Raw genomic sequence first — 72,089 nt, 5'->3', positions numbered from 1 at the left:
CCGGATTTTACAGATGTTCTGGAGGTCACTCAATAGTTATTCAAAACACACCTAGAGGCAAGGTAATTATGGCAGTATATGTTGATGATATCATTTTAAATGCTAGTGATTCCAAGGGCATCCAGTAAACAAAATAAAAAACATGTGTTGAGTTCAAGACAAAGGATCTTGGACTACTCAAATGTTTTCTGGGTATTGAAGTATTACAATCCAGACATGGGATTGTGTTTTCCCACAGGAAGTATGCCCTTGATCTACTAGAGGAGACAAGAATGATGGGATGCAAACCAACAGAAATCCTATGGACTCAAATAAAAAATTATGTGCAAGCAATAGAGAAGATGCAAATATTAGGAAATATCAAAGACTAGTGGGAAGACTTATTTACTTGTGTGTAACAAGGCCGAATATATCATATGCAGTAAGTGTAGTGAGTCAATACTTGCACAAACCAAAACTTAGCCATTGGCAAGCACTTGAAAGGATATTATGATATCAGAAAGGAGCTCCAGAAAGAGGGCTTCTCTATAAAAATCATGGTCACTTCAACATCGAAGGATTGTCAGATGCAGATTGGGTCGGATCCCTAGATGACAGGAAATCTACTTCGGGATTATGTACGATGGTTGGAGGGAATTTGGTTACATGAGATGCAAGAAGCAAAATATACTAGCAAGATCTAGTGCAGAAGCAGAATACAGAACCATGGCACACACTGTTAATGAATTCCTATGGATACAATCTCTTCTCACTGAATTGAAATTCTACAAAGAAGCTTTGATGGATCTATATTGTGATAATCAAGCAGCAATACACATTACATCAAATCCAGTCTTCCATGAAATAACAAAGCATATTGAAGTGGACTGCCATTTTATACGAGAAAATATCCAAGTGGGTCTTTTAACTCTAAAGCATATATCATCACAAAGTCAAGTTGCAGATATTCTCACCAAGCGAGTCACTGACAAGATTATGTCTACCATCCGCAACAAGCTAGGCATCTACGATGTTTTCTCACCCCCAACTTGAGGGCGAGTGTTACCCACCATGAGGACGTGGGATGCCAAGAAGAGTCCTCTCCCAAGCTAGCACGAGTTGAGAGATAAGAAGCACAAGCTGAAATGAGTTGGAAGACTTGAAGATTAAGTGGGACCTACAAAAATACCACGAGCTGGTAATCTTATTAATATAAGCTAGAAGATCATGTGGGACTCACAAAGATAAGACCATGAGCTAGCCTCCTCTCTTATGTCCACGTTATTGAAGAAGAGTTATAGTTCAACTTATATTAGATCTCTAGTAGATTGTGTTATCTTTACATGATAGACTTGTTGTAGAGAATTAGAGTTGGAATGTAATTAGAGTTTTAAAGGTTAATTGTATAAGGACTCTATCACTTCCTCTACTATAAATAGAGGTGTTGTAATTCGGAATTAATCAAGTTCTAAAATTCTTTCTTGAGTAAATCTCTCTCTCTCTCTCTCTCTCTCTCTCTCTCTCTCTCTCTCTCTCTTTGCTTAGTGCACACCTTTCTTCTCTTCTTCTCTTCTCTCTACTCGAGAGCTTTCTTCCCCTTTTCTTCTTCTTCTTTCTCTCTTCTCTTGCTCGGAATATTGGAAAAGGGATCCTAAATTCAACAAAAGTCAATAAATAATTTGCAAGCACAAGTGCTAATCCACCTCGAGTGCTCTTATACCATATGAAGTTGGGTCCAATGCCCATTCCAAAATGACTAGCCAACTTAGGAAGCCTCTTTTCCAACTAATAAACTCAACATTTTTCTACTCACTAATCCATGTGGGACTATTCTTTAATACTCTCCTTCCCATGTAGGCCTTCTTTTGTGGCTCTAGATGTGGATAATTTGGGTGGAAGCCCACATATGAGTACCTGCTCTGATAATGTAGAATGTAGGATCTCATGAAAGGAACTTTAGATCAACAAGAAGGAAGAAGAAGAAGAAGAGAGAAGGAGAAGAGAAGAAGAAGAACGTGGAAGAAAAGAGTTTGGATTAAGGGAGAAGAGGGTTGCGTCAAAAAGAAAAATGAGGGCTGGACGAATTTGTGGAAAGAGAGGAGAGTGCTTCAATGCCCTACCGCTTAGCCAATGCCTTTATTTATAGTTTTACAATACCCTTAGGGCTACAACTTGATAAAACAAAAGACATAAAAGGAACACATATTTACACTTCTATGCCATCTTTATGGAAAGTACCATATTTTACACATATGCCACTCCTTTGACGTGTGGGCTTCTTGTCTTGAGCTCGTGGGCTTGAGCCCATCTTCCAACACTCCCCCTCAAGCTGGAGGAGAAAATACATCATAAATACCCAGCTTGCCACATATAAATGATAGGATTTTAGATGTAACGGGTTTAGTGAGAATATCAGCTACTTGCTCTTGAGATGACACATGTTTGAGAGAGATTATTCCTGCTTGAAACTTCTCCCGTATAAAATGACAATCCACCTCAATATGTTTAGTTCTTTCATGAAAAACTGGATTTGAAGTGATATGAATAGCTGCTTGATTATCACAATGCAGATTCATGGACCCCTTTTTATAAAAACCTAGATCGGTAAGAAGGGTCCTAATCCATAAAAGTTCACTAACGGTATGGGCCATAGCTCTGTATTCTGCTTCGGCGCTAGATCTTGAAACCACATTTTGCTTCTTACTTTTCCATGTAACCAAGTTTATCCCAACCAGAGTACAATATCCTGATGTAGATTTTCTATCATCAGGAGATCCAGCCCAATCTACATCTGAAAAGCCTTCTATATTGAAGTGCCCATGTTTTTTATACAGCAATCCTCTTCCTGGAGCTCCTTTTAGATAACGTAATATTCTCTCTAAAGCCTGCCAGTGGGTAATTTGTGGTTTGTGCATGAATTGACTCATCACACTTACAGCATATGATATGTCTGGCCTAGTTATCGTGAGATAAATCAGTTTTCCCACGAGTCTTTGATATTTGCCAATATCAATATCTTCTTCATTTGTGGCACATAATTTTACATTTGTATCCATAGGTGTGTCAACTGGTCTACAACCCTTCATTCTTGTTTCTTCAAGGAGATCCAAGACATATTTCTTTTGAGACAATATTATCCCATGTTTGGATTGAAGAACTTCTATACCCAAAAAATATTTAAGCATACCAAGGTCTTTAATCTTGAATTCTTGACATATCATCTGTTTCACCTCTTGTATGCTCAAAGCATCATCACCGGTTAAGATAATATCATCCACGTATACGGCCAATAATATTTTCCCTTTGATCGTATCTTTATAATATACGGAATGATCAACTGAGCACCGATGAAAACAAAACCGTAGGAGTGTTTGACTAAATTTATCAAACCAAACCCGAGGGGACTGCTTAAGCCCATATAAAGACTTTTTTAACCGGCATACTGACTCCCCCTCAACCACATAACCAGGTGGTTGAACCATATAAATTTCCTCACTGATATCACCATTTAAAAAAGCATTTTTAACATCCAACTGATAGACGAGCCATGAGGAGTTAGCAACAATAGATAAGATGATGCGTACCGAATTCAATTTTGCAACAGGAGAGAAGGTCTCCTCATAATCTATCCCATAGCACTGCGTAAAGCCCTTAGCAACCAGTCGAGCTTTAAGACGAGCAACCGATCCATCCGGATTATGTTTCACCGAAAAAACCCATCGACAACCAACCGATCTTTTACCTTTCGGGAGTGATGTTAAGTACCAGGTTTGGTTTTCATATAAGGCGTGCATTTCTTCATCCATAGCCGCCTTCCATCCTGGATGTCTCAGGGCCTCCTGATACGACTGCGGAACGAAAGAAGAAGAAAGGGACACAAGAAACTAAAAACACTCGGAAGACAAGCGATGGTGAGACATAAAATTTGAGATAGGATGCGAAGTGGTACATGAGCGACGTTCTTTTCTTAAAGCAATAGGCCGAGTATCAAATTCAGGCCCATACATAGGAGGAGAAGGACTTACCTCAGGTGGATCTGACAACTCCACAGGTGAAGGTACGACCGGTGCATCAGGGGATGGATCCACTTCAAGATTGAAAGGCACAAGCGGACAAGGAGTAGTAGAAGGACAAGTCCATCCTGGAGGAGCATCATGGGAGGAGTAGAAGGGAGTGTCCTCAAAGAAAGTCACATCCCTAGAGATAAACATCCTCCGAAGGGTAGGATTATAACAGACATAACCTTTATGGGTGCGAGAGTATCCCAAAAAAATGCACTTCATAGACCGAGGATCAAGTTTATTTTTATGTGGAGATGTAACATGAACAAAACACGTACATCCAAACACTTTCAAAAGAAGAGAAAAAGGATATTCACCATTAAATAACACAGAGTAAGGAGTTTTATGATGAAGGACTGATGAAGTTAACCTATTAATGAGAAAGCATGCTGTAAGTATAGCATGAGGCCAATAGAAATAGGGTACCTTCATGGAGTAGAGGAGGCCACGAGCAACTTCAAGAAGATGACGATTCTTCCTTTCAGCAACACCATTTTGTTGAGGAGTATAGGCACATGATGTTTGATGAATAAGCCCATTACTCTCACAAAATGATTTGAAGTCATGAGACATGTATTCCTTAGCATTATCAGATCTAAGGGTTTGAATTTTCTTCCCAAATTGTGTCAAGACCATAGCATGAAAATTTTTAAACAAAGGAAGAATTTCGGAACGTTCTTTAAATAGAAATAACCAAGTCACTCGAGTAAAATCATCAACAAAAATGGCAAAATATTTAACTTAGGAAATATTTGAGACACATAAAGGGCCCCATACATCAGAATGTATTAGCTCAAACGGAGCAGTACTTGTAGTTGTAAGACGAGGAGAATATGTACTCCTGACATGTTTACTTAATTGACAAACCTCACAACTGATATTAGAAAGTCCTTTTAAAGATGAAACCAAAGAACGAAGTGAAGGGGTAGATGGATGACCAAGTCGGTTGTGCCAAAGTTGGGCCTCAGATGTAGTGGACGATAATGCAGCTAATGGTGGAAGAGTGAAGTAGTACAAAACCCCCTTTTCATGACCGCCACCAATCACCCGCTTCGTAGTGAGATCCTGAAAGACACAAGAAGACGGTGAGAAGGTGATAGAGCAATTTAATTGTTTGGTCAATTGGCTAACCGAGAGCAAATTTAAAGGAAATTGAGGAACAAACAAAACATCTTGAAGGGGAATAGATGAAGTAAGAGAGGAGGAACCTTTGCCAAGGACCTTGGTTTGGGTACCATCAGCAATAGTAACGAATTTATGAGGATAACAAGGAGATAAGGACTCCAACAAGTGTTTTTTACCTGATAGATGTTCAGAAGCCCCGGAGTTGATGATCCAAGAGGAAGAGGAAGAAGAGGAAGAAAGCATACCTGAGGCAATAGTTGTGGCAGCAGTAGATGATGAGGGAATAGATGATTCCATGAAGGACTTCATTTTCTGAAATGTAGCATAGTCCTCAGCCGTAAGTGTCACATTTCCGGATGATGATTCAGCCTTATCTTCATTTTTCTCAACGTTAACTAAGACTGGGTTAGCTGTGGCCCAATCAGGCTTGCCATGAATTTTCCAGTATGATGCCACAAGGTGGTTCTGACGGCCACAATAAGTGCAAAGTTGAGGCTCAGTATGAAAAGAATTCTGACCCATTCTACCACCTCTATTTTCAGCCCCTCTCATAGTTCGACCCCCTCTGATATTTCTGCCCCGTCCTCGGGATGAGAAAGATGTTCCCCGATTGCTAGAGAACATCATCGATGGAGCATCAATAGGAGAAGGAGGGGATGGATATGGTATCCTAAGTAATGTAGCACTAATATCATCGAAGGATGGAAGAGCAGAAGAACTTAGAAGTTGAGTTTTGGCCACCTCAAGGTATGGTTTAATATTTGATAAGCAAATGGCTGCTGCCAAAGCTTCTCTTTGTTGTTCTTGAACGGAAATATCAATGGAATATGGCTGAGCTAGTTTCCATTCTTGAAGAAGACCGCGAAATCGTGCCAAAAATTTGTGAATATTATCTCCATGTTTCGTATGTAGCATGTTTTGTAAGACATCATATATTTTTTGTAATGAAGCAGTGCTTGAGTAAAGCTTGGCACAAGTGTCCCATATGTTCTTGGCGGTTTCCAAGTGGACCACATTGTTGGCCACCTGCTCTTCCATGCTATTAATGAGCCAACTTATCACCATGTTATCATCCTTAACCCATTTGTGGTAGGACGCATCTTCATCATTAATCGGAGGAGGAAAGTTAACAACGTGGCTCAAGAGGTCACGAGTAATAAGAACCCTCCGAACTGATTGTGACCAGCTCATGTAATTGGAGAGACCTCTAAGTGGAATTGTAGTAATACGGAGTATATCACTCTTATTACTATTGTATCCAATCTCCATGATGAGGCAAGTAAAATATGGAGGTCAAGGGAAAAGGCCTTCTTCAAAGAACAATTACTCTATGTAATTTGAAGAACCCGTAGACCAAATCAATCACCAACAAAAGAGAACAAGAACCAATTTCTTTCACAAGGGCAAACACCAAATTATCAATAAATTTGTGCCTTTAGAAAGTAATAATAACATCCAGCCATCACTCAACTTCTCTTATATTCATAAGAACAAAGAGAAGAAAGTAGATGCAACCGATTAAGCCTTAATCCAAACTCCAACACAAACGAGCAATAGAAAAAAATTTAGAGAAGATTTAAAGACAAACCAAGACACTTGGAAGAGATTTATCTTCAGCTCATGGGAGACTTCAACATAAGTAAAATATTCAATTGTTGAAGTTAAAAAAAACGGAACTACAAAGGGTAAATGGCTGTTGGCATTTCATCAAACATGTAATGGGCATCCAACAACATAACACAAACCCATGAGCAACCTAAAGTAGGAGAAGATACAACAACATGTGCTGGAATTCTACCTCAAATGAGATGGATCCAAATTACATAAAGGTAACTGAATTTCACCCATTAATCTTAATAAGATGCAAACAGCAAATGGTCTTGATCACTCTTGTAATTGATTTACAAGGAGTCAAGATTATAACATCAATTTAGTCATAGAAATAAATATTTACAACATATAAAGATTTATCTTGACTTGATGTGACTCAAAATTCAAGAAGTAAAGAAAAACAGTAAAAAGGAGTATGTAAATAAGAAAAGGAAACAAAAAAAATGTAAATAAGAAGATAATGAACTTATCTCTTTATGACTGAACTCCTTTTACAACTTCTTGAACAAATTTCATAATAAATCCATGAAGAGATCCTAAACTCTTTCCTCTGATACCATGTAGAATTTAGGATCTCATGAAAGGAACTTTAGATCAACAAGAAGGAAGAAGAAGAAGAAGAGAGAAGGAGAAGAGAAGAAGAAGAACGTGGAAGAAAAGAGTTTGGATTAAGGGAGAAGAGGGTTGCGTCAAAAAGAAAAATGAGGGCTGGACGAATTTGTGGAAAGAGAGGAGAGTGCTTCAATGCCCTACCTCTTAGCCAATGCCTTTATTTATAGTTTTACAATACCCTTAGGGCTACAACTTGATAAAACAAAAGACATAAAAGGAACACATATTTACACTTCTATGCCATCTTTATGGAAAGTACCATATTTTACACATATGCCACTCCTTTGACGTGTGGGCTTCTTGTCTTGAGCTCGTGGGCTTGAGCCCATCTTCCAACAGATAACATGATAAAACTTAGGATTCCATAATGTATAATCACAGTAGATGAGGTTTAAGGGGTAAGAAGAAGAAGAAGAGTTGTGGAGAGAATGTTTTAGGTGGATAAGAGGAAGAGTGACAAATTTGGAGAATAGAGGAGGAAGATTAGGATTATGGACTTGTCCAAACCCTCCCCCTTTAGTTGTATTTATAGATATCAAAATTACTAATATTACAAAAATACCCTTCACCCTAGTAAGAGTGAATAAGAGACATCAATCATAAACTAATTACATCGTTGTCATCTTTATAAGATGACTCTTTATTTACCATCATGTCACCATTGTGTGAGCCTGTGGGCCTTCTCCTTGGGTTAGAGCCCATCTTCCACACACTTGGAGGTGTGGGCCTTCCTTGGTCGTGTGGGCTTGGGCTCATCTTCCAACAACTTGAAATGCAATGCTAGAGGGAATTCTGATTGATTGATCATACCTTGGCATTGATCAATCAACTTAGAATGTCAAATCCAATAGGAAGATATTTATTGATCATATCATCGATCAATAAGACAAATTTTGATAGAAGAATGTGTTACACTCTATTGATCGATCAGTCAATTTACGGTAATCGATCAATGTAAACACTGTCTTTTACAAACAGACAAAAATAAATAGTTCTACTTGGGGAACCTATAAATACCCTCTCAAACATCCCATTTGAGAAGTTAATGAGCTCTTATTGGCATATTCTTGAGCTTGTATTCTCAAATACTTGAAAATCTTCTCAAAGTGCTTGTGTGAGAAAGAATGAGCCCATTTGTTATGGTCCCTGGCCAGGGATCGAGTTACTCGGCTTGGGATTGGTGAATCCAATGTTGTAAGAGAGTTGTTTTTCTCGGTAAGGAGAAAAAGAGTCTCCTTTTTGCAGCTTGGCTGTTGTTCTCGATAAGGGTTGAGAAACCCTTGCTGCTCATGGTTGAGAGGGGTTAGGATCCTTCTTGCTGTTGTCCAGGTTAGGGCGGGTGAAAGGCCTCTAACTTGGGCAGTCCATGGAATTGAGGTTAGAAGTCCCTAACCTTGCTGCTCGCTGAAATAAAGGCTGAAGAACCTCTGATTTTGGCCGTTTTCGGTATAAGGACTGGAAAGCCTCTATCTTTGCTCGGAAAGAGAGAGAGAAAAACCCTCTCTTGCTGCTGTGGAAGGGTGAGAGGCTGAAGCCTCTGGTTGAGCTCAGAAAAGAGAAAGACATGCACCCAGCCCCCCTGTTTTCGGTAAGGATCAAGGTAAAACATAAATCAATGAGAGAAGGAAGAAACTTAGACTCAAGAGGGAACCTAGACCTGGAGCTCATCAAGGAGACCTCCAAACCCTAGAGCTTATCAAGGAGAAATCATAACCCTATTTACCTAATTCAAGAATTGCCTTTTCTCATTCTCCTCCCCCTCTAAGTACGGTTGACGCCAACATAGTTTTAGGGTTAAATTTTACAATTATGTCCCTCTGTCAATTTAACTTAAAATCATGCATAAAATCGAATTTAAAACAATATAGAAATAAAGCAATTAACTCAGTGCACCACCTTTGGATGACTCGATTAGCTATTGAGTCCTCAACATCTGCCCCCCTCCCTCCCTACTCCCCCCCTTTGGAGAAAGAGGTTGTCCTTAAGATTGTAAGCTGGATAGACCTATTTGAAGTTGTCCAATTGTTCCCATGTAGCTGCTACGGGTTTGGTGGCTATCCAATGGACAAGAATCTCCCACTGGTCATTAACCAATCTGGCTCGTAACACCGCAGCTAGTGTAAGGATGACAAGTTTGTTGTCCAATGGAGGAAGGAAAGGAATGGTCGGGGGTGGTGAACCCTGATAGGGTTTCAGTAGGGAGACATGAAACACATCGTGCATCTTGGTTGTGGCGGGAAGTTGCAACTGATAGGCCACTAGTCGCACACGCCGAATAATAGGGAAATGACCAAAGTACTTTGTTGAGAGTTTATGGTGCTATGGTCCTATATGGTTGGAGCCGTAGCCAAACGTAGTCCCCCACCTCGTATGAAACGTCTCTGTGGCCCTTGTAGTAGAAATCTTTCATACGAACTTGTGCTCACATGAGGCGATCTGTAATATTCTACAAGATCTGGTCGTAGTCCATGAGGGCCTAATCAATGGCTTCCACGCGGGTGGGACCTGGAGTGTATGAGAGAAGCCTAGGAGGATCTCTACCATATAGAACCCTGAATAGAGTGGATTGCAAGGAGTGGAAGGAAGTGTTTTAACAATACTTAGGCCACTGTAGCCAATGAACCCAGTTTTTTTGACGATCACCCACAAGGCACCTGAGATACATCTCTATGGTGTCGTTAACCACCACGGTTTGGCCAACTATTTGAGGATGATATGAGGATGAAAATTTCAGCTTCATGCTGATTAGATGAAAAATGTTCCCGCCAAAAAGTGCTGGTAAAGATCGCATCCCAATCACTGACAATAGATTATGGAATGCCATGCAAGCAGACAATATGGTCGAGGAAGGTTTGTGCCACTCGGGATGCAGTATAGGGGTGTGCCATAGGAATAAAATGTGCATACTTGAAGAACCTATCGACCACCACAAATAATATTGATTTTACAACTGCCTGGGGAAGACCCTCGACGAAGTCCATGGAAATATTGGCCCAGACTTGGGTAGGGAGCGCAAGAGACTGAAGAAGACCTATTGGACTTATGTGTTTGGCCTTGTTTCATTGACATACCTAGTAGGTTGTGACATATGTTGCAATGGTGGTTTTCATGGCCTACCAATAATAATCTGCCCGAATGCGATGCAATGTTTTCTAGCTATCTTCATGTGTGCTATCATGGTAAGTAGAGAGGATGGCTGCAACCAACTCGGAAGTGTGTGGTATATAAATCCGCATTTTAGTAGCAAATAAGTGAATCTTGGATGAACCACTTAGAATCCATCGTCCCCTCTGTAATTTTTTTGTGCAGCTCCTGTAGGGCAAGAATAGTAGCATGTGCCTCCCAAACCAAGTCTAAGATGAGGGAACGAGGCTGGCTGATAGCATAGATGAGTTGCTGGCTCTCCAAAAGACGTGACAAAGCATCCGCTACCTTGTTTAATCTCCTAGAGTGTTATTCTACCGAATAATCAAATTTCATCAACTTACTTATCTAGTGCTATTGTGGAGAAGTAGTGAGTCATTGTTCAAGCAAGAATTTAAGGCTGTAATGATCAGTGCGGATGAGAAATGTACGGTCCCATAAGTAAGGTCGCCAGTGTTGGATAGCCTTGGCACGTTCATACGCGGCCAATTTGTGATGTCGTTCGGCCAACTGCTTGCTGAAATATGCAATGGGGTGGGAGTGCTACTGTCTACTGAAATATGCATTGCCCCCCCCCCCCCCCCCCCCCCCCCCCCCCCCCCCCCACCGGATGCATCACACTCAACCACAAATAACTCATCAAAATTTGGAAGTTGTATTACGGGTGTGGAGGCAAGAGCTATTTTGAGTGCCTGGAAGGACTATGTGGCTTCCTCATCCTCATTCCAAATAAAAGATTTTTTTCTTGAGAAGGCTGATCAATGGTGTTGCCAAGGGCCCATAATTCTGGATGAATTTGTAGTAGTATCCTGCTAGGCCCAAAAATCCTCTCAAAGCTGAGGTATTTTGAGGTTGTGGCCAATCAGTAACTGCTTGAATCTTCTCAGGATCAATAGTGTGTCCTTCATGGGATATAATATCGCCAAGATATGCGACATGGGACTTCGCAAAAGAGCATTTAGATTTCTTCAAATAGAGTTGATGGGCTCATAATAATTCAAATACTATTCATAAATCCGATAAATGTTGTTCCCCGGGCTTGCTGTATATGAGTATATCATAAAAAAAAACAAGCACAAATTTTCGTAGATAGTTGCGGAATACCTCATTCGTCAATGCCTGAAAAGTTTATGGGGCGTTTGATAATCCAAATGGTATCACCACAAACTCAAAATGGTCGTGATGTGTGTGAAAAGTCGTCTTCTTGATGTCGGACAAGTGTATACTGTTGGAATATATGATGTAATTAGTTTACATTTCCTGTCTCTTCTTCACTCTTGTTAGGGTGAAGGGTATACTTGTAATATTGGTAGTTTTGATATCTATAAATATACCTTATGGGGGAGGGTTTGGATGAAGCTCACAACCTCCTTCGTGTTTTCTCTCCATGACCTAAATTCATAGAGTCCTCAAAATCAACATGGTATTAGAGCAGAGATTGATTTTCAGGATTCCAAATATTTTTCCCTGCTCAAATGAATCATGAAGGCATGAGTTTTATTCTAAGTATCCTCTTCTCTTGTGTGTTTAGTGTTGCTCGAGAATGAGTTTATTGAATTTATGGGAAAGAGAAATAATTTATTGACTTTAATAACTTATCATAATCAGAGTACAAGAACCTCTATTTATAATAGAGGAAGATAGTAGAGTCCAATTACAATAAAACTACCTTTGTCCCAATTACACCCAAACTCTAACACTTAAAGATAAGTCCTAGCATAATTAAATAACTTAATATAGATAAAAAATAAACATAACTTAAACTAGAACTCTTCTAGGATGTGACCATGTCCATGCCTTCTTGAGTCCTTGATCTTCCAACTGATGTGATAAGGATGCCAGCTCATGGTAATCATTGTGGGTCCTACTTCTTATGTGCTTGGGCCCATCTTGTGGGTCTTCTTTGGTTGTGTGGCCCATCTTATAATACTCTTAGATATGTGGGTCTTCCTTGGTCGTGTGGGCTTGGGCCCTATCTTCCAACACTCCAAGCTGGGGGTGAGAGGACATCATGAACTCCCAGCTTGCTGCAAATGACATATAGAAACTTTTTGTATAAAATGGTAGTCCTCCCATCTTCCAACACTGTCCCTCACGCTGGTGCTCTCTTCCTTGATACCCAACTGGTAAATTCAGGGGGGTATAACATAGATGCAATAATAAGTTCCTCCGTCATGGTTTCCCGATCGTGATATAATTTTTTTTATAGGGCCTATCATGGTTTCCCAACCGTGATATTTTTTGACAGGTTATCCTCTGTCATGGTTTCCCAACCATGATATTTTTTTTTACAGGGCCCATCATGGTTTCCCAACCGTGATATTTTTTGATAGGGTATCCTCTGGCATGGTTTCCCAACTGTGATAGTTTTTGATAGGGTATCCTCCGGCATGGTTTCCCAACCGTGATATTTTTTGATAGGGTATCCTCCGACATGGTTTCCTAACCGTGACATTTTTTTACGGGGTAAAATAAATGATGATATGAGGCCACCTCTTCTTCAATAATAATGTCCCCAAAGAGACATAATAGCAGCAACTATATATAACACAACCATCTTCTAACACATATAACATGAACCAAATAATAAACTTTGTAAAAGAACTCATGAAATAATTCGATATAAAAATTTCTTCTTAGATGCACAAGCTTCATCTTTTGTACTCCTCATTTCTTGAATATTTTGGTCACATAAACTTATTCACAACATATGAAATAAAATACCTCTTTCTTATACTTCTTGTACTTCTCCCCCTCAAGCTGGGAGGTAATGGCAGTGATCCCAGCTTGAACCAAATATCATAGATGTAGCAATAAGCCCAAATAATAGAGATGTATAAATAAGCCCTCAAACCAGGAGAAGTGAGATATTTTCCTGATATATGAATTCAAAAAGTGACTCAAAACAATGGGCATAAATTCGGATTTTTCAATACAACAGAATACCAGCATGACCTTTGATTCTTCCAATGCGAATATATTTTTAAATATAGATCAGATTGACATGAAATTTTCTTCATCTGAAACTAGACTTAAATAATTTCACCAATTATAACTCTTTTCATAAAAAATAATTATTAAAAGATAAACAATCTGATAGATTTCGGTCTCTATCATCTGGCTGAACTACGTACGGTTTCTCTGTTTTTTCCAGAATGACCATTGACTCTTCCAAGATAAATATCTCATTATAAAAAAATCATACCGAGAATTGGTTGATTAGGTAAGAAAATAGACTTACAGATATTTATTTTTATATATAATTCTCCATATAAAGTCTCTTTCTTGATAGCATAAAATACCTCGGAAGTTGAGGCTTTCTGCTGCCGCTCAAACTTCTTTTTCAATATGACCTTTGCTGCTTCAAATATCGATTTCTCTTTGTAGATAAATCAGATTAAAAATTGGTTGAATAGGTAAAAGAATAAACTTATAGATATTTATTTTTGTATATATTTCTCCATATAAATTCTAGTTCTTGATAGTAATAAATACCTTGGAATCTGAAGCTTGCTGCTGCTGTTCGAACCTTTTTGCAATATGACCTTTGCTTATTCAAATATCAATATCTCTTTGTAGATAACTCCAATTGGAACAAATCATTTTTATTTAGAAAGTAGACTCAAATATATTTTCGGAAATATATAATTTACAATATGAAAATCTCCGTATAGAGGTAAAAAAACGCAAAGAAATCTATGGGTATAGGGATTGAAAAAAAAATAACTACGAACCTAGACCTAAGGTTTAGGGATTAGAGAAAAGGATCACATTACCTCTGTGGGTTGACCACGTCAACTCACAGAACCTGCTCTGATACCATGTTGAATTTATGGAAAAGAAAAATACTTCCTTGACTTCAATAACTTATCATAATCAGAGTACATGAACCTCTATTTATATTAGAGTAAGGTAGTGGAGTCCAATTACAATAAAACTACCTTTGGCACAATTACACCCAAACTCTAACACTTAAAGATAAGTCCTAGCATAATTAAATAACTTAATATAGATAAAGACAAACATAATTTAAACTAGAACTCTTCTAGGAAGTGACCATATCCTAAAGATGCCTTCTTGAGTCCTTCTTGATCTTCCAACTGATGTGATAAGGATGCCAGCTCATAGTAATCATTGTGGGACCTACTAATGTGCTTGGGCCCATATTGTGGGCATTCTTTGGTCGTGTTGCCCATCTTATAATACTCTTAGATATGTGGGCCTTCCTTGGTCGTGTGGGCTTGGGCCCTATCTTCCAACAAGTTTGTAAAGCACATCCCTTGTTACCAAAAGAGAAGAAGACGTTGTTGCTCTAGTGTTTACTTCTCTCTGCGATAGCGCCTCATTACTCTATTTGTGAAGTTTGTTCTAGAAGATCAAATGAATTCTCCATGGAGAGAAGAAGGCAATTACATAACTCAACTATCTGGTGGTAAGTTTCTTTTTTCCATTCCAGAACTTCTGCCTATTTCTATAAGTTCTGGGACTTAGACACTTTAACGTCTTGTTTTGTTTATGCAAGCTTCAAAAGAAAGCTTAAATAGCATAGTTTCCAATTTGGAAACAATGTTGAGAAAGAATGAAGAAGGAAAGCCTTTCTGAACTTGGGAAGGTTCTATTTTCCTGAAAATTTTACATGCGTACAACCATTGGGGTTCTTCCATTTGGAATTTAGAATGAAAAAGGTTTGTTGCTGCTGTAAAAGAAGTAGTACGAGATGTGTTTGTTGCTAAAATATGTTGGTTTTGTTGAAAACTATTGAGGCTCTGGCTGGACGATGAGGTCTAATCCTCCCATTAATCTGCTGACTCTAGTCTCTGGTCATAGTGGCTAGTCGTTAATCTTCATCCTTTGGTATACTGCTGCCATGGCGTCGTTGAAGTTATATTGATTCTTTGGTATATTGATTTTGTTATCCTCTGGTTTTTTGCATCACCTGAGGGATCATCTCTATCTTCCGCGGTGTAGCATGGTCTCTATCTTCCATGGCTGATTTACTGAAGGATCTAGTAAGGCGTATTCAATCTACCAAAGGATCTGGCTACACCTCTGTCATCTAGAATTTTTGGAAAGTTCAGCTAGCTATCCATTAAAATATTTTCATTTTGGATTTTATCTACATCATTTCTGGAATTATTTTTGTTGGTAGTGCTGTCATCCTGCACACTCATGGAGGAAACTCAACGAAATCAACAACTAGCACTGAAATTGATGTCTGCCGAGAAAATAGTGAACCAAACAACCACGGTTCATACTCTTACCTAATAGCTCACGTAATCTATTCGCTACTGCTTCTTCGGGAGATATCTCCACTATTTGTTTTCGAAAACTCTTCGTTCATCTTCATCACCGCTGAGCAGTCGGACGTTAAACAGAGGAAGTCCGCAAATCAAAAAGTTTTTGCTATCTTCGGAAGTTATTTTCGTCGCTTGATCAGCCGACCATTCCGATTCTAGTTGCTATTTTTTGGAAGTCTCACGGGATTAAATTCTGATTTTGGTTGATTGAATCCGAGTTTGTCTCGAATTGTCACTGTCTCGCGTTGTTCGGGAGTGAGCGTTGCGGGGAGGAAGATCATGAAAAATCAGATGTCCTAAGTTAGGAAACCTGATTTAAATTGCTTGTTCAGTCGGCTGTTGAAACTCTGACCAAACCTTGTCGGGTCAAGCTAACGAACGGGGCTGCCATTCTTGCTGCTATTGAGCAGCACCTTTCTACTGAGTTAACTTGGGCCAACTCGGCCTGGGTCAACTTGACTTGGGCCACTTATTTTTATGCCTCACTATACGTGTCCAAGTCCCAAGTTCATACATATTTTCCACGACTCGGCTATATTGCACTACTATTTGACTCGGCGTGACTCTTTTTTTTTCTCCATCTAGATTATTATCTTTGATTATTACCCATATTTAGTGCAACTTCCTTATTTAGTGATGTTCGTTGTGGACTATTTCATGTATCCTTATTATTCTTAAGGACCTCTATTATTTACCAGTTATCCGATATTATACAACTGTACATATGGTGCATCTTTTCCGCTGCTGGCCCATTTATTTTACTAGTTATTTTGGCATTGGCCCATTTCCACTGCTGCTATTGCGTCTCTTTGATTGAGACATTATTTCTTAAGAAGAACTCCTCGGTTGATTGCCTTGGGTTCCTTATTTGCTGACTGTTGTTGGCATTGGTTCTTTTGATGCAAAATTTGAATTTCTTAGAAAAATAAATCACATGGTGGCCTTAGCATCGTATCTTCCTCTTTACCCATTACCTATTACCCTTTGGCAGTCTTTCTCCTACCATCCTTTATTTGACTTTGACTTACCCTTATTGGCCAACCCTTTTAAAGCATTGCTTTGGCTGTCCCTTTTATTCATATGGGTGTTTTAAGTCCATTGAGACTTTTTATTGGTACTCGTGGGTCTTCCGGCCTTGTGAATGACAGACATTACCCACTTTAGTGATTATTTTCACTATATTCGTTCGAAATCCTTTGAGTTTGGTTTCGACTTATGTTTTATCACCCATTCTTACCTTTGAGAGTTTATGTCCAATTTCATACTTATCCTTGGGACATTATGATGGAGGAGATTATTATTACATTTATGTTATTTGGTTCAAGATAGGATCACTGCTATTACCTCCCAGCTTGAGGGGGGTGTTGGAATATATGATGTAATTAGTTTACGTTTCCTGTCTCTTCTTAACTCGTATTAGGGTGAAGTGTATACTTGTAATATTGGTAGTTTTGATACCTATAAATATACCTTATGGGGGAGGGTTTGGATGAAGTCCACGACCTCCTTCCTCATGTTTTCTATCCATGTCTTTTTCTCCATGACCTAAATTCATGGAGTCCTAAAAATCAACATGAGTTCCTCCACTACTGGTATAGGGAACTTATCCTTCACAATTTGGGCATTTAATTGCCTATAATTGACACAAAAATGCCATGTGCCATCATGTTTCTTCACGAGCAAGACTGGTGAAGAGAATGGGGATCGGCTGCTGCGAATAAGGCCCTGTTGCAGCATGGCTTAGCACTGCCATTCGATTTCATCCTTCTAGAGATGGGGATATCGGTACGATCTAACCACCACCACATTTGAACCTGGTTTTAAAAAAATCATATGGTCACAATGCCTCAAGGGAGGCAATCCTGAATGCTCGTGGAAGAGGTCGGGAACTCGTCGAGGAGTTTTTCCATAGTGTTGTTCGGTTGGTCCTGTGTGTGGATGGTATGAAGGTGGTGGGGCTTGTCCATTTGACTTCCCTGTAATTGCACTTCGCATCCGCCTAACGCAGCGAAGTCCCACAAGATCGGTCCCAATGTTTGTAACCATTTGATGCCCAATACCATATCAAATCCTACCAACGGAATGACAAAAAATTTTGAATGAAAGAAAGTCGTACCAATTGAGAATATTACCGCTTTCATGTCCCATAGCTAGCGACTTTCTCCCCATTGGCAAATAAAATCGTGGTTGTTGGGTGAGGACGGATCTCCAGCCAAAGATGTAGAACACCTGTTAATTTGAGAAAATTGTGCGTAATTCCTGAATCCACGAGTCCCATGACATGACTTGAGCTCTGACTTGCATAGTTTTTTTTTCAATTTCTGCCCCGTAATGGCATTCAGAGAAATTTATAGTGGGTCCTCCTCAATAGGACCATCATTGTAGTCTATTTCCTGGGCTTCCTCTGCTTCGGGCCAGAACAACCGTTTACATTGGTGGCCTGCCCTGTATGGTTCATCACAGTTGTAGCATAGGTTCTTTGACGTTCGTTCCGCCATCTCCAAATTTGTTATTTTTCTAATATACTGAGCTAGTAGATTACGAGGGCATGTATCGGCTGCGAGAGTAGTGATCGGATTATTTATGGGTGGTGGTAATGCTGGATGTGCCACCTGAGGGGTAATATTTTGCCTCCCTTGCCACTGCGTAGAAGTTTTCTGGTCCCCTTGCCAAACTGGTCGTTGATGTTGAAGTCGTTGCCTTTGTTCCATTGCTCGAGCTAAATTCATTGCCCGAGCTAAGTCTAATGGTGAGTGAAGTTCCACCTCTAACCTCAGAGATTCATTGAGGCCTGTTGTAAATAAGTTGACCTTCTAGTCAACCCGCACCAAGCGGCCAAGTCGAGCCAATTTATCTTGGAACTTTTTTTGATACAGTTCAACAAACGCGGTTTGTCTCAACAACACCAAATCTTCTAAGGGGTTGCTATGGGTGGGAGGGCCAAATCTAATTGTGCATAACTCTTTAAATTCCTCCCAATCCAACACTAATCTTTCTAGTTCCACTTGATGAAACCATATCTGTGCCTCATCTTGCATGTGGAAGGCAGCTAGTCCCACCTTGTCAAACTCAGTAGTCACTTGATTTAAAAAAAAAAAATCATCACATCTATGCAACAAAATGAAGGGATCGAATGACCCAGTAAATGTAAGAAAATCCAATTTTGTATACTTGGGTATTTTGCCTCCACCCTGTGGTGCATGGGCAGCAGTTCGCCCAACAAACTGTTCCTCCCTTCAGCTTTTCAAATTATTCTCCCCTCTTCGTTCTGGGGTAGTGTGTCTCTCTGCCATGATATCAGACATTAGGCTAGAGAGTCGCTGGAGTTGCAAGTAAATACCAAGAAGTTGTTCCAGTTGCGGTCCATAATTGTCTAGTCCCTCCCATTGTTTAGCATGTGATTCTTGCATCTCTCTAACCATGCTTCTCAGTTCTTCATTGCTGGATGTATCCCCCATGTTACCCTGCTTTGATACCACGTTGTTAGGTCATTGGTCATGGATCGAGTAACTCGGCGTGGGATTGGTGAATCTAGCGTTATAAGAGAGTTGTTGCTCTCAGTAAGTAGGAAAAGAGTCTCCTTTTTGCAGCTTGGTTGTTGTTCTTGGTAAGGGTTGAAGGGATGGCCCCTTGCTGCTCACGGTTGAGAGGGGTTAGGACCCTTCTTGCTGCTGTCCAAGTTAGGGGGTGAAAGGCCTCTAACTTGGGCAGTCCACGGAATAGAGGTTAGGAGTCCCTAACCTCGCTGCTCGCTGGAATAGAGGCTGAAGAACCTCTGATTTTGGCTGCTCTCTGTATAGGGGCTGGAAAGCCTCTATCTTTGCTTGGAAAGAGAGAGAGAGAGAGAGAGAGAGAGAGAGAGAGAGACCCTCTCTTGCTACTGTGGAAGGATGAGAGGCTGAAGCCTCTGGTTGAACTCAGAAAAGGGAAAGAAATCTCTCTCTCCCTCCACCCCCACCCCCCTCCCCTGTTTTCGATAAGGATCAAGGTAAAACAGAAATCAAAGAAAGAAGGAAGAAACTCAGATTCGAGAGAGAACTTGGTCTGGAGCTCGTGAAGGAGACCTCCAAACCTTAGAGCTCGTCAAGGAGAACTCCAAACCCTGTTTACCTAATTCAAGACTTGCCTTTTCTCATTCTCTTCCCCCTCTAAGTAGGGTTGACGCCAACATAGTACGGTTAAATTTTACAATTCTACCTCTGTGGCAATTTAACTTAAAATAATGCATAAAAACGAATTTAAAAAAATATGAAAATAAAGCAATTAACTCAATGACTCAGAGCGCCTCCTTTGGATAACTCGGTTAGCTATTGAGTCCTCAACACCATTCTCTTGAAATTCCAACTCTCTTCTCAAAATCTCTCCTTTGCATCTATATTGGACATTGTGCTACAAAGTTGGAGGCATGGATTTATCAAGGAGAATATACTCTCCAAGTGTTAAGGGTGTAAGTTGTTTTATCATTTCTTTATAATTTTCTTTTGAAAAAGGTTCATCTAGAACCTTTTGTAATCTAAATAGAAAGGGTCCACATAGAGCTAGAATCTAGTCAATCTTTTGGAGAGATTGATTGTCAAAGCCTGTATTTGAGCTACATATGGCTTAAAGATAGTTAAAATCTCTTTGATATAAATTTTAGCTATTTGAGCTAAAATAGTGGAATTTCCCAAGTATAAGTTTTTGGGTTGTGAATACCAATAGGGGAACATCAATAACAAAAACATTTGTGTTATCTTTGTGATGTGTAAAAATTTTACATTTGAATTGCATGCTTGCATGTTTTCTATTTTTACGCTTCAAGTAAAATTTTAATTTTTAATTCTCAATTCATCCCCATATTGAGAAGCCACCTAGGTCAACACCTATCTTTTCTCTCTTGTCATTTAGTTGTGCAAAATTTGGATGGACGATATCGACCTTCATTAAACCTTAAATGGCTACTCAAAATATTTCATGCATCATTGGGTCAATCAAGGCCAAGTTGAACAAGAGATATTTCAATTTTCATGGGTATCTCTTAGACCAATAGGGACTCTCCTTCACTTATCTTCAAGTAGGTTGGTCTTTTTCATTATGCTTGTGTACTAGATTCCAATCCGATCCAAGAGTCTCACACTTAGTGGTAGTAAAGAGAAATTTCCACAATCTTCTCGAAACACCCAAGGATTATGTTGTTCTAATAACCTGAGTATAGATCTAATAAAAAAACTCTAACATTGGCTTTCCCCATTGCAAATTTAATAAAAAGAGTACTAGTAGAAGTTTCCAATTACTTGGTAATATATCAGTATTTTGGTTTTCCAAGAAATAATATCATTTGCACTTTCAACCACCAAAGCAAAATATATTGTTTTTGAAAGCTATTGTTCACAACTTTTATGAATGAAACAATAGCTAGAAGACTAAAACTTGAAATTAGACACGATTTCTAACCATATGATAACATGAGTGCCCTAAGTTTCAGTAAAAAGCCAGTTTCAGAAAGATTCTCAAGGTGGAGACGGGAATTGGGCATTAGTAACCACTTTAGCCTATGTCCAAATATATGCTAAACATTATCAAAATTTTCTTAAAACTTTAAAATATGCTCAACATTTGAGCATGGAAAGAAAAAGGTGAAAATTGTGAAATTGAAGCATTTTCCCCAAATCAATCATAGAGAGACGTGTTAGCTATAACTTCATAAATTTATATACTTTGGGTTTCACTGGCATAGGCTAGGAAAACGTCCAAACTACGTAAATCAACTATGTGGCACTTGGTTTTTGTTCATTCTTTTCATGTATTATCCTCTCATGAGCCCAGTGATGGGCATATGGTTGAGATAAAGTGTAAGCTATATTTAAAACAAGAAAACAAATTAAAATAGAAGAATGGGTACCAACCAGTCCTTTTTCTGAACAAAAAGTGGGAGCACCACCTCTGGATAATGCCTTGAAAAGTCACCCTTTACGTTGTCAAATCTCCTACCACTGGCATGACCCTCGGCTCCATTAACAGACTGAGCATGTTCTTTCTTTTTTTCTGTCAGCCGAAAAGTTCCTGAAAAGATAATGAAGCATTGCACGAGGCTGAGCAAAGACATCCAGAAATCCTTGCGGATTAATGTTCACGAGAGTACAAATATAGATTGCAATGAAGCAGCAGTTTCATCACAAGAAAGTGAGAGCTAAAGACAAAGGAAACAAACCCACAGGAGCTTTACCTACCAATATCACGAGTTAGTGGCCATGATGCACATCCCAACTCAAAACAATCATTCAATTAATAACTTAAGAAAACACTATTCAAACACAAGCCTCTCTCTCTCTATCTCAAGATAAGGAAGTCTTTTTGGATCAATTGTCACCAAGAAGAGATGAGTGGGAGGAGCAGAAGGAAAGAGATGGGAGAGGAGATACAAGAAGAGTTTGAGCTGAATGAAATAAGGGACAATCTGGAAGGCTCTGTTGGAAGCAGGTTAAATTTGTTCACGAGAGAGTTTGGATTGGAGAAGACCATTAACAAGTGGGACAGCAGTAGTGCTTTGAGAATTCCCAAAGACTGCTACAGAGGCTTCGTGATAAACCCCAATGGCAGGTGATCCCCGTCTCCTCTACTTCTTGACGTTTCTGTGTCTGTGGTTCTGCTTACACAAGAGATCGAAATTGCAGATATCACAGGTTTCAGACAGCAGAGATACAACACATTCAAAATGAATTCATTTTTACTAGTTTCTTGTATTTGTGCTTTATCAGCTTACTTTTACCATTGTTTCCCTGCTATTAGAACAATATAAAACTCATTTTCTCATCTTTAACTTCTTGTCAGACTAAGAGAAATTAAATGAAAATATTTCCATTAAAAAACTGCCACAAAAGTCATCAAGTTTCTGGGTTAAACATAAAAAAATTTATTTGTATTTTATCTGTGAGTTTTTCTTTGTACAAACACACCACAATGCTGAATGAATACAAATTATCAAGTAGTAATTCTACTACAAACATTAAATTGTCACTACTCCAACAAAGAGAAAAAGAAACGAAACACTTGGAATCTTTTACCCATTTCCAGATGATCCTAGTTTTATTTTTCTTTGTTTAGTTAAAATAAGCAGTTCGTATCAGCAAACTCAAAGAGAAAACTGATCAAGTATCTTTCAATTGCAGACTGTATAAATGTTGGGTGAACATAATATTCATCTGGTCAATCTACTCGTCCTTCTTCACCCCAGTAGAGTTTGGATTCTTCAGAGGCTTACCGAGGCACCTCCAGAACCTGGAGAGCGTCCAGTTTGTATTCTTCGCCGATGTGATTCTCCAGTTCTTCGTGGCCTACAGAGATCTCCACAGCTACAAAATGGTCTACGACAGAAAACGCATCGCTATGCGGTGAGTCCTCTGCTAAATCCTTTGCGCAGATGGCAGAATTTTCTGTAAAGAACTTCTTAACGCCTGCACTTTCCGCAGCTACGCAAAGAGTAGCTTCGTCTTGGATCTTCTCGGTTGCTTTCCTTGGGACTTCATCTACACGGTAGGGAGCTACGCTACCAAACAGAACTAGACGGATTAGGAAAAAGCAATCTGTCTTGTGATGGAAAAATATAACTCACAGCACTAAAATAACACTTAATAACACCTTGTGTCTCAGGTGACAGGACGGAGCGAAGCAATCCGATGCCTGATCTGGGTTCGACTGTATCGAGCCAGAAAGGTTAAAGAGTTCTTCAAGAGGTTGGAGAAAGACATCAGAATCAATTACTTGTTCACCAGGATTGTGAAACTCATCACCGTCGAACTGTACTGCACGCACACGGCGGCGTGTATCTTCTACTACCTGGCCACGACGATCGCGCCGGCTCGAGAGGGTTACACATGGATCGGAAGCCTGCAACTCGGGGATTACAAGTATATCAACTTCAGGGAAATTGATTTCTGGAAACGATATATCACGTCCCTGTATTTTGCCATTGTCACCATGGCCACAGTCGGTAAGTTCAGTTCATATTTCTTAATGATCATCACCATATTATGTTTTATTTTTATAGATGTTTGATTACTAATGCAAATATAATAATGGAGAAATTCAAAAGTAGATGAAGTATTAAAAGAAAGGGAATTTTACCAAAGTACCAGTTTGAAAAAACTTACTTATAAAAACAACGACGATCTCAACTTATTTGCAAAACTACTGAACTTTGACCGGTCCACAATACATGTGGACAGTCAAAGGCGACACATAAGCTTTTGACCGCTTACGTGTCAACACCTCATCAGTGCGGTATAGTAGTTGAGCACATGGGCTGCCACATCATTATTTTTACACTTCATCTGACACGTCATTATCAATTTCCCTCTTTGCCTCATCATATCTCGCCACATCAACTCACTCCACGTAAGCCCTCCGTTATATTCTTTTCGTTCTAATGTTTCTTCCTCGATCTTTCTCCACGCCTCTCCTCTCCTCTCGCCCTCGCTTCTGCTGCCGCCTCTCCCCTACTGCCGCCGCTCGGCCACGACCGCTCCCTTGTTGCCGCCGCTCGGCCTCGCCCTCGACGCCCCCCTCTCAACCGCTCTCTCTTCGTCTCAGCCTCATCTCTCGTTCTTCTTCTCCGTTCCCCTCTGTTCATCATCTCGCCTCCCCTTCTCTCAAAACCAAAGCCCTACTCACCCTCCAAACCTGAATTTCAGAGTCCAATTTAGGAGGGTGATGTTTTAGGGTTTTTGTTAATTGAATCTAATTATTGTATTTAATTATAATATTGATTTGAATTTAGGTGTTTAATTACTGTATTGATTTTTTTGTGATTTACTGTTTAATTTCTGATTTTATGTTAATGAAATTTCAGCCAAATTAAAATTATTGTAAATTTTGTAAGATTTTTAATTAAATAATATATTTTTTAATAATTTATTATTTTTTAAATAAGGTGATAAAAAGTATACAAATAAATTATATTTTTAAACACTAAAACAATTTTTTTTATATTTTTTTAATTTATAAATATTTTAAATGCATAATATATGGGTAAGACTTAAGAGTAAATTTTTTTCAATTTATAAATATTTTAAATGGAAAATATATGGGTAAGACTTAAAAGTAAATTTTTTTTATTTATAAATATTTTAAATACATAGTAATTGGGTAAGAGTTAGATTATTTCTATTTATAAATATTGCAAATTTCTAAATATTATTATTTTGTAAATAAGGTGATAAAAAGTATACAAATAAATTGTATTTTTAAACTCTAAAATAAATTTTTTATATTTTTTTAATTTATATATATTTTAAATCTAATTAATTTACTTATTTTATTTTATTTTTAAAAATATGAAAAAATAAAAATTGTAAAAATATTTTTTTAATTAATAAATATTTTAATTGATATTAAATGGTGTTAAATAAGTAAGATTTAATTTTTTAATTGTTTATTAAAAAATAAATAATTTATTATTTTAGATATAAGGTAATAAAAAGTGTATTTGATTTTTTTTAAATTTATTCAAAATTTTATCATGTAATGACATGGCAGAATACGTGTCAACTATTCTGACGTGGCAGATGATGTATTAATCTACTGTATCGCACTGGTAATGTGGCGACGCGTAAGTTGTCAAAGCTTACGTGTCGCTTTTGATTGTCCACATATACAGTGGACCGGTCAAAGTTCGGTAGTTTTGCAAATAAGTTGAGGTTGTCATTGTTTTCATAAATAAGTTTTTTCGAACTGGTATTTTGGTAAAAGCCCTAAAAGAAATAAGAGCCAAACGTCTCCATACTGATTTATCTGACCTGATTATATGTTCTACTATTCCCATCATTGGGATAAAAAAATTTAAGTATTTAAGAGTTCAGTTAAGATTACCAATTTATCCATATACCATTTATTAAACAAAAAAAATATGGATAAAGGCTATTCCTTATTTTTTTATTACTTGGTTACCTTTTTATTTTGAAAGTATTGTTCTAATTCCATCTCCATTGTGTGAAACAACTTCATAGTGATTTTACATAAAGGAGAAATGGCTAGAAGGTTACTTTTTTTGTCGAGAAAATTCCACATGGTTTCTGTTCCTGAATGAGCTTCTGTTGATGGCACATAGTGGAAACTCGTAGAGAGAGGACTTTGAATGGATTTATTCAAAATATATGCTTCACACCATCAGGGAAGCGTAACCATTTGGAACCGCATAACTGATTCAATGAGCCCAGGCAGTGGGACCAACTGAAGGTAAAGTCGAGCCAATCTAACATTCTCCCACTTGGCTCAAACTTACTTCAAATTGAAACAAGGAGAAATCACATGAATCATGGCGGTAAGTTGTTGTGGACTCAATAACTGGCCGAGTCATTCAGAGGCGTCGTGACTGAGTCAATTACTTAGTCATTAAGTTAATTTACTTTTCAAGTTAAGTGCCATGAAGGGGCATATCTATAATTTTTGTGCTCTTGAACCTTGTTAGCGTAAACCATACTTAGGGGTGTAAGGAATGGGAAAGGTCAAGTCTTGATTTACATAAACCAGGTTCTCCTCAACGAACCCAAAGGTTCAGGTTCCTTTCAACGAATCTGCTCTATCTCCCTTTCTTCTTGTTCTAAATTGAAGGACTCAACACTGGATCCTTCCCCACACCGGTGTGTTACAAGATCCATGACCAGGGACCATAACAACTTCGTATTAGAGCAAGGTAACATGGATGATTCATCCAGTAGTGACTAGCTGAGAACCATTGTCAGAGAGATGCAGAGAGACAATGAGGTGAGAATCAGAGATATGAACGCACAAAATGATGTGTGAATGGCAGCATGGGAGACCAGACTCGGACAACAGATGGAACAAATCATGAGTAGGGTTTTAGAGATAGTGGCTGGAATAAATTGGCACCCTGATCGAAGGATGAAAGACAACTCGTACAGCTAACAGGGAGAGCAGTCTGTAGGGCACACAAATTTCCCTGTGTAGGGTGGAGGTTCCATGCCCAAGTACACAAAATTAGATTTTTCCACCTTCACTGGGGCTGATGACCCCTTAATTTGGTTACACAGATGTGAAAATAAAATTCCAATCAAGGAACAACAGACTTTGATAAGGTGGGTTTGGGCGCCTTCTACATGCTTGATGCAACGCAGTTATGGTTTCATCAAGTCGAATTGGAGAGATTGGTATTAGATTGGGAAGAATTTAAGGAGCTATGCACCATACGGTTTGGGCCGCCAGCATACAGCAACCCATTGGGGGATTTGGTTTTATTAAGATAGACTGGATCCGTGGAAATTTATCAAAAACAGTTTCAAGAAAATTAGCTAGAGCAAGCATGATGGTTAGAGTCGACCAACATATAAGTTGGTTCACAACAAGTCTTAATGAATCTTTGAAGTTGGAGGTGGAGCACCATGCACCTGTTGATTTGGGCTGAGCAATGAATTTAGCTAAAACAGAAAATTCAAATTTTGATGATTGGTTGGTAGGAGGGAGGAACATTTCATCTCTGGTATCATTCCCAACAGTGTCTCTGCAAAAAAATACTCCAATTAATGGTTTGGCAAGAGATACAAAGCCCAACAGTACAACATCCCAATATATACAAAACTTAAACAAATTTGAGATGTGAAGGCCAAGGAACTTATGTTATAACTGTGATGAACCTTACACGGCAGGACACCAATGTAAAAATTGTTCTGGTTGGAGTTAGATACATTGGAAGAAGAGGACACGACTGAAGAACCTCCAAAGGAGAACGAACCAGCAATTACTGGACAGAAGTCCGCTAAAATAATGCAAGTGCGGGCAATGGTTCAAGCACAACCTCTAGTGGGGTTAGTGGACTTTGGAAGTACCCATAATTTTTTAAGCATGACGGTAGCTAAACATCTTCAACTTGATATCCAGCCTCATCCAATTGCCTCAGTTTCAGTTGCAAATGGAGATAAAGTTCCTAGCTATGGGGACAACAAGACGGTAAAGTTTTCTATTGGTACCGCTCACTTTAATACTGATTTTTTTGTCATACCATTAGCTGGATTTGATATGGTACTGGGAATCAAATGGTTGCTAACTTTGGGCCCAATTTTGTGGGATTTTGTTGCCTTAACTATGATTTTTGTGGTTGAAGGACGCCAAGTAATGTTACAGGGTAGAGAAGCTGAAATGGCACAACAACTCCACCTACTTCACAAGCAAAACCCACTGGGCAGCACTCTAGAGAAATTATTGGAAGAGTTTCCAGTCTTGTTTCAGGAGCCTTCCGGGCTGCCTCCTTGGCGGCACTGTGATCATAGAATTTGCTTGAAAGCCAAATCAGATGTAGTGGTGGTCAGATCCTATAGGTATCCACACCTCCAAAAGGATGAAATTACACGCCAATGCATACTAATGTTGGAACAAAGCTTCATCCGACCCAACCTGTCACCATTCTCCTCTCCAGTCCTCCTAGTTAAGAAACATGATGGCACGTGGAGATTTTTGTTTGGATTATAAAAAATTGAATGCAAAAATCGTAAAAGATAAGTTTCCTATACCAGTGGTGGATGAACTCCTTGATGAATTGCATGGCTCACAGGTTTTCACAAAATTAGACTTACGATTGGGTACCATCAAATTAGAATGCATCTAACAGACATTGAGAAAATAGCCTTCCGCACTCATCACGGGTAATTTGAATTTGTGGTAATGCTGTTTGGGTTGTCCAACAACCCATCCACCTTCTAGGCATTAATGAATGAGGTATTCTGTGACTATCTCCAAAATTTTGTGCTTTTATTCTTTGATGATATATTAATTTACAACAAGTCATGGGACAAGCATTTAGAGGATTTATGGGTTGTATTTCAATTACTCCGGACACACTAACTTTATTTAAAACACTCAAAATGCTCATTTTCCAAGCCACATGTGGCCTATCTAGGCCATTTTATTTTAGATACAGGGGTAATCGTGGATTCAGAAAATATTCAAGCAATTTCAGAGTGGCCAAGACCTCAAACTATTTCAACTTAGAGAGGGTTCTTGGGGTTAGCAGGATACTATCAAAAATTCATCAAGAATTTCAGATACCTAGCAGCACCATTGACCAGCCTCCTAAAGAAAAATGCCTTCAATTGGAGTGAAGTGGCATCACTATCCTTTCAAGCTCTCAAACAAGCACTCGCTTCCGCCCCAGTTCTGCAACTACCTGATTTCAATGAATTATTTTTTGTGGTGTGTGAAGCGTCCAATGGGGGCATTGGGGACAGCCTTTAGCAAAACAACCGCCTCATTGCTTTTTTTCAGCAAACAATTAGTAGAAAGGTATCATCAATTGGCAGCATATTAAAGGGGACTGATCGGTTTGGCCAAGGCGGTTCAACATAGGCGACCTTATTTGTGGGGATGTGCATTTCTCATACTCACAGATCACTATAGTCTAAATGTTTTTTTGAGCAGCGCCTTACTACTTCTCCACAACAACACTGGATCATTAATTTGATGGGGTTCGATTTTTCCATGGAATATCGAGCTGGTAAGTTAAATAGATGCATTGTCTAGGCGCAGGGAGGACTAGTAGCTCGTCTATGCAATGAGCCAGCCTCGTTCTCTCCTATTAGAATTGGTTAAAGAGGAAATTAAAAATAATTCCACCCTTCAAGAGCTGCACAAACAGATTACTAAAGGGGCTATGACTCGAACTGGTCCATCCAGGATAATTTCATCCTCTACAAAATTGTATTTACTTACCTCACACTTCCTCCTTGATTGCAGCAATTCTCTCTGACTACTATGACAACGCCCATGAGGGTATCCAGAAAATGTTGCATTGCATTCGAGATGACTTTTATTGGAAGGCCACGAAGACAACCATTGCTGAATACATTATAGCCTACCAAGTTTGTCAATGCAACAAGGCTGAACACTTGAGTCCAGTTGGTGTCCTCCAACCACTCGCCCTCCCTACACTATTTTGGGTCGATATCTCTATGGATTTTTTGGATGGTCTTCCCAAGACGTTAGAAAAATCAATGTTATTTGTGGTGGTTGATCGATTCTCCAAGTATGTTCACTTTATTCCAATGGCACACCCTTATACGGCCTCCGGAGTGGCACATGTATTCCTTGAGAACATTCTACGGTTACACGGGATTCTGAAATCTATTGTCAGTGATCGGGATATGGTCTTTACCAGCCATTTCTGGAGGGAACTTTTTCGTCTGTATAGCACCAAACTGAACTTCTCCTCCTATCCACAAATCGATGACCAAACCGAGGTGGTTGATCTCACATTGGAGATGTATTTACGGTGCCTTGAGGGTGATCGACCTAAACAATGGGTTGAATGGCTACCATGGGCAGAATATTGCTATAACACATCATTCCACACAGCCTTGTAGGCCACTCCATTCCGAGTTCTTTATGGCCAAGATCCACCTTGCCTTCTCTCTTATTCTCAGGGCTCCAGAGTTGAAGCCATTGATCAAGCCCTCCTTGGTCGTGACCAGATGCTACAAGTTATTATTGGTCGTCTCCAGATGGCCCAAGCTCATATGAGGGAGTTATATGACAAGGGTCAACGGGACATCACTTACAATGTTGGTGACTACGTATGGCTACGGTTGCAACCTCACCGCTAACACTCCCTTGCTGGCCAGTAGCGCCATAAACACTCCCCCAAGTACTTTGGATCATTTTCTTTCCTCAAGCGAATGGGACAGATTGCTTATCAGCTACACCTTCCAGCCAATGCCAAGCTTCACGATGTCTTTCATGTATCCCTCCTTAAACCATTTAAAGGTGCAACACCTCCAACTCCTTTCCTTCCTCTGGTGGACAAAGGATGAGTTATTCTTTCTCCAGCCTCTGTATTGCGTGCCCAACTTATTAATGCCTAGTGGGAGGTTCTTGTCCAGTGGACCGATACAAAACCAGCAGCAGCTACTTCGGAAAGCTTAGACAACTTCAAGTAGGCCTACCCCCGAATTCGAGCTTGAGGACAAGCTCTTCCTCGAAGGAGGTGCAAATGTTGTGGACTCAATAGTTGGCCGAGTCATTCAGAGGCATCGTGGCTGAGTCAATTACTTAGTCATTAAGTTACTTAGTCATTAAGTTAATTTAATTTTCAAGTGAAGTGTCATGGAGGGGCATATTTTTAATTTTTGTGCTCTTGAACCTTGTTAGCGTGAACCCTACTTAGGGGTGTAAGAAATGGGAAAGATCAAGTCTTGATTTACTTAAACCAGGGATTGGAGTTCTCCTCAACGAACCCCAAAGGTCCAAGTTCCCTTCAAAGAATCTGCTCTATCTCCCTCTCTTCTTGTTCTAAATCGTAGGACTCAACACTATATCCTTCCCCATAGCGTTGTGTTACAAAATCCATGACCAGGGACCATAACATATGTCCTCTAAAACCAAGTATTACTTTCCATGTATTACATTGTAATTTTCCTTCTCAAATGTGGTATTTACTCTATGAACAAACCTCAAATGCTCATTTTAGATTCACAATAGTGTTTGTCATTCTCATAACAGGAATAATTCAGAGAAAAAAGCAATAATTAAGAATTTCATTGGAAATACATTAGTAAGTGACAATGCAGAACATAGTCCCATGTGGGTACAAGATCCTAAAACAACTTAGGTGGCATGCCTTTTGTCAAAGGATCAACAATCATCAACTTAGTACTAATGTGTTCAATGAGCACTTTTATTGCTCTTAGCCAAGAACGCTAGCAACTAAATTCTCACAATATGTTGTCAATGGCTTCAAGATAGAATCAACTATGCAAAACCTAATATGAAACCCTTCATCCAAATACCTTGTGATGTGGCATAAAAACATGATAAAAATTCGGCTTCTATGGTAGAAGTAGCAACTAAGGTCTATTTTGCACCTCTCCAAGACATAGCCCTACCAGTAAGTTGGAAGATATATTCTGATGTTGAATTATATGAATCAACACAACAACCAAAATCCAAACCTAAATAACTCATGACCTCCAAGTTATTAGATCTATGATATGTAAGCTTGTGTTTTTCATCCCCTGTAGATATTGCATGACGTTTTTGGTTGCTCTCCTATGATCCATATTTGGGTTACTTTGATATCTTCCAACATTAATTCTAATTGCAACTGCAATATCTAGTCTTACACATATCTGGACATACATAAGGCTTCCAACAACTAAAGCATACGGAAATTCGTTCATTTATTCCCTTGCAAGTTCATCCTTTTGGCATTGGTTCAAGTGGAACCTTTCCCCTTTCATAATGGCTGCTACACTCGGTGAATAGGTTGACATTTGGAATCTCTCAAGAATTATATTGATATAGGTTTCCTGAGACGGTACGGAGATTCCTCAGAATTTGGTCTATGGATCTTCATATCAATGATATAAGTGTTGACCTAGGTGGACTTACTTCTCATATTTTGATGATGACAAAAATTAACTTATTTGAGCTAATATTTACAATTCAAACATTTCAGATGCATTTCTTTCAAAAGATAAAATCAAGGCCCATGAAGAAGATTTAATAAAATCAATATAAGACCTCGTGCAAAGATGAATTGCCAAGTAATCTTGAGGAAACACCTATAAAGATGTTTGAAGATTCGAAGATCTTGAGTCATGTCATATAGAAAAATCTCAAGAACTCTTATTTTTTTAAGAGGATAGTCAACCAAACCCTAAACCCTAAACCCTAGACTTCAATTCTAAGGTATTTATTAGCATTGGAGCTTTAGGGCATGTAATTTCTTCAAAACCATGCTTTATCAATGCATACAAATGATTTAAAAAAGTTTAAATCCATGGCCTATATCATGCTTAAATTTCAATTTGGCACACTGGTTGTAGGCATGATCGATCTTCCTAAATGCAATCTAGTAGAATCTATAATTGATCATCTTGCATAGGTATGGCCAATCATACAAAATAATACAAGGAATAATTTATAAAGCATGATTTATCTTCTACTATAGCATGATCGATCATACAAAACATTCCTTGGCCTATTCTATTCAGTATGATCACTTAATTGATGAGGTATGATCAATTGATGTGTTTTTAGAGGGTTGAAAACTTGTTCATTGATGCCTCGGTCAATCAAAAGGCTTAGGGAACTAAAAAAAAGTATAGTAATTATACATATTTTATTGATCATACATTTTCATGGATCAATTAACATTTTTTTCAGCTTTTCGTAAACGAACAAAAAATGATTATTGTTTAGGTAAGAATCTTGTAAATAGGCTTCCAAAATTGTTGGGGACCGATAATTGAGCTTTTATTGGCATACTAGAGCATTAACAAAAGGTTTTCTCACTTGAAATTCCAAATCTACCATTTTAGAGAGAAAAAGGTTAAGTCTACTCAAATCCTTCAATATCATTCTATTTTCTTGGCATTTCTAGTTATACCAAAGATCCATATACTTTACTCTTGTCCTCAAAGGATTCGAAGCTTAGATCTTTCTAGGAGAAGATTCTATCTTTCTAATCCTTGCCGCTACTCACTGTAAGTCTAACATTACATATTGGATTAGCTCAAGTTCAGAACTCTCTTGGTTCTGTAATCTCTTCTCTCTGACGTCTATTATTGCAGGAGCCATATTCTACTCCTATTCTGTAATTAGAATTATTTCTCTTAGACGTCCATTACAGTAGTGATTCTTACAAGCGCAGGATATCTTATCTTCAAGTACAGCACTTGATCTTTTCCTGCTCAGTTTCAGAACTTGTTTGGTTCTGGAATTATACCTCGAGTACCTGGAGATTACAGAATGTTTCGTCACAGCAGCAAGTGTTATCTTGCAGTATATTTTATTTACAGCAGCATATTACAGCAGTAGCAAGTGGTATCTTGCACAAGCAGCAAGTTTTTCTTTAGCAACTGCTCTTAAGTTTTCTGAGACATGCATCTGGTCCCTATTCCAGTAGCAGCAGTAACCAACCTTTACTACAACAGCAGCATATTACTCATCTTGAATTCGATTATTTATCAGCAGACACTTTTTTTTTTTCATGTGCATCTGGTCTCTATTCAAGTAGCAGCATTAACCAATTTTTATTACATCAACAGCATATTATTCTCCTCTAGTTTTTTATATTGCAAAAGGAGTTCAGAGCCAATATTTTCTCAAAGCTCATATACGGCTGATGAGCTAAGTGCTACAGTTTCAGGAAAAAGTGATTTACGTAGAATCACTATGGTTCCTTTAAAGGGACTATTTAATTACTTAAATTGGTCTCAATTGGCTAGAAAGTTCCTAATTACTTGAGATTTGCTGAGTCACTTAAGTAAGCTCCCTCCTTCGGTGGATGAAGAAGATAGTATATACATGAAATATCTTAAAGAAGATACACAAGTTATTAGCTGGATGATCAACAACATGAAAGAAAATATTGCCAAAAATGTTGTCCATCTCGAGACCACTAAACAAGTGTGGGATACTTGTGCCAAGTTACACTCCAGTGCTAATAGTCTCCAAAAATTAGACAAAGTGTTTCAAGCAATGTATAATACTAAACAAGGGGAGAATATACAAGACTATCTTGCTCAATTCAGATGACTTACTCAAGAATGGAAGATTGTTTACCCTTATTCTAAAGATATTGTGGTCCAGGAGGAACAAAGAGAAGCTCTAGCAACTGCTATTTGCCTTGCTAATATCAAACCTTATCTAGAAGTAGCTAAATCTCAAATTTTTAGCTCCATTGCCCTTCCTTCCTTTGATGATGTATCAGCTACATTGACATTGTTAGGAATTAGATGCCCTAATTCCAAACTAATGAGAGTAATAATAATAAACATGGAAGAAGGAAAAAGCAAGCACGGAAATACACAACAAGATTATACAGGTTCGCCTCAGGGTAAGACTACGTCCGGTCTTCCGCTGTTGTAGTAATCCACTATGATGATGAAATAGTTTACAAGAGAGATCGCAAGCACTTACAGGTGTTATTTTCCACGAACCTCTCTCGGCTGCAATCAATGCCCCTCGAATGAATAATGATCCTCATCAAGGTGATAAAACCCTAATAATGGTGCCTCCATATATAAAGAGAAAATTAGGGCAACCGGATTACAAATGTGAAATCCCCAAACTACCCTTAAGGACACAACTGTCAATATATCGTGGACCCTCTCGGGGGTTCCTTGCCCCCTTTCCAACCCCCATTGTGACCTTATCGCAAAGTTCAATCCGTGACAGAGTCTAAGGTATTAATTAGGCTCCACAACTTAACAGATACGTATCCTAGACCCATCCTCTATTTTGCACACTAATGTTTCTTTAGCTATGTACTCCAGTAATAGATGTTTTCAGGAATAGGGGTCGGGGCATAAATAATAAAGGAGTCTGTGGCAGAGGAGGCAGTTCTAGACAAAAACTCTTCCCAACATGACAATCGGGTAAGTACTTATTGTGGAGCCACAAATCACTTAGTAGAGACGTGCTAGAAAATTCATGACAAACCCAACTAGGTTACAACAAATTAAGTCTCCACCACTAATGGCGATAAAAATCAAAGGAAAGAAAGCTATTTCTAAAGAAGACTTTTACTTACTTCAGAAAATAAAGACTATAATGGTACCTCCCAAGGCTTCTCTATTTGGAATTAGACGCCCTAATTCCAAGCTAACAAGAGCAAATAATAATAATTGTGGTAGAAGAAAAAACAGGCATGAAAAAATACGACAAGATTTATACAGGTTCGCCTCAGGGTGAGACTACGTCATGTCTTCCACCGCTACAGTAATCCACTATGAAGATGAAATAGTTTACAAGAGAAATCACACACACTTACAGGTGTTTTTCTCAAACCTCTCTCGGTCACAACTAATGATGTTCCTCAGGATGATGAGTGATTAAAACCTAATAGTGGCGCCCACCAATTTTAAAGAGAAAACTAGGGCAATTGCTTTACAAGAGTTAAATTCCCAAACTACCCTTAATGATCTGTGTACCGACTCAGTGTAGGGCATTGATTAGGCTCCACAACTTAACAATCTCCCACTTGTAACTAATACATCATCAATATCTCCTCTACAATGGCAACAACTTCTCAATCCTCAGAGAGAAGTCCAACTGAAGTTGCACACAACTTCAATTTCTCAATCGTAATAGTCTTTGTCAACATATCGGCCAGATTCTGAGTTCCTTGAATCTTCTCAAGTGCTAAGACTCCATCCTCTGGAGCCGATCTGATGAAGTGATAATGCACCTATATGTGCTTTGTTATAGCATGATAAACATGATTATTTTCTAAATGAATAGCACTCTGACTGTCATAATAAAACACATTATTTTCATGCTTGAGACCTAATTCTTCCCTGAAAGACTGCAACCATACCATCTCTTTGTTGGCTTTGGTCACAACAACATATTCTATTTCAGTAGAGGAAAGAGCAATTATCTTTTGCAACTTAGAGACCCAACTAACTATTGTACCACCCAATGTGTATACATATCCAGTGGTACTCTTCCTACCATCAATGTCTCCAACCATATCAGCATCTACATAACTCTGTAATCCCAAGTCTGATTTTTTGAAACATAAGGTTGACTCTGCAGTGTCGCTCATATACTAGAGAATCCACTTCACTGCTTCCCAATGTTGTTTACCCGGATTACTCAAATATTTGCTCACAACACTGACTACATGAGCTAAGTCTGGTCTAGTGCACACCATGGCATATATGAGACTGCCAATAGTAGAAGCATAAGGCACATTGGCCATATTGGCTTGCTCCTACTCTGTAGAAGGTGATTGCTCCTTTGATAGCCAAATGAGTACTCACTGGTTTTGCATCATTCATGTTGAATCTGCTCAACACCTTCTTCACATATTCTTCTTGTGACAATTCCAAGACATCAATGTCCCTTGTAATCCTCATCCCAAGAATTTGTTTTGCAGCACCCAAATCCTTCATTGCAAACTTCTTGGACAACTCCCTTTTCAACTTATCTATTTCATGTTTGCAAGCACCTGCTATCAACATGTCATCATCATATAGCAATAGGATGATGTAGGAGTCATCTAACTTCTTCACATAACAACAATGATCCACCTAGCACTTCAAGAAACTAGTACTACTCATGAAGGTGTCAAACTTCTTATAACATTGTCTTGCAGCGTGTTTAAGACCATACAAGGTCTTTTGAAGTTTGTACACCATTTTCTCCTTTCCCTGTGCTTTGAAATTCTGTGATTGCATCATGTAAATTTCTTCCTCCAAATCACCATGAAGAAAGGTTGATTTTACATCCAACTGCTCTTCTAAGTGCAAGTCTATATTTTCCACTAGTCCAAGCACTGTTCTAATAGTAGTCAATTCTCTATTGGAGAGAAAATCTCAATGTAGTCAATGCCTTCTTTTTCTTGAAAGCTCTTTACCACCAGTCTTGCCTTGTAGCACATGCTACCATCATGTTCGTCTTTTATTCGATACACCATTTATTCTGCAAGACCTTCTTCCCTTTTGATAGCTCATTCAACTTCCATGTCTGATTGGATAATAGTGAATCCATTTCATCCTTCATGGCCAACTCCCACTTGGTTGATTCATCAGCTTGCACAAGTTTCTCATAATTCTCTGGTTCACCTTTATCAGTCAATAAAATATAATTCAGTGCAGGGGTCTACCTCCGTAGTTGTCTGCAAGTTTTGGCAGATCTTCTGAGTTCAGTCACATGAATGTTCTGATTTACTTCAAGGGGTATGTTTTGCTGGTCTACCTGAGCACTATTCTCTATCTCAATAACTAGAAGATCTCTCAACTGAATCACTTCTAACTTCTTGGATTAATCACTTGTACTGTCAGACACTGTTCTCAACATGTCTTTATATGAGGCACCTTCATTGAAGATCACATCCTTGCTCCTAATAACCTTATGACTTTGGTCATCCCCGAAATGATTACCAAACTCGGTACCACCATAGCCAATAAAGAAACATATCTTAAATTTACCATCAATTTTACTTCAAACAATAGAATCAGTATGAATATAAGAAACACAACCAAAAACTTTCAAAAAATAAAGGTTTACCTCTTTGTTGCTCCAGAACTCTTCTGGTATTTTGCAATCCAATGGTATTGAAGGACCTTTGTTGATCAAATAGGCAGCGGTGCTAATAGCCTCAAACCAAAACATCTTTAGCAATCTCGCATGTAATCTCATGCTCCTCGCACTCTCATTCAAGGTCATGTTCATCCTCTCAGCTACACCATTCAATTAAGGTTTTCCAAGAATGGTCTTCTTCATCTTGATTCCATTATCACCACAGTACCACTTGAAATCATCATCCATGTATCCTCCCCCACTATCTAACTGGAAACACTTCACCTTCAAATCTGTATCATTCTCAACCATTGCTCTCCATCTCTTGAATGTACCAAAGACATCATATTTCTTTTTTCGGAAATAAACCCATACCTTTCTACTTGCATCATCAATAAATGTCACATAGTAGTTAGAACTACCAAGGGAAATAACAGTTAAGGCCCCCACACATCTATCTGAACCAACTCCAATTTTGATATCTTTTGCTCCTTTCTAGTCTTAGAAAAGCTAACCCTTTTCTATTTGTCAAAAATACAACCTTCACACAAACTGTTATTTATAGTTTTTAACCCTAGTAGTTTCTCTTTGGACTGAAGTACTTTCATTCCCTTCTCACTCATGTGACCGAGCCTATAATGCGACAAATCAAAATCATTAACAACATCAGCAATTGTGACCATGTCTTTGCAACTGGAAGTGATATAAAGATTTCCAATTTTAACTCCTCGTGCAAGAAACATGACTCCCTTAGTGACTTTCCAGCCAACACCATTAAAAGTCGCATTTTGACCTTCATCATCAAGCTACCCTACTGAGATCAAATTACGCATCAATTTTGGTACATGTCTCACCTTGTGAATTTTCCACATTGACTTGCATGACATACTCAAATTAACATTACCAATACTGAAAAATATCTAAGGTTCTCCATTAGCAAGATACACCTTCCGGTGATCTCCAACAACATAATTCTCCATGATCTCATGGTGCACAATGGAGTGAAAAGAAACTCCTAAATCTAACACCCAAGAGCCAATAGGGCTATCAACTGACAAGTGTAAAACATCTTGTAGTTCTTCAGTCATCGCATTTGTAGCATCGGTTTTCTTTTCATCTTCTTCAGGGCTTTACAGTTTTTATTTATGTGACTAGACTTGTCATAATTCCAACACTCCACATTCCTTTCAAATTTGGATTTTCTTCAACCATTCCTTGACTTCCCTCTACCATTGCCCTTGTTGGAATTCCTCTCGAAGTTCTTGCCCCTAGTATCGACACTAAAGGCAGAATTAGATGTCGACAATTCTTTAGAGTCCTTTCTACGAACTTTCTCTACAAGAATGGTGTCCCAAACATCATTAAAATTCAACTTCCTGTTGCCTACAGAGTTGCTGACCGCAGCCCTCATAGGCTCCCAACAATTTGGCAAAGATGCCAAAAGAATTAAAGCACGGACCTCATCATCAAATTTAATCTGAACTAGGGTCAATTAATTGAAAATCATGCTAAACTCATTCAAATGCATTGCCACTGATGTATTGTCTGTCATCTTTAAATTGAAGAGTTTATTTTCATGGGATGTACCTTATTATTTATGGAAGGCTTCTCATACATATCCAACAGAATCTTCATCATCCCCATTGTGGTTTTCTCCGATGCCACGTTATGAGAGACGCTCTTCGACAATGTTGACCAAACTACTCCCAACACCTGTCAATCAAGGAGATTCCACTCATCATCTTTCATACCTTCTGGTTTCATATCCAAAAGAGCTGAATACAACTTTTTACTGTATATATAATCTTCGATCAGCATCCTCCAGAACAAAATTCATACCATCAAACTTGTTGATTCCAAGTGATGATCATCTCTGCCAGCCATAACTCTCAATCATGAACCAAAGCTATAATACCGCTTGTTAGGAATTAGATGTCCTAATTCCAAGCTAACGAGAGCAATAATAATAATTGCAGAAGAAGAAAAAATAAGCACAAAAAAGACAACAATATTTATACTGGTTGGCCTCAAGATAAGATTACGTTCTGTCTTCCGCTACTGCAGTAATCCACTATGAAGATGAAATAGTTTACAAGAGAAATCACACATACTTGCAGGTGTTTTTCTCTAACTTCTCTCGGTCTCAACTAATGATGTTCCTCGAGATGATGAGTGATTAAACCCAAATAGCCAGCGCCCCCCCCCCCCCCCCCAAATTTTAAAGAGAAAACTAGGGCAACCACATTACAAGAGTAAAATTCTCAAACTTCCCTTAATGATCCGTGTACCGACTCAGCGTAGGGCATTGATTAGGCTCCATAACTTAACATTCTCCCTCCCAAGGCTATTTCTATGAAAGTTGTTGGAAGATATGATCAAGCTTTAATGTCATTGATGTAATAACTCTATGATTTTTGTCTCTCATTCACACCTACTAGGGTAAGTGGCATACTTTTAATTGATGTATCATTTTCAACTATAAATAAAGCTTAAAGGGGAAGATTAGATATTACAACTCAATCCTCGTTTCTCCCTCTCTTCATCTCACTGTGCTCTATATCTCACCTCTCTAGTTGCCACCCTTCTCCTCCTTCTTCCTTCTCACTCTCTCTTCTTCTTCTTGTTTCATCTCTGCTTCTTTCTTCTCTCCTCCATCACTCTTAGCCTGAAGGTCTACATATTATAGTCCTAAAAAGAAAAAAAGAAAAGTGACCAATCAATGTTTACCAAAAGCACTACTGAGGGAAACATTCTTATGGAAGTATATGTGGGTGACATTGTTATTACAAGCAGTGATCCTAGTGGCATTCAGAAATTTAAACAAGACCTAAATAAGGAGTTCCAAACCAAGGACCTCAGGTTTATCAAGTACTTCCTTGGGATCAAAGTTCTTCAATCCAGGCATGGTAAAATTCTATCACAAAAAAATCGAGATGCTTGGATGTAAGCCAACTGATACACCCATGGTTGTGTGGTGGAACTGGGAGTGATATTGATGTTGTTAGGAATTAGTCGCCCTAATTCAAAACTAACAAGAACAATAATAATAAACACAAGAGAAGGAAAAAACAAACACAAAAAAGACAACAAGATTTATACAGGCTCGCCTCAAAGTGAGACTACGTCCTATCTTCCGCCGTTGCAGTAATCCACTATGAAGATGAAATAGTTTACAAGAGAGATCACACACATTTATAGGTGTTGTTTTTCTCTAACCTCTCTTGGCCGCAACTGATGCTCCTTGGATGATAAAACCATAATAGAGGCACCCCGAATATAAAGAGTCATTTCTACAAACTTCCTCCACGAGAATGGTATCCTGAACATCATTAAAGATCAACTTTTCATTGCCTACAAAGTTGCTAACCGCAACCACATAGGCTCCCAACAATTTGGTAGAGACGCCAAAAGAATTAAGGCATGAACTTCATCATAAAATTTAATCTGACCCCAAGCCAATTGATTGACAATTGTGCTAAACTCATTCAAATGTGTTGCCACTGATGTATTTTTTGTCATCTTTAAATTAAATAGTTTTTTCATGAGATGTACCTTATTATTTGCATAAGGCTTCTCATACATATCTGACATAATACTCATCATCCCCATTGTGGTTTTCTCTTACGCCACGTAGTGAGCGACGTTGTTCGACAGTGTTAACCGGACTACTCCCAACAATTGTCCATCGAGAAGATTTCACTCATCATCTTTCATACCTTCTGGTTTCATATCTAGAAGTAGTGAGTGCAGCGTTTTATAGTATAGATAATATTCGATCTGCATCCTCCAAAATGCAAAATTTATACCAACAAACTTGTTGATTCCTAGTGTCAATCCTTTTTCGCCTACCATTGATCTCAATCACAAACCAAAGCTCTGATAGCACTTGTAAGGAATTAGACGCCCTAATTCCAAACTAATGAGAGCAATAATAATAAACGCATAAGAAAAAAAAAGCAAGCATGGAAATACACAATAAGATTTGTACAGGTTCGCCTCAAGGTGAGCCTACGTCTTGTCTTCCACCACTACAGTAATCCACTATAAAGATTAAATACTTGATAAGAGAAATCGTACACACTTACAGGTGTTTTTCTCTAACCTCTCCTCGGGCCGCAACTCAAGATTCTCCACAATAATCAAACCCTAATAGCGGCACCCTAAATATAAAGTGGAAACTAGGGCAACCGTAATACAAGAGTAAAATTTTCAAACCGCCCTTAATGAAACAACAGATAATATATTGTAAACCTAGCAGGGGCTCCACCCCTACACCCTCGAGAGGGGGGCTCCGCCCCCTCTCTTTATCTCTTTAGGATTAATGTAAACAAGAAAGGTGCTATTAAATAAAGGAAAAATCCCGGTGGGGTAAACAAATCAAGTTCCTTTAGCTACTATGATTGTTAGAACTCCGTTCAGGGCTATCTAAGTTCTTGCCTGACTAAAAGAAAACAAAGGCTCATAGGAATTTTAAGGGGAAACTTCCTTTATGAAGATGAGGGGGAAGGTGGTTAGTCTAGGTTATATCTAGCCCAATCTCCAGGGAGCTCCCCTAATGTTCGACCTGTGATGACACCTCATTTAAGACGCGCTCCATTCAAATTGAGGATTTAGCTATAGATTAGCTCAGTGCTATGTACAGCTTCCAATCTCAAAAACGCTAGTAGGCAGCTAGCAGTGCCAAAAAAGTATAGAGGACTGCCCACAGGTTAGTTTGTCTGCCCCATCAGGGGGCTCTTCAAGCTGATGAGGGACGGTGATAAAGGAAGGGATTGATATGGTCAATCAAAGCTTCCGAACTAACTACTAACAAGACTGAGACCAATCTGTTAAAGAGTAATTCATTTCTATCATTTTATAAGCTACCTATTCGCTTTAGGGCCTAGTGCTTGACTATTTGAGGCTTTATGTTGCTCTTCTTTTCATATCCAATGTGCTACTATTCTTTCCTATGAAAGATTGCTGAAATGTCATGAAAATGAAGAAAGGATCCCAAAAGTCCCATTTTATTGCTTAGGTAACATAACATCATGCCCGGATTTTGTTCAACTGATGTCCCTTTGATTAGTGCGTTGTTCATAGTTGTGGTCCCACATTCTAGAATAGCACACATAGATAGACTTTGCTGCATAAGTTTCCCTCAAAATTACTTGTTGATTGTCTTCCTTTGTGTGCTTATGCCCCTTCTGTTAGGTTTGTTTCAAAGGAGATTGCCATGTTCAATCAAAAACTTAACACATACCTACGATTTAGTATTCCTCGGCTACAGACACAGTAAGCCCTTGCCAGAAAGGAGTTTGGTTGCTATAGTACTGGAGCAGATCCACCAATTCAACTTAAATAGAAGTTTGTGGCGGAGTAGGCATAGGCAGTGAATTGGAGATACCTGCAAAAGGAAATGACGACTCGTGAAAATGAAGATTTCTGGAGACATAGAGGCGTCTGATGGCCAGATCAAGGCTCATGTATTGTAGCCTTTTTGGTTATCGCCATAACAAAAAAAGAAAAGAAAGAGAGATGGTGTAGAGAGCGGCTGCAATTTCTTGTGTATGGTCAAAGCTATGGGAAGCAACGGCAACCAAAGACTCTCAAATGGCTGTAAACCCGGTACCCAATGAAAGATTCGAAAGGACTTTGATTAGGGCTTCGAGTCTGCGCTTCCTAAATCCTACTTTGGAAGAGCAGATGTTGTGCTCACAGCAATGCATGCTTATCCATCTCATTCTATGGATTAAGGTAAGAAGAGAGCAAGGCTTGTAATCCCCGACTAAGTAGTTGAAGTCGGAAATCACACCAAAAAGCTTAACCCTAACCTGCTGCTCAAGCCAACACGAACAGCGAGCAAAGCTCAAGCCACATATTAGTACCAGTGCAATAGCAAGAACCAGAACAAGCAAGGTAATTTTGTGCAGCAAAGAAACAATACCGCTTACAACGTGCACAATCTCCACACTCCGCCCCCCTCATGCATTAATCTATATGCGCACTGATGCAGACTTTCATGTTTGAAGAGATTGAAAATCTATAAGCTCAGTGTGGAAGAGATTGAAGGTGTGGGTGAGGCTTTTGAGGATGTTGTGGACTCTGTTGGGATGCTTAGGCTCTTGGTGTTTGATGCTCTTAAGATCTCTCTAGTTATTTTATCGATCCTTTATTAAGTCAAAATCCTTTTATATGCTAGAATTTAAGTTATTGGAGTGAAGTGGACATAAGTGTGACTCTCCCACTTCTTGTTGGTTAAGGAAGCTTGCAGCAGGTCTTCTTTGTTGCAAATGGCTCTGAGTGATCAGCTTTCAATACATGGGTATCGGTTGTACGAACCGTTCAGTGTGGCAGACTCGTGCGAACTTTTTTGGAGGTGAGAAGTGTTGAGATTGGATTGGTTGCAGGAGGAGGACCTGCACTTTTGGAAGCTGCTCGTGTGAAGTCACAGATTGACTTGGTGAAGGGTAATTTTTTTTCTTTCTCTCTTAGAATGGTAAGTATTCCAAAGTAATTAATCATTTTGAGATGGATCTAAGCCTTATTTAGTAGATTCAGATAAAAAAATTCCCAAAAAAAATGAGATTAGGATTGGATTTATGCCCATTAATGTAGATCTTTTGAAGTAATTAACTAAAGATAACTAGTGATTGAATTAGAGATAGACTCAAATTGTAGAACCCTAATCACCTACAATCTCTCTATGTAATTCTATAAATAGTTTACACCTGATCAATAATAATCACGACAATATTATTCTTCATTCCTATATTCTATATGGTATCATAGCTTTCGATCAATTAATTAGAACCAGTCTATCGTCGTTGGATATCCTTATCGGAAGCAGCCTCCGTAGTTGCAACCCACTGTCACCGCCCAAACCTAGTATTTTCTTTCCCTTTGTCTGTGCAATCTCACCAGGGGAATTTTTGAAAAAAAAAAAAAAAACGACCATGTCGTCGCCGCTTCACCGAACCCCTCAGCTTTCGTCGTCGGCCAAACAGACGACAGCGGCTTCTGTGCCATCGCTTAGCTACCATGCCAGAATAGGTAGTTCCACGCCGACGCGGCGAGCCTGAGTTCCAACCCTCTGCTTTGCTCGTTCGCCCGTTGACGATCCTGTGACACCCCCGCTTCACCGTAGAGAACCGCAGCCGTCATCACCGTCAATGCTCTCCTTGCCGTCGTCGTCATTCGCCCTTCTGGCCACAGTGTCAACTGCCCCCAGCCAGTCGGCACCACGCAGAATCCCCCGCTCTTCCTTTTCTCTTCTCTCGTCACCGATTTATCACCGAAATTGGTCAACCCCACTGCAGCCTGCCGCTCGCCGTCGCCGCCGTTCGTCCCTCCAGCCATAGCGCCGACCACCCCTTGGACGCACTGTCCCACTTTGCACATGGGCTTTCACATGTGTGACATTTCTTTTATTAAAAAAAATCTTCTTCATCCTATCTGGACGATGTGATTCCATCCGCCCCAGCCGCCTCTAGTACCGCTGCTCTTCCATTGGACGATGCAATTTTGTCTACACAAGCCGCCTCCACTGCCGCTGCTCTACTACCTGACGATAAAATTTTATTTGAACCAGCCGCCTTCAATGCCGCTGCTCTGCTACCTGACGATGAAATTTCGTCCGCACCAGCCGCCATCAGTGCAACTACTCTTCCACCAGACGATGCGATTCCATCCACCCCAGCCACCTCCAGTGTCGCTGCTCTTCCTCCGGACGATGCCCTAACCGCTTTCAGTGTCACAGCTCTACTCAGCTACTACCAATGTCGCTGCTCTTACCAAACCACTTCTAAGAACATGCTTCCTCTTTTTGAAGATCAATATTGGACTCTCATCTCTCCTCTCGGAGCTCCATCTTGAAGGGGCATGATAGAGATAGAAATAAACATAGTGATAGACATAAAGATAATGATAGAGATAAAGATAACTAGATATTGAAGTAGAGATAGACTCAAATTGTAGAGTCCTAATCACCTACAATCTCTCTGTGTAATTCTATAAATAACTTATACATCATCAATATTAATCACGGCAATATTATTCTTCATTCCTATATTCTATATTGACTTCTACCCAATAAAGAAAATTAGGTAGAAGCTAAAATCGAATTTGATTTTGGTGCCTCTTATTGTTATTCATTAATGGAGTGTTATTTCTTTCATGACCAACTTGATCTAGCAGTTGCTATCATGATAAGATGAAAACATTAGGACAGAGTTTGGATGTGAGCAGATCTTACTATATGCTTCTTGGTTGTCTTTGTGTAAGGAGGATTGCTGAAGTGATTAACGCATCTGATCATTACAGAGGGGTTCTAGGAACTAGAAAGACATTGCCTGCTGAGAATTCTCATTGCTATCAATACTTAGAAATAAATTTTTATTTTTACCGAAGTTTCATTTCTCCCTCATTCTTCTCTCTTCTATTTCAAGGTTCCATTTTTCCATATTTAATGCAATTACCAAATGGAGATAGATTTGATACTCCCTTGCCAAAAATAGGTGTTACATCTCCTCTGTGACTCAAAATGGTGATGTGATGAGAAAAGATTTTCTCCCATTTTATAACAAATCTGTAAGCTGAGGATTTGTGAACGCGTTTCCATGCAGGCTACGGAGACATCCATGCAGTGAACACCAGAGAAATGATTTTCATAATGATATACGTCTCCTTCGACATGATACTCGGGGCTTATTTGATCGGTAACATGACAGCACTTACCGTAAAAGGCTCTAATACTGAGAGGTTTCGAGATAAAATGACAGATCTGAATCGATACATGAATCGAAACAAGCTGGGCAAAGATATCAGATCACAGATTAAAGAGCATCTTCAACTGCAGTACGAGAGTACCTACACCAATCCAAGCATCCTCGACGACGTTCCGGTGGCCGTTCGAGCAAAGGTGACCATCACTTCCATTGAAAAACGACCTAGTTCTTTCTCTTTTTCTAAATTTTCCGTACTCCATTTTTATGTTTTGGAACCTCTGGTACTTCACAGATTTCTCAAACCTTGTACAGAGAGACAGTTCAGCAAGTCCCAATATTTAAAGGATGTTCAGACGACTTCCTAAACCAGCTCGTACGTCAAGTAAAATTTCTGGGTCTTTTAAATTTTACCTCCGTAAGGTTCAAAACTGTTCTTTTCACAATCCCTGCAGGTTATGAAGCTTAACGAGGAGTTTTTCCTTCCTGGGGAAGTGATTCTTGAGCAAGGAAGTGCGGTGGATCAAATCTATATTGTATCTCATGGTCGTCTGGTAATTCTTTGTTTTTGTTTTTCCTGAGTTAATGTTCTTACTGAATTTGATGGGAACGATTGATTATTTGGCTTAATGGGCAGGAAGAAGTGGTAACAGGTGAAGATGGATCTGAAGAATTCATTGCAATGCTTGAGCCCCATAGTATATTTGGTGAAGTAGCTGTTCTCTGCAGCATTCCCCAGCCATATACAGTTCGAGTCAGTGAACTGTGTAGACTTCTGCGCGTGGAGAAACAGTCCTTGACCAACATTTTGCAGCGTTACTTCTCGGATAATCGCCAGATTCTCAACAATCTCCTCAAGGTACTGTTCTAAATTTAAGGAAGTTCTATAATAAATTTAAAATGGATTACTTATTCTGATTATTTGAAACGAAAGAAATGTTCGAAAAGGGAGATGAGCTCAGAGCTTCCTTATTATACAATCGACAGGGAAAGGACACAGATCTAAGAATCAGGCAACTGGAGTCGGATATAACGTATCTTATCATGAAGCAAGAATCTGAAGTGGCACTGGGAGTGAACAGTGCTGCTTATCACGGTGACTTGAATCATCTAAAGGACTTGATCAGTGCAGGAGCAGATCCGAGCAAGACAGATTATGACGGGAGAACTGCACTTGTATTTCATCATCCATTTGTTCTTTCTGAAGTTAAATTAGAGTAAAAAAATTTCTCCTATTTGGGTTTGTTCCTCATCAATCTTCTTAAATGGCTATTTCAGCATCTGTCTGCTTCTAGAGGATATGAAGATATAGTGAGATTTCTCGTCCAAAAAGGAGCAAATGTCAACTGCACAGGTGCATGAAACGAATAATGATTTTTACTATTACCACTACTTTTATGGTTCTTTGAATCAATAGAGATAAAGATAAGAGCTGATAAAATTTGAGATCGTCTCAAATTATAACTCTGAAGTATTGTAAACTCATCTTAGTGATAATGTTTATCTTGTAAAATCTTATCTCTTTGATGAATGTAAAACGTCGGTAACTATTCATTCATTATTATTCTATATGTATTATCTTTTTAAGTATCTAAGTATTGTTCATGTTAATGATACAGACAAGTTTGGTAATTCACCATTACTGGAGGCAGTGAAGGCTGGGCATGACAGAGTTGCTGCATTTCTGGTGAAAAATGGTGCAAATCTGAGTTTGGAAGAAGCTGGAAGCTATCTTTGTAAAGTGGTGATGGAGAGTAATATCGATCTTTTGAAACGTCTTTTAGAAAACGGAATCGATCCAAACTCCAAAAACTATGATCAAAGAACACCTCTACATACTGCTGCTGCGGAGGGTTTGCATGTTGCAGCCAGCATCTTGATCAAGTTCCGAGCAAATGTCCAATCCAAAGATAGGTATATCATCTTGTTTATTATTATTATTATTATTATTATTATTAGACATTTCATTTAAAATAAGCTAGTAATTTCACCTGATTTCGAGTCCGAAATCATTTTTCAAACTTTTAATTTGTTTACCTATTCACACACTAATAATCACACATGATGAACGTAGAACAAACAGCTCTTATCGTTTCAATTCTTAACAAGTTTATTGCCATTAGGGTCTGTTTGGAATCCTTAAAAAGAAAACAAAATAAAATAAAAATTTGACCATTATTATTTCTAAACATAATTAGTAAAAATGAGATAATAATTAAATTCTCTTTTTCACTAACTATTTTTGGGAATAATAAGAGTCAAATTCTTCTTTTCTTTTCCATGGGGTTCCAAATCGACCCTTTAAGGAATCATCTTCCAAATTTCTTTTTTCTCACATTTTTGGGGAGCTTGATTGCTAGTTGAGTTAGGCTCATTGGAGGCCATCTTTTCAAAAACTACTATATCTTTTTCCTACAATGAACTTAAAATAAGTAGAATTTACTCATTTATTTGCCTTTACTAATTTCAATATCAGATGGGGAAACACCCCTCTTGATGAAGGCAGAAAATGCGGAAGCAAGCCTTTGGTGAGGATTTTGGAGCAAGCTACACAAAGGTAATCTACTTCAATGGTACTAGAAGAGTATCAAAACTATGTTAGAAGAGGCTGTATACCTAGCTATCCAAATCTTTTAACTCTTAAGAGAAACTACTCAAACCAAGTTACTATAAGTGTGTTTGGACAAACTTTTGAATTAAATCAAAAAAATTTGCTTACTTTGTTTGCATTCCCAGCTCCCTTGTTGATGGAGAAAGTTTGATAATTTTGTTAATATAATGAAAGAAGCTAAAGATTTGCAGGCTTTGGCTGAAAGTTCTTTAAGATTAGTTGCCAGAGGCCTTCCACGAATTTTTCTCCTTTCGGGACCCAACAAATTTTTTTGAATTCGCTCCAAAATGGGTCAGATCTAAAATCTAGGAAAATAATATTTTTCTCCAAGAAATATGTCCTTTTATTTTTAGGTTTAGTTGTTTCTCTTCCTTTCTTTGTTCCCCTTCTTCTCTTCTTCTCCTTCTCCTGTTCCTTGCGAAAGAAAGAAAACAAATTTTGTAAATATTTTAAATTACTTGTAATTTTAATTTTAATTTATAAAAATTGATATTTTTCTAACAAATAAACCATAAATAAATTTTTTATCATAATAGCCACTATATTATCATAATTTCCAATATATTATCATAATTGTCATAATCTTTATATAATTAAAGAAATTGATTGAATGGAAATTTTAATTAGTCAATTTAATAATTACCTATTAAGTAGTGATTAATTAATAAATAAACTTAATAGTCTAATTATGTAACTCATTATTTAATTAAATAATTCATGTATTAATAAACTAAATAACCCATATAATGTAATATATAACTATTTGATAGTAGCTAATACTAATTAATTAATGACAGTTAATTCATTTATTAAATAAATATTTTTTATTAGGTAAGAAAGTAATTAAATACGGATGATTTGTGCTAATTAACTAGTTAATTAACTTATTTAATTTAATAACTAATCAATTATTTAAAGGAACAGGTATTGATTACTTGATTAATTAACTGAACATATTCTACTTATATAACTAATTAATTAATAAATAAATTCAAATTAATTTGGATTGTAGGATTAATGGAGTCAGTGAGAAGAACTAGAGTGACATACTGTTTTCATTGCAACTTATACTAGTTAATTGATTACCAATTAAGCATTTACTGATTGAGTAATTTCTAATTAAGTAAGAAAGTAATTAAATACCTGATATTTGTGCTAATTAATATTCAGTTGAACTATTTAATCTAATAATTAATCAATTATTTAACCGAACAAGAAGTAGTTACTGAATTATCTAATTAATTGAACATATTCCAATTATATAGTGTTAACTAATTAATTAATTCAAATTAATTTGGTTGGAAGGATTAATGGAGTCCCTGGGAAGAACCAAAATGACATACTAATGCTAGTTAATTAATTACCGATTAATGCATTTACTGATTAAATAATTTTTTATTAAGTAATAAAGTAATTAAATACCCAATGATATGTGATAATTAACAGTAAATTGACCTAATTTAATTTAATAATTAATTAATTATGTAATAGAAAATGTAGTAATTACTTAATTATCTAATTAATTAAAAACATTCTAATTATATAATTAACTCATTCAAATTAATTTGGTTAGTAAGATTATGGTGTCAGTGTGAAGAACTAGAATGACATACTATTTGATCGCAACTAATACTAGTTAACTAATTACCAATTAATACAGTTACAGATTAAATAATTACTTATTAGGTAAGAAATTATTAAATACCCAATTATTTGTGCTAATTAATCGGCCAATTGGCCTATTTAATGTAATAACTAATCAATTATTTAATCAAATAGGTAGTAATTACTTAATTATCTAATTAATTAAATATATTCTAATTATGTAGTGTTAAATAATTAACCGAATAATTCATTTACTCAACTAATTTTCTTAGTAGTATTAGTTATATTTTTTATTTTTTATTTTTAATAATAAATTACTTTATTTACCATTATTTTTATTTTTCTTTGTTTTTATGTGTCTATGTTCTTTATTATTCTTTCCATTTTCCCCTATTTTCTTATGTTACCTGCAACTCATCCTTTTTATATGTGCTGGTGGCTGGGACGAAGATGGTCAGTCCATCCTAGGTAGGGGCGGTTGAGACAATCTTAACCCCTTAATGTAGCCAAACTGAGATCTATGAACTCGAGTCACAATGGCACTCTCATCAACTAGCTCACCAGCCTCATGTGCCTCTTGGACCAATTGTGAAAAACTCCTCTTGTGAAAAAATAACATGATGTAATTTATAATTATTCAAGCTTAAAATAAAATATAATATTTATAAGAAAGTTGTATTTACATATTATTCTTCAGATCCGTCAGTCCACCCGCCTTCATCGAACTCATGAGTAAGCCAAAATTGCTTAATATCAAAGTAATTTGTAACCTACACATTTGTAAGGACATATGCATGTAAATATGTTAGAATAGTAGTATATTTGAAATAAAATATACTCCAAATTAAATATGCATACCATCTCCTCTCTGTACACATTAAAGACTTTGATCTATTGGTATGTCTAACATTTTTTTTCTAATGTGTTTTTAACATTTACTTGGAAATGTCTCTGTAAATGAAAATTAGACACAAGTAAAATAAAAAATAATTGATATTAAAAGAAAATTCATACATATCTAATTACCTTGAACTTTTCTTTCTTAAACATGTTCATGCATAGCAACTTTCAATCATCAAGGGAAACCCCTCTATAAATAGTAGACAGTAACAACTCAGCCTGCGCGTCTCTACCTGACTTAGCCTACTATTGGGTTCATAACATTAGTAACTGACTCAGCCAGAGTAATTGACTCAGTCCGAACGTCTCTGCCTACCCCTCCTTGGAGAACGAGCTTGTCCTCAATGTCAAAGGTGGGGATGTGTGCCAAACGTCGCCATATTTCCCCAAGTAGCATCTGTGGTGTCCACCGAAACCCACTTTGACGACAAAAGCGGCATAGCCCGGCCTTGCTCTGCCTTCCATCAGTCCCGGACTAGTGTGAAACAGCCCCCTATTTGCAAGGTTGTACTACCCACACTTTTCATGGTCATGGTGGACCCCCCCCCCCCCCCCCCCCCGGTGAACAAGCTTGTTCTCAAGGTCAAAGGTGGGGATGTATGCCAAACGTCGCCATATTTCCCCAAGTAGCATCTGTCGTGTCCGCCGAAACCCACTTTGACGACAAAAGCGGCATAGCCCGGCCTTGCTCTGCCTTCCATCAGTCCCGGATGGTGTGAAACAGCCCCTCACTACGGCCCCCCATTTGCAAGGTTGTACTACCCACACTTTTCATGGTCATGGCGGAGAACCAACATGGCAGCAACAACATCATGACCATCCCCCTAGGATTAAGAAGACTCAGCACCACTAAACCCCTCAATTGGTTGCACCATGAAACACTCAGATGCCTGAAACCAGCGTGGAAAATAGGATCTGCATGGTGACAAATCATGGTTGGTTGAGCCATGGATTCAAGCTTGCCATCTCCAGTGTGTTGGTGACAATATCTACTACATAGACTTCATTTTCCTCAAATTCTGCATCATCAACTCTAGTTTTGGGATTGCTTACACTGAGAAACCTGACTTTCATTTCTGCATTTTTTTCTGGCACAGGGTGATCCATGGACTCGGGAAAAAACTGCTGCTCCACTGCCGATGTCAAAGAAGCCAGCTCTTATAGTTGCAGCAACATTGGCAACAGCCTGAAGGGCAGAAGAACATTGCCGGTTCACAGTTGTGATTGGCACAATTTCTGGAAAAACCAGCCGAAAAGACTACCCTCCTACCTTCACTTGCCCTCTGAGAGTCTGGTGCCAAAACAGTCCCCACCACCACCATCTCGCCATCTTCACTGCTATTCCTCCTTGTACATACTTCATAGGTACCGGAAAAATTCCAACGACAGTGCAAGACAAGTGGGGCAACCAAAATGCAGGGAATCGTTCAAATACCTGACGTACTGGAGCACAAAATCCTCAAAAGACTCCAGTTCTGTCTTTGGGACTTGCTGTATTATCAACCCCTCATCCAGTGTTTACGCCCAGTAATCATGACTCTTTTCTCCATGCGCACTCCAGCTGCTGCATGGACTACTGGTCCTCATGAAGTCTACTGCACTTGGACAACATTTCTTCCTCACTACAAAAGCCTTTGGTTCTACCTCTTGAACAGGGATCTGCACATGGAAATTTGTGTTTAACACAGGCTCACCCGAGGACACTCTCCTCATATCATGAAAATATGTTTGGCCCTCCTCAACCCAACCTGTTTGACTACAGGCAGGCAACACGGAGACAAAAGTAACCTGGTCTGGTGTCACTCCCTTTTCCTGCATTTCCCTGAACATGTCTGGCGTTTGCTCACTATTTCAATTAATTCTATTACAGAATATGATAGTATTGCAAGGAACAGGACTACGTCTTGGGACCTCACTAAATAACTGAGTTGCCTCAGTTAACCTTCCACACTTTGCATACATGTCAATTAGACATGTTCCAACAAAGACAGCATATATCAGACCAAGTCGTATCATTCTTCCATGAAGTACCATTCCTTGTTGCAGGGCTCTTACAAGGGAGAAAGCAGGGAGAAAAAACTAGATGTAAAATTTAATTACATCGGCTTTAATACCTCGCAAGCGTACGAATCGTTCATGTAATTTAGCGGGAAACGAGGGTCATATCCACAGGGAGGACTGAATTTTGTGTATTCTTCAGTCAACTAGCCTAACCAAATATGATGAATTAATATGAACTAAACACTAATTATATCCTAAATTATCAAGCACTCATCTGGTTAACTACTTGCACAATAGGAAACGTCAACTCTGGATTTTACGCTGATTCGTGTTTCTCTCGAGCGCCACGTAACCACGGATCCGATTTCTCAATCCTTGCATCTAGCCCCTCTCGGGCGCATAGAGTGAAAGACAGAAATCGGATTAAAATACCAAAATCCAACCTCAATTATAATCCTACCCTAATTAGCTAATTTAATCAAATATCCGGAAAACAAATATTCAATAAACATTAATTATCAAATCAGATTCAATAAACATTCAAAACCTAAGTTCAAACTATATAAAAAATTAAATTCAAAAATGACGAATTACTCCCCTTCTCCTTCCTCTCGCTCGGGCAGCAACTCGTTCTCACAGGTGCTGCAATTTCCCGAAATCAATGGCTTCGGGTTGGCAAGAGTGAGTGGCCGGAGGTAGAGACGACGCCGGCGACGAAGGTTGGAAGCCGACGGACAGAGGTAACGTCTGGCGAAGAATGAAACAGAGCTGACGTTCTCTAACCGGCTCTCTCAAGTCTCGGTCGGAGTCGGAATAGCTCCGAGACTGGTCCGAAATATGTAATAGATGTCGGAGGATAGTCAGAAAGCGGAAGCGGCACCGGAGAAGCCCTCTTGGATCACTTCTCGGCCTGGTGAGCGACGACTGTCGAACTCACCTCGACAGAAATTCTCTCGAGCTCTCCTCGGGTTTGTTCTCGGTTGGTGGACGGCGGTGGACGACGGTGGCGCGGCGAAAGACAGTGGCCCGGCGAACGAAGGTGGGAAAGTCCTCTCGGGTCTCCCCTGTTTTTGGTCCTCTATTCTGGTCGGCGCACCCTCTGTTTTCTCTTTACGTTCCTCCTTCCCTTTAATACCCTCTTATTTATTTTAAAACGATTTGACCTAAAAATCACCTCCATTTCACTAAGGGCATTTTGGTAAATATCTCCTTCTCCACCAAAATTCTCCTGAAATTCCATAATTGAATCTATAAAAAGCATTTCAGGAAGAAATAAACCTTAAAAACAATGAAATATAATTCAGGAGAGAAAAATATGCAATATCGACAGTGATTAATGCCAAATTCAATAAATGCTCATTTCATTTGAAAACCGATAAATAACCACCTATAACACAATTATAAAGGTTATTCTATTATAATTAACCTAGTTCTCATGTCAGAATATGACATCTATCAGGACCTCACTAAATAACTGAGTTGCCTTAGTTAACCTTCCACACTTTGCATACATGTCAATTAGACATGTTCCAACAAAGACAGCATATATCAGACCAAGTCGTATCATTCTTCCATGAAGTACCATACCTTGTTGCAGGGCTCCTACATGGGAGAAAGCAGGGAGAAAGCTGATAATATTCCATTGATCTATCATTATGTCCTCACACTTCCCCATTAAATGGAAACGCTCAATTGCCACATTAGCAAGTCCATTATGTGCAGATCCACCATTGAGGACAACATATCGGTGTATCTTCCTCCCTTGTACCCAAGCACCAATGTAAGCACACGTACACAGAATACTCACCATTGTTACAGCAGTTTCTTTGGGACCTTCAATTTACCTCCTTTCAATTAGAACGATCAAAGCACTCCACAAGACAAAATTTCGTTCAGACATTAAGCCGAATAGCTCCCTCCCAGACGCCATAGCACCACACTTCGCATAAGCGTCCACTACCTCAACATCGAATACCCTGATTGTTGTCTTTGCCAACACGGCCACTTTCACCAACGCTGGCAAACCCACCATTTCCCATGTTCGTGCATCTTTCTACTTCATCTTGTGCAGCTTTGATGCCTGGTATCCATCAGTCTTTGCTACTACCACCATCTTGTCGGCCACAACAGAGACCAACAATTGGGGGAGACCGGATTCCGTTAGTCTAGCAACAAATTTTTTATCAACGAGGACATTACTGGATTGAACATTTCCATGTGTGATCGGTATTTCGTGAATTGAAAGTAATTGGGCGAGGCCCCTTGCCATGACCAAGGCGAATTTGTGTCATCGAACCCAGTGTAGCAGTGGCCTTCCTACCTGGGTTTCATGGAGTAGAGCATGAAGAGTTTGATTAGGGAGATATTCATAAATGAGGAGGTTTTTGCCTCGCTGCCCCGGATGGAAGGCTCCAATGGAAACGAGATGTTCATGGCGGATATGACCCACTTGCTTTATCACGGGCATACATAAAGCCCAGTCTTTAGCACTTTCTTCTCTCACTAGCCTTAAAGCGGTGGTTCCACCAACAACAAGCTTCACCCTAAATATGATTTTGTTCCTATCAACAGTAATAAAATTCATCCCCCACGACCATTTTTCTCAATAAGCTTTTACTTTGGGCTCTCAGTTTTTTCCACGGCGAGCAGCAGCAAACCGTGACCTTGGCCTATTCCGGTGGCAAATAGCAGCAAGTCGGGGCTGAAATTGCCAATGGGGCTGGTGCTCGTCGAACTGTTTGGAATTCCCCGCTCTGGATTACGTCTCTGGAATTCCCTGCTCGCCAATTTGAGGTCGGCTGATGAACACCAACAACTGTTCATCTTCCGGAATGGTGACCTTCCTTTCTGAAATTTTTTTTTATGCTTCTCGAATTCTATTAACCTATTTTCCATGTTAACGACAAACTGATGTAGCATAGCCGAAATTTCTTCGCACAGTACTACGCATATTTCATCTACGATCCATGAAGCGCTCATTGTTTCAGCTCTGATACCACATTGTTACAGTCCCGGATCTAACACGGTGATTCATAGGGAAGAAGAGAGAGGAAAGAAAATCAAGCCGAAGGGAAGCTTGGAAACCTTAGGTTCATTAAGGAGAAGGCACACCCTCTAGCTCGTTTAGGAGAACGTACACCCTCTATTTTAACCTAAATTCAGACTTCCTTCTTTTCATTCCATTCCCCTCTAAATAGGGTTCATGTCCACAAGGTTCAAGATAAAATTACAATATTGCCCCTCCATGGCATTTAACTTGAAAAACAAAAGGTTAAAGGGAAAATTAAAATTTTAACTTGAAAAGTAAACTAAATGACTAAGTTACTGACTCAGCTAGAGTAATTGACTCAGCCCACGCGTCTATGTCTGGCTCGACCTACTATTGGGTTTATAACATTAATAACTGACTCAGCCAGAGTAATTAACTCAGCCTGCACGTCTATGCCTGACTCAACCTACTATTGGGTTCATAACACTCCTCGTGTCTTTGGATGTGTTTGTTTTACTCATGTTCTAGGATCATCCAAAGATAAGTTGTCTCATCGTGCAATTAAGTGTGTCTTCCTTGGGTATTCTCTAATAAAAGGGGTACAAGTATTTTTGTCCATCTACTAGAAAAAATATTTATATCCGCATATGTTACATTCCTTGATGATACTCCCTTTTTTGTTCTTCTACTTCTATTGATGTACCATCTTCTTCCCCAGTTCCTGAGTCAGTTATTCCCTTACTGGTTGATGATTGTCTTTGACCTATGCCAAATACCATTATTGGGAAACCATTGCAATTATATCAATGTCAAAAGGTGCATTGTTCTCAACCACGACCTTCTCTCTCATGCCAGACCATGACTTATCATCTTCTTAGGATTTTAAGGTAAGTGATCTATACATACCCATTGCTTTAAGAAAAGGTATTAGCTCGTTCTGTGTCTATTGAAAGATGGCCCCAAGCCCAAACAACCAAGGCAGGCCCACCCATCCAAGTGTATTAGAAGATAGGCTCAAACCCATAAGACCAAGGAAGGTCCACACATCCAAGAGATGCGAAAGATGGGCTCATGGCCCACAGAGCAAGGAGAAGGCGTATAAGACCACAAGTGATGGCATGATGGTAAATAAAGATCCATATCATAAAGATGGCACTGTTGTAATTAGTTTAAGTTTTAGGGACATAATTATAATATTGTAGGATTAATCTATAAATTGAGCTTCAAGGGAAGGGTTAGGACAAAATTCCATAACCTCTTTTTTCCTCCTATTTTCTCCCAATATGTCATCTCCCTTTTTTCTCCATGAGCTAAATTATGGAGTCTTCAAAATCAACATGGTATCAGAGCATTGATTTTTAGGACTCATAGCTATAGTTTCAACAAAATTTAGACAGTCGTATTCTTCCGTCCTCTAATGCTCTCTCGATGCAAAGCAGGGCAATTAATTGATCCCCAACTACTCTTTCTCCAATTTCAACTTTCATTTATTTTGTAATACTATTTGGGGCTGCATTGCATTTTCTTAGGCTCCTGTAGTCGATTTTATGTCCTTAGATTTGGATCTCAACAGAAGATGATTTCTCTTTCCAACTTTTTCTATTGCTCGCGTGATTTTTTTTTATTTGGTTGTTGTTTCAGGTTCAACTACGATCCCATCAAAGAAAACCGTGTGAATAGCTCCAGAAGATGAAAAGTACTTTAAATCTGATGTGCTAAAATGCAAAGACGGGTGTAAGAAGTTCCCAAAAGAGAAGTTGAACAATGACTACTATGATTACCCAGATGGGACAAATGAGCTTGGAACTTTGGCTTATCCAGAAGAAGAACTTTGCTCGATTAAACTTGAATGACTTCTTGAGGAATGCAAGTTCTATTGAAAAGGATGCATCAAAAAAGTTGGAGTCATTTAGACTTTGGTGATAGTTGTGAGACCTAGCTTCTTCTTCTCCGTTTACTTCGCCACAACAACCACCTCAAGATGATATCTTGATGACTTTGATTATTCTCTGGTGGATACTTCGGCTTTTAGGTGATGATCATTGCCTACGGCATTACTGCTGTCATCCTTAATCCACTAGAAAGTTTTTGGTTTCCATCCAAAGCCTGAAACCAATTCGGAAGAATGATAGCACCGCTCTCCACCTTCAGAAGTTCCGTCGTCATTCTGTACTATTTTAAGATATCCTTATCTACTAGAGCTTGATGTCATATTGCCATTTGATACAAAACCCTATAGCCTTGTTGGCATCTTCCTTATTTATGGAAGTATTGCTTCAAAAAACAAGATGGCATCTGTTGCTATTGTGTTGTTCGATTTTTATCCTGATTCTCGCTGCTGGTTTCAGAAATTTCTCTTTTATCCCATCTAATCTACCAATGATTTCTTTCAAACTCTGTTGATCTCCCTTTTTGAAATTATTTACATTAGCCAGTGCTCACAGTGATTTCTCTCTACTGAGCTTGTAATCACCATCATCTCTGTTATTCGGGGAAGAAGATGCATTGTTGCTAAATTCAAATTTCCCTAAGTTAGGAAAGTTGATTTAATCGAGTGCCTCTTCTGCCGATTCTGGCCGAGTCAACTTGGACTTGGGTGTTTTGGTTCCGCCCGGGTTAACTCAAGTTCTCTCTCGGATAATTGTTTGTTGTTCTATCAAGTTAATTTGGACAGAGTTAACACGGTTCAGGTCAACCTGGATCCACCCACTTGTTTTTAATTTGGTTATATGGGTCTGGGTGCTCAGTTCTATACCTGTTTCTTTTGCGACTCATTTATATTGGTCAGATATTTGACTCAGCTTGACTCAGTCCCTTTTCTCCAGCTGGATTATTATTTTGAAGTATTGGCAGTTTATTCCTTGGTCTAAGTATTATTTGGTGCAACTTCCTTATTTAGTGATGGACTATCTGTTGATTATTTTACAGGTCATTTTTAAGGATTATTTGGTTTGTGTTATTTATGCCCAACCCATTTAAGATGCTTGTATTGTGTCTCTCTAATTGAGACATTATTATTGGTGGAGGACTTCTCGGTTCTTGACTATTGTGAGCATTGCTTGTTCTGATAAAGAAGAAAGCACATGGTGGCCCTAGAATAGTATCTTCCGGACCTTTGCATCTTTACTCCTACCATTTGAGGGTCGGTGCCCTGTGGAGGGACACAGTGATAGAGGAGTTTATTACTACACTTTTGACCAATGCTTATAGACCTACTACTTACAAAGGTTAGAAGTGTGCCCAACATCTAACAACTGAATATTTGGGGTAGGAGAGAGAATACCAGTATGGGAGATAGGTAAGGAGGCACCATTCCCCACAATTACAGAGTCCTTACCCGTGTACGAAGCAGACTGATCGAGGATGGATGTGTTATTGGACATATGAGCAGATGCCCCAGTGTCCAAGAACCAGTCGGAGGGTGTTGATCCAGTGAGAGAACATGATCTAGTGAACACCTCGGCAACATGAGTAGGAGACTCATTTGTCTCACTGTGGGCATAACGTTGATTGCATTGATCTGCATAGTGACCATCAAGACGACATATCTAACAGCGAGGAGGTCGGTGGCTTTGTGTTGAATGAGGTCGGCCTCGGTTGGCATAATTGCGGCCAAAACCATTTGTTCATCCGTGGGTGTGACCAGAGCTGTGGCTGATCGACCGGTCTGATCCTCGGGTTGCGGTAGCAAAAGCAGCAGCAAGAGAGACAAAGCTTTCGAGTGATTTTTGAAAGAGCTCAAAGCTCTCTGCTCAGGAGACAAGGTCAAAGAAGTGAGGGAGAGGCGTAAGGGCCATTTGTGTAACAGAGAAGGTGGAAAATTAGACACCAACTCCACGGAGAAACCACTGGAGTTTGTCGCTGTTGTCGACTAGTCTGCCAATTGCGTGAAGCTGATTCCAGAGACTCTTGAAAGTGCGTGTATAAGCGACAATGGATTGATTTCCGCGTTTTAACTGTTGAAGATCGTCTTTGAGTCGGATTTCCCAAGCCTTTGACCGATGACTGAAGGCATTTTCCAATGCGAGCCAGACCTCACGTGCATAGGAAAGGCCAACAGCTTCGGCCATTGCCTCCTCGGTGAAGGAGGAAAGGAGGAGGCTGAGAATGCGTTGATCCATTGCTCTCGATTGCAAAATATTCAGTAGTAGGAATGGTAGAGATTATTACTCTCCAAAAAAGGAAGAAGTTGGCTTTTCCACAAGAGATATGTTGTGGAAGAAAGTTTAATGGTAATCATATGGATGAGGAACTGGAAGGGGATAATTTTAAAAAAGGATTTGGCAGCCATTTTTTTTTTTACCTTACCAGCTGGATCGAGACGGGTCCGATGCGAACCAGAGTGGTCTGAACGAACCCGGTTCTGGGCAGCGCGACAGAAACGAGATGTACAGCTCGTCTCCTTCATTTCCAACAGCCGGCAGCCTGTGTTTCGGCGAATGTCCGAGATGTTGCAGCTCATCTGCAACAAATTTTGGCCGGCGTCGATTTTCGCATCGGTGATGGGGGGATGCTTGTTTTTGACTGCGTGAGGTCGCCGAGCGATTGCGCTCTCTAGGAGAGGGAGGTGGTAGCCGAATAAAAACTTTTCGATAGATCGACCGATGATAACTCTGGGAGGGAACTCTTGTTTTTCGTTGCTGGGCTGGACGTTGCTACGGCGGCGATGAATAGATGACGATGGAAGAAGGTTACTCATTGGAGAGGAAAGAAGAAAATGACGCCGAAAATAGGATCGGAAGGACTCCTGATACCATGTAAAGATTAAAGCTTTATTCACCACGATCTTTACAAACCATTACATAACATATTTATATACAAAATTTTAAACTAAAAAGTTCTAATTCTGGCGTTGTGATCCGTCTATGTCGGATTTGTGTTCCGTCGGTTCCGGCGAATGGAAACCTGGTCTGCAGGTTTACGTTGCATTGTTGTTCACAACCTCCAGTGATCACGGGACGTTAACAAAGGTTGACAAGTAATAGGTGGTATACCGAGTAAGAAGACACCTTTTGAAAATGATCAATTGCAGAGCTATCCAGCAATGCTGGAGCAGAGATACCGATGGTTAATCCAGCAATGGCAAAGCAGAAATACAAATAATCAGGTCACTGGATCAAGATGTGGTGGTGACTGACAAAAAAATGGAGGTTCTACACTGGCAATTTTTTGTGTATGCGACCATATGAACAACTTGTCGAGATGCATAAAACTGTTAAAACTGTTACCGCATAGTATGACTCTGTTTCAGGAATGAGACTGGGAAATATGTATTGTGATCCATTAATGATATCAAGTGGACACAAGATCACGACAAGGCAACGTTGGACCCACACCTTAGTGCACCTTCAAGTTCTTGAGAGTATTTTTTTATCAAGGCAAATGGGCCTATGTCTTCCGCTCCTAACAGGGCAGTCTTTTGGGATGTATTGGCTAGGTGCATAACATTTGCTATCATAGCTAGCACTACGTCGCGAGTTCGAATCCCAGAGGCGGCGACCTAGCAGAAGGGGCGACCAGAGTGTGCTTCCCGGACCAATGGGCCACTGCTATATGCGGAAGGGGCGACCTGAGTGTGTTCCCTCACCATGGGCCGTTGCAAGTGGCCCGTTGAGGACGTCGGCTCTCGCGAGCATGGGTGTGATGTTATGACCCTGGGTTATGTACCTATGTCTTCTGCTCCTAACAGGTCGGTCTTTTGGGATATATTGGCTAGGTGCATAACAGATAACCTCTGAGAAATAGAGTGAAATCGATCACCGGTACCGAGAGAGATTAGCAGTAATAGAGTGCATGATCGTCAGAGAATACCATCAGGTCAGGTATTTAGAGAATAATTAAAAGCAAAATACCATCAACAACAAGGTAACAACTATCAAAGACAAGAAATAAACCAACGTTGTATTGTAAACCGACGAAATACCATCATAAAGTCAATCTTCCACCAGGTAGAAACATGTTTGGAATTCTAAAACACCATAGCTACGAGTTCTAAAAATCAATGTGCTATGAACTCGATAATGGGAGTCATTCAGAGGAACTGTGGCCGAGGTACTAAATATTAAGTTTCTTTTAGTTTTATTTTACTACACTTTTATCTTAGTTTAATAGTAAATATGCCGTAGGGGCATTATTATAATTTTTTTCCTGAACTCATGTTGGCGCCAGGCTTATGTAGGAGGAAAGTTGAACTTGAAAGGTCAAGTATCATTTGAAGCAAAATAGGGTGTAGAGTTCTCCTTGACGAGCTTTGGGTAGGGAGTTCTCCTCACGAGCTCTAGGGTTTGGGAGTTCTCCTCAACGAGCTCCTTCTTCTTCCATTTTCTTCCATTTTTTCTCCCATCTTCTCCCTTTTCTCTTCTCCGTTTTGCTGAGCCAAACCGAGCACAACAATGCTGGAAATCCTGCACTATTTTCCGGGTTAACCCGAGTCCTGACACAGCCAACCACGACATTGCTAAAACTCGTCCTGAGCTCTAGATTCATCCTTCCCACATCGTGTTACACGATCCATGACCAGGGACCGTAACACAATGATCCGATACCATATTGATTTTTAGGACTCCATGGATTACCTCATGGAGAAAGAAGGAGAACCCACGTTGGGGAGAAAAGAAGAAGGAAGAATGAGGTTATGGACTTGTGTCCAAACCCTCCCCCTTAAGTTTTATTTATAACTTATAAAAGTACAATATTATAATTATACCCTTCATCCTAGTAAGAGTGAAGAAGAGATAAAAAAACATAAACTAATTACATAAATGACACCTTAACAACATCATATCTTCCAACAACATGTGTTGAACCTCATTCAAGTGTTTGGGGAGCTTACTTATTGCATGCCATGCTCTGTGAATGAGGTTTGTTGGGGAAAGAAAGATGACACTGGATACAAGATAACACACAATGCCTAAAGATTCCATCCAAATTGAAAAATGGCCAAACCGGGCTAGTAGCTACTCCCAAAGGTATTTCTATTGGGGCATGAAAGGACCCTCTTCTCTGTGTTTGGCTCATGAAGGCCATGTTACATAGTCTCGTAACTTATCTCCATACATAAAGAAAACAATGTAAAGCTTCCATATCATATCAACTCTATAGTTTCAAGCATTTCATTATGTTAGATTTAGGATCCCATGAGGTTTGTAGTAAACTAACTATGTTAAGAAAGAACAGAGTAGCAAGAGGGAGAGAGAAGAAAGAGGTACACAAGTGGAAGGAGAAGGAAGAGGTACACAAGTGGAAGGAGGAGGGAGTGAACTATTATATTAATTCAATCCAATCATAGTTTTAGTTAGTTTATTTAAATATAGAAGAACTATATAAGTCTTTTAAAATTTTTTGAACATAACAAAATTTTAAATAAACATAATATTTTATTTTTAATAACATTAATATCCATAAAAAATATTTGTTGCTACCTAGTCTAAGCATTGTGATAATATTAATTTTAAATTATAAAACGAATTTTGATTCATATTATAAATATTTAATTTTAATATTAAATACTTTTCATAATATTTAAAATTTCCCAAAAAATTAATTTAATTTTTAAAATTATTTTAATTTTAAAAACTGTTTTACAACTTAAAACTTACCATAGTTTTATTAATTTATTTAAATATAAAATAAAATTATTAACTTAAGTATTTTATATAATTTGTTTTATTTAAAACTATTAAACATTAATATGTTGTTGGAAGATGGGCTCAAACCCACAAGCTCAAGGCAAGAAACTCACACGTCAAAGGAGTTGCACGTGAGTGAATTATGATACTTCACTTAAAGATGGCATAGAGGTGTAAATATGTGTTCTTTTTATGTCTTTTATTTCATCAAGTTGTAGCCCTAAGGGCATTGTAAAGACTATAAATAAAGGCATTGGCTAAGAGGTAGAGCATTGAAGCAATCTGCTCTCTTTCCACAAATTCTTCCAACCCTCATTTTCACTTTGACGCAAACTTCTTTTTCCTTAATCCAAACTCTCTCCTTCCACGTCCTTCTTCTTCTCTCCTTCTCTCTTCTTCTTCTTCTTCATCGTTGATCTAAAGTTCCTTTCATGAGATCCTAAATTCCACATGGTATCAGAGCAAGGAATTTAGGATCCCTCTTGATGAAGTTATTATGGAATCTATTCAAGAAGTTGTAAAAGAAGGAGTTTAGTCATGAAGAGATAAGTTCATTCTCTTCTTATTTACATTTTATTTCCTTTCCTTATTTACATACTCCTCTTTACTATTTTTTCTACTTCTTGAACTTTGAATCACATCAAGTCAAGATAAATCTTTATATGTTGTGAAGATTTATTTTTATGACTAAATTAGTGTTATAATCTTGATCTTCTTGTAAATCAATTACGAGCGTGATCAAGATCATTTGTTGTTTGCGTCTGATTAAGATTAATGGGTGAGATTCAATTACCATTATGTAACTTGGATCAATCTCATTTGAGGTAGAATTCTAGCACATGTTGTTGTAACTTCTCCTACTTAATGTTGCTCATGGGTTTGTGTTATGTTGTTGGATGTCCACCATATGTTTGGTGAAATTCCAGCAGCCATTTACCCTTTGTAGTTCCTTTTGAACTTCAGCAATTGAATTTTTTTTTACGTTGAAGTATCCCATGAGCTGAAGATAAATTTCTTCCAAGTATCTTCATTTGCCTTTAAATCTTCTCTTAATATTTTCTCTATCTCTCGGTTTGTGTTGGAGTTTGGATTAAGGCCTAATCGATTGCATCTACCTTCTTCTCTTTGTTTTTTAAGAATACAAGAGGAGTTGAGTGATGGCAGGATGTTATTCTCACTTGCTAAAGGCACAAATTTGTTGATAATTTGGTGCTTGCTCTCGTGAAAGAAGTTGGTTCGTGGTCTCTTTTTTGGTGACTAATTTGGTCCACGGGTTCTTCAAATTACATTGAGTAATTGTTCTTTGAATAAGGCCCCTTCCCTTGACCTCCATATTTGACTTGCCTCATCATGGAGAGTGGACACAACAATAATAAGAGTGATATACTTTGTATTACTACAATTCCACTTAGAGGTCTCTCCAATTACATGAGCTAGTCACAATCGGTTAGAAGGGTTCTTATTACTCATGACCTCTTAAGCCATGTAATTAAATTTCCTCCTCCAATTGATGAAGAAGATGAGACCTACCACAAGTGGATTAAGCATGATAACATGGTGATATGTTGGCTCATCAATAGCATGGAAGTGCATGTGGTCAACAATGCGGTCCACTTGGAAACCGCCAAGGACATATGGGACACTTGTGCTAAGCTTTACTCAAGTACTGCGTCATTACAAAAAATATATGATGTCTTACAAAATATGTTGCATACGAGACATGGAGATAATATTCACTAATTTTTAGCACGGTTTTGAGGCCTTCTCCAAGAATGAAAACTAGCTCAACCATACTCCACTGATATTGTCGTTTAAGAACGACAACGAGAAGCTTTGGCAGCAGCCATTTGCTTATCGAATATTAAACCTTACCTTAAGGTTGCCAAAACTCAGCTTCTAAGTTCTTCCGATCTTCCATCCTTCGATGACATTAGTGCTACATTACTTCAGATACCGGATCCATCCCCTCCTCCTCCTATTGATGCCCCATCGGCGATGTTCTCCGGCAATCGGGGTACATCTTCCTCATACTGAGGATGGGGCAGAAATATGAGAGGGGGGTCGAACTATGAGAGGGGCTGAAAATAGAGTTGGTAGAACGGGTCCGAATTCTTCCTGTACTAAGCCTCAAATTTGCACTTACTGTGGTGGTCAGAACCACCTTGTGGCAACATGCTGAAAACTTCATGGCAAACCTGATTGGGCCACAGCTAACCCAATCTCTGTTAGCATTGAGAAACAAGAAGATAAGGCTGAATCATCCTCCGGAAATGTGACTCTTACTGCTGAAGACTATGTTGCATTTCAGAAAATGAAGTCCTTCATGGAATCAACTATTCCTCATCATCTATTGTTGCCACTACTATTGCCTCAGGTATGCTTTCTTCCTCTTCTTCCTCTTCCTCTTGGATCATTGACTCCAGGGCCTCCGAACATCTATCAGGTAACGAACACTTGTTGCAGTCCTTGTCTCCTTGTTATCCTCAGAAATTCGTTAGTATTGCTAATGGTACCCAAACCAAGGTCCTTGGAAAAGGTTCCTCCTCTCTTACCTCATCTATTCCCCTTCAAGATGGTTTGTTTGTCCCTCAATTTCCTTTACATTTGCTCTCGGTTAGTCAATTAACCAAACAATTAAATTGCTCTATCACCTTCTCACCGTTTTCTTGTATATTTCAGGATCTCACTACGAAGCAGGTGATTGGTGGTGGCCATGAAAAGGGGCTTTGTACTACTTCACTCTTCCACCATTAGCTACATTATCATCCACTACATCTGAGGCCCAACTATGGCACAACCGACTTGGCCATCTGTCTACCCCTTCACTTCGTTCTTTGCTTTCGTCCTTAAAAGAACTTTCTAATTTCAGTTGTGAGGTTTGTCAATTAAGTAAACATATTAGGAGTACATATTCTTCTCGTCTTAAAAATACAAGTACTGCTCCTTTTGAGCTAATACATTCCAATGTATGGGGACCGTTATGTGTCTCAAATATTTCCCAAGTTAAATATTTTGTCATTTTTGTTGATGATTTTACTCGAGTGACATGGTTATATTTATTTAAAGAGCGTTCAGAAATTCTTCCTTTGTTTAAAATTTTTCATGCTATGGTCTTGATACAATTTGGGAAGAAAATTCAAATCCTTAGATCTAATAATGCTAAGGAATACATGTCTCATGAATTCAAATCATTTTGTGAGAGTAATAGGCTTATTCATCAAACACCATGTGCCTATACTCCTCAACAAAATGGTGTTGCTGAAAAGAAGAATCGTCATCTTCTTGAAGTTGTTCGGGGCCTCCTCTTCTCCCTGAAGGTACCCTATTTCTATTGGCCTCATGCTATACTTACAACATGCTTTCTTATTAATAGGTTACCTTCATCAGTCTTTTATCATAAAACTCCTTACTCTATATTATTTAATGGTGAAGATCCTTTTTCTCTTCCTTGGAAAGTGTTTGGATGTACGTGTTTTGTTCATGTTACATCCCCACATAAAAATAAAATTTATCCTGGGTCTATGAGGTGCATTTTTTTGGGGTACTCTCGTACCCAGAAAGGTTATGTCTATTACAATCCTACCCTTCGGAGGATGCTTATCTCTAGGGATGTGACTTTCTTTGAGGACACCTCCTTCTACTCCTCCCATGATGCTCCTTCAAGTTGGACTTGTCCTTCTACTACTCCTTGTCCGTTTGTGCCTTTTAATCTTGAAGTTAACCCATCCCCTGATGCACCGGCCGTACCTTCACCTGTGGAGTTGTCGGATCCACCAGAGGTAAGTCCTTCTCCTCCTACTTATGGGCCTAAATTTGATACTCGGCCTATTGCTTTAAGAAAGGAACGTCGTTCTTGTACTACTTCGCATCCTATCTCAAATTTTATGTCATACCATCGCTTGTCTTCCGAGTGTTTTCAGTTCCTTGCGTCTCTTTCTTATACTTCAATTCCACAGTCGTATCAGGAGGCTCTGAGGCATCCAGGATGGAAGGCGGCTATGGATGAAGAAATGCACGCCTTATACAAAAATCAAACCTGGTCCTTAACATCACTCACGAAAGGTAAAAGACCGGTTAGTTGTAGATGGATTTTTTCAGTAAAACATAATCCAGATGGATCAGTTGCTTGTCTTAAAGCTTGACTCATTGCTAAGGGCTATTTGCAGTGCTATTGGATGTTAAAAATGCTTTTTTTAAATGGTGATATAAGTGAGAAAATTTATATGGTCCAACCACCTGGTTATGTGGTTGAGGGGGGGTCAGTATGCCAGTTAAAAAAATCTTTATATGGGCTTAAGCAGTCCCCTCGGGCGTGGTTTGATAAATTTAGTCAAACACATCTACGGTTTGGTTTTCATCGGTGCTCGGTTGATCATTTTGTATATTATAAAGATACAATCAAAGGGAAAATATTATTTTCCGTATACGTGGATGATATTTTCTTAACCGGTGATGATGCTTTGAGCATACAAGAGGTGAAGAAGATGATATGTTAGGAATTCAAGACTAAAGACCTTGGTATGCTTAAATATTTTTTGGGTATAGAAGTTCTTCAATCCAAACATGGGATAATATTATCTCAAAGGAAATATGTCTTGGATCTCCTTGAATAAATAGGAATGAAGGGTTGTAGACCAGTTGACACACCTATGGATTCAAATTTAAAATTATGTACCACAAATGAAGAAGATATTGATATTGGCAAATATGAAAGACTCATGGGAAAACTGATTTATCTCACAGTAACTAGGCCAGACATATCATATGTTGTAAGTGTGGTGAGTCAATTCATGCACAAACCACAAATTATCCACTGGCAGGCTTTAGAGAGAATATTATGTTACCTAAAAGGAACTCCAGGAAGAGGATTGATGTATAAAAAACATGGGCACTTCAACATAGAAGGCTTCTCATATGCAGATTGGGCTGGATCACCTGATGATAGAAAATCTACATCAGGATATTGTACTTTAGTTGGAGGAAACTTGGTTACATGGAAAAGTAAGAAGCAAAATGTGGTTGCAAGATCTAGCGCCGAAGCAGAATATAGAGCTATGGCCCATACTGTTAGTGAACTTTTATGGGTTAGGACCCTTCTTACCGAACTAGGTTTTTATATATAAAAAAAAAAGGGTCCTGTTATGGGCATCCTATGCCACTGAGGGATTATGGGATCATGGGTTATGTACCTATGTCTTCTGCTCCTGACAGGCCGGTCTTTTGGGTAGTATTGGCTAGGTACTTAACATTTGGTATCAGAGCTTCGTTCCTCCATCGCACGTTCTAATCCCAGTGGCAGTGACCCAATGCGCAGAGGCTGGATGTAAATACTGGTAGGGTTGGGGGAAACACCAGGTAACGGAACCCGGATCGGGCCTGTGTCGCTGTGACGACGAGTGAGCCATCAGGGCCGTCGGATCGCGAAGGGGGGGTGTGATGTTATGGGCATCCTGTGCCACTGAGGGATTATGGGATCCTGGGTTATGTACCTATGTCTTCCGTTCCTGACAGGCCGGTCTTTTGGGTAGTATTGGCTACGTACTTAACAGGTCCATGGGTCTGCATTGTGATAATCAAGCAACCATTCATATTAATTCAAATTCCATTTTTCATGAAAGAACTAAACATATTGAGGTGGATTGTCATTTTTTACAAGAGAAGTTTCAAGCAGGAATAATCTCTCTCAAACATGTGTCATCTCAAGAGCAAGTAGCTGATATTCTCACTAAACCCGTTACATCTAAAATTCTATCGTTTATATGTGACAAGCTGGGTATTTTTTATGTCTTTTCTCCTCCAGCTTGAGGGGGAGTGTTGGAAGATGGGCTCAAGCCCACAAGCTCAAGGCAAGAAACTCACACGTCAAAGGAGTTGAACACGTGTGAATTATGATACTTCACTTAAAGATCGCATAGAGGGGTAAATATGTATTCTTTTTATGTCTTTTATTTCATCGAGTTGTAGCCCTAAGGGGATTGTAAAGACTATAAATAAAGGCATTGGCTAAGAAGAGGTAGAGCATTGAAGCACTCTCCTCTCTTTCCACAAATTCTTCCTGCCTTCATTTTCACTTTGACGTAAACCTCTTTTCCCTTAATCCAAACTCTCTCCTTCCACGTCCTTCTTCTTCTCCTCTCCTTCTCTCTTCTTCTTCTTCTTCCTCATTGATCTAAAGTTCCTTTCATGAGATCCTAAATTTCACATATGTTAAGTAAAGAAAATAAAAATTAATATTTCCATTGATGGTAACAAGAAAACCATCAACAATAGGAGTTATCACTGATGGTTTTCACTAATTGTCAACCACTAGGCTTTACTAGCAACGATTTTATTAAAGTACTATTGTCTATTAGGCATTATTGTTGATGGTTTTCAAAGAACCATGGCTAGTATGACTTATCACGAATGGTCTTACACGAACTATGCCCATTGATGTCTCACCATTGACAATTTTTTTACAATCTTGGCAATTGAGGTATTACTGTCGATGGTTCTAGGAAACCATGGCAATTGATGTGTTACGACCAAAAAAATTTCAAGAATTGTTGGCTATGGTGACTTTTCTACTAGTGTTCCCTAATTAATATCATGTTGGACTCTAGGTTTTAATCCTTTTGGAAGGTCTATTTCCATAGAAAGAGAAGGAGAGAAGAGCTACAGAAGGCAGACAAGGTGAGAAATGAGAAGTGAGAAGTGAGAAGAGAGAAGAACTAGAGAAGAGGATGCAAGAAAAACCATGTGGAGAAGTGACTCCTCGAATTAGATCTAGCCCTTGATCTCCCTTCACTTTATTATAATGCAAGCAACAAATTACAAAGGGACTAAAATGCTTTTGTCCTTAATCAAGAACAACTAAAAGACTAAAAATAAAGAAAAAAGGACACAAAATATATCTTTATCTTCAAAAACTGTGAGACTAAATCTAGTCATTATAGATCATCAAAATCTATAAATAACCTAACAATTTTACTTGTAGCTGAAACAAATATTTTCAAGCATTTACTTGAGATTTTTCATCGATGTTTTGACATGGTTTTCAAAAGAACGAAAGATCTCTTAATTTAAAAACCCAATGGCTCTAGTTTAGAACATTAGAGATTAGTTTCATAAATAAATTATATGCCTCAAATTAATGTGGTATACGAAAATGGGAAAGTGGAAGAATGGGAGTGCAGGAGTAAGAAAAATATGAGGGTGCGAGAAAAATAGAGGTAGGAGCATGAAGTAGTCAAGGGCATGGAAACACCTTTAGATGCCATTTGCATAATAAAATAACCCTTTCTACCAGAGCCTCCGATATAATTAAGTATGTTGACTCACTCCGTGTTGTTTGAATCTCAAGCCTCTCCCCATTAATATACCTTAGCTCTATTATTTAGTTAGTCAATTTGAGGGTATTCATACGTCCTTCCTCTTGAAACATGCTACTGTTTTTGAGTCACCTTTTGAACCGGCCTTGAGTTTTTTTCCCAAAAAATGCCCAATATTTTGAATTCAATTGTTTGGGTTTGATTTGAGTTGTTTTCATTTTTCGGAAGGACACATTGGAGGGGTGTAAATTTACTTGATCTTGTATTGTGAAATCAGTCTATTATCAGCCATTCTATGTGTTTAATTGTAAGCAAACAATCTTTGGAAATGTTTTTGTCAAGCCTTCTATAGGAAAGAGTAAGCCTCGTCTCACTTGATTGAGATGCTTTGCAACTAAAATTGACGTGATGAGAAAAATTCCTTTGTGGGTCTAGACTAGTGAATCTACTTAGTTGTTGACTATAAGTCCCAAGTATATGTTGGTCTGTTGTAAATCCATTTG

General features: G+C 38.8%; 2 protein-coding genes across 2 annotated transcripts in view; both read left to right on the top strand.

Annotated features, from left to right (window-relative positions):
- Window positions 1-22,196: 22,196 nt before the first annotated feature.
- On the top strand, window positions 22,197-49,221 carry LOC137946249 (potassium channel KOR2-like). The gene is made up of 12 exons (XM_068792472.1): window positions 22,197-22,408; window positions 22,978-23,199; window positions 23,278-23,341; window positions 23,459-23,798; window positions 46,444-46,739; window positions 46,838-46,918; window positions 46,998-47,096; window positions 47,180-47,401; window positions 47,530-47,718; window positions 47,821-47,896; window positions 48,162-48,456; window positions 49,019-49,221. The coding sequence occupies exons 1-12, from the start codon at window positions 22,215-22,217 to the stop codon at window positions 49,101-49,103; spliced, it is 2,163 nt and encodes a 720-aa protein (XP_068648573.1). The 5' UTR covers window positions 22,197-22,214; the 3' UTR covers window positions 49,104-49,221.
- A 16,609-nt stretch (window positions 49,222-65,830) lies between these two features.
- Window positions 65,831-72,089, top strand: part of LOC137946555 (putative clathrin assembly protein At1g33340) — a 9,551-nt gene continuing 3,292 nt past the window's right edge. Inside the window, exons 1-3 of the mRNA XM_068792898.1 lie at window positions 65,831-65,939; window positions 66,585-66,650; window positions 67,994-68,055. Coding sequence (XP_068648999.1) covers window positions 65,831-65,939; window positions 66,585-66,650; window positions 67,994-68,055 — 237 coding nt within the window. The remainder of the gene's footprint in view (window positions 65,940-66,584; window positions 66,651-67,993; window positions 68,056-72,089) is intronic.

The sequence above is a fragment of the Aristolochia californica genome, unplaced genomic scaffold, assembly GCF_029961685.1.
Source record: "Aristolochia californica isolate CCGP_79_NKW_82.1479 unplaced genomic scaffold, dmAriCali1.0.hap1 SCAF_12, whole genome shotgun sequence".
NCBI classification, from domain to species: Eukaryota; Viridiplantae; Streptophyta; class Magnoliopsida; order Piperales; family Aristolochiaceae; genus Aristolochia; species Aristolochia californica.
This window is presented reverse-complemented; position numbering and strand designations above follow the sequence as displayed.

Coding starts and splice junctions, on each gene's coding strand:
- LOC137946249 (XM_068792472.1), top strand. CDS start 22,215: ATGGGAGAGGAGATACAAGAAGAGTTTGAGCTGAATGAAATAAGGGAC. Junction 23,200..23,277: donor AGAAAACGCATCGCTATGCG/GTGAGTCCTCTG, acceptor CACTTTCCGCAG/CTACGCAAAGAGTAGCTTCG. Junction 47,402..47,529: donor TTCTCAACAATCTCCTCAAG/GTACTGTTCTAA, acceptor TACAATCGACAG/GGAAAGGACACAGATCTAAG.